The 72,089-nt window shown below is 43.5% G+C and overlaps 2 protein-coding genes across 2 annotated transcripts; one reads left to right on the top strand and one right to left on the bottom strand.

Moving 5' to 3' along the window:
* The first annotated feature begins 9,115 nt into the window (after nt 1-9,115).
* Nucleotides 9,116-58,881, top strand: IBR5 (indole-3-butyric acid response 5). The gene is made up of 5 exons (XM_086810613.1): nt 9,116-9,614; nt 39,234-39,333; nt 56,146-56,203; nt 56,297-56,403; nt 58,326-58,881. Exons 1-5 carry the CDS (start codon nt 9,363-9,365, stop codon nt 58,631-58,633), a joined length of 825 nt encoding a protein of 274 aa, XP_086666739.1. The 5' UTR covers nt 9,116-9,362; the 3' UTR covers nt 58,634-58,881.
* Nucleotides 44,629-46,859, bottom strand: LOC147630677 (uncharacterized). The gene is made up of 4 exons (XM_086810061.1): nt 46,341-46,859; nt 45,747-46,227; nt 44,773-45,206; nt 44,629-44,689 (listed from the first exon to the last, which is right to left on the bottom strand). Exons 1-4 carry the CDS (start codon nt 46,442-46,444, stop codon nt 44,629-44,631), a joined length of 1,080 nt encoding a protein of 359 aa, XP_086666187.1. The 5' UTR covers nt 46,445-46,859.
* Nucleotides 58,882-72,089: the final 13,208 nt, after the last annotated feature.

Here is a 72,089-nt window from a genome sequence, read left to right on the forward strand (position 1 = left end):
ATATGCCTTTACACTCCCCGTTTGTTGTAAATCATCCTATTCACAAATGAGTTTGTCCTTTTGAAGTGTAGAAGTGACTCATCTCTTCCTTGAAGGCCTCCCAAGAAGTGACCACGTAACCATCACTTTGTAATTCTCACCACCAAGCATGGGCATAACCTTCCAAATATAGAGTGGCAAAGTAGACTTTGGCCTTCTTAGTTCTTGGGCTAATCTCGAAATAAATGTCCAATTTGTTGGGCCATTCTTCAAAATGCTCATTAGACCTGCTCTCACCATCAAACTTTGTGAAATTAACTTTGTCTTTCACTCCTTTGAATTCATCATTGTTTCGTAGGTTAGTGTCTCTTTGATTATGTTAAAATGAGTGATGCTAGAGTGCCAAGTCACCTAGCCAAGTTTATCCCACATGAGCTATCATAGCTTTGTTGTACTTTCCTCATATAAAAGGAGGACATTTGAAGCATTGGAATATAAGCACAGCATCTCAAGTCTTTCTATGAGTACAAGTTTCCATATTGTAATCTAACTGAACTTGAGTCTAAACTTAATTAGCACATACTCATCAGTATTGTTCATTTTTATCCACTTTAGATTAGTGTTGTCATTAGTGTAGGATTAGATTAAGATTAGGATCTGATTAGGTAGTTAATTAGGGAGCTTGATCCATGAATTTTACCATGGTATCAAAGCTTGGTTTAATCTCCCTATAGCTTAGCATCCATCTTCCCTAACCCCACATTAGTCTAATCACTTCATAAATCATCTCATTAGTCACTAATCACATCCTTATCTTCCTCTTCTACTTGTGGTCCAAATTTGCTCAAGCTTGTTCTCCTCAATCTCTCACTCATTAGCCAAGTCCTCTTAGGAGAGTGTTGCTCAACCCTAGGCTAAACCACATCCAAGAGGGTTTCATCAATTTCATTCTAATCCGGCCAAAATCGACGCATTTCAGCAACCTGGTCTTTTGTGCCATTCCGCCTCTACGCTTTGAATTGAAGCAAATGCTCTTAGCCAAGCTTAGCGCATAGTATAAGCATCCTACAACTTGAATCTTGTGAGCATTGATGCATTGTACGATGCGGGAGAGCCCAAAAACCAGTCGCGACCAATCTACATAAATATGCCTTTTTTCGTATTTTTTGAGCTCATTGGCCTAGTCAAATCTTTACTCCTAGCCAAGGAAATAAGCCTTGATAAAAATCCCCTTCAATGGTAGCTTCCACAAGCTCAATTGAAGCCTCCAAAAAATAGGTTGCTAATCATCATGATTAAGCACTAATTACCATCATTAGTGTTGTATTACCAGAAATTGAGCTAAACCAAAGGCAAAATTAAAAAATTAGAGTGCTATGAACATTGTGGGAAACTTTTGTTGCATCAAAATTCATCTCAATAATTTTCATTGCTCAAACTTACGTGATTTTTCACAGCATTGGGTTTATCTCTAGTTGCAAATCACTTGTAGGGTTAGACACTGCCTGAGCACTAAAATCAAGGCTAAGGTAAGACCCCCTTCTCATCATGGAGCATGTAGAAGTTGTCTCAAGATTTAATGGTGATGGTTTTTTCACATGGCAAAGCAAGACCATGTACTTGCTTATGCATAAGGGGCTTTGGCACCTTATTGAGGATGAAGAAGTGGAGGTTGAGCCACTTCAAAACAACAAAGCATTGGGCCTCATTGCTCAAAATCTTGGTGATAATGTAATTAGTCACATTGCTGGAATCAAGGATGCCAAGTTGGCATGGCAAGAACTCAACATGATTTTTGGCACCGACTCAAAGAGCTCAAAGATCAACCTTCTCATGCAGTTCTACAAGCTCGACAAGAAGGAGACAGAGACCATGGCACAACACATCAGTAAATTCAAAGGTATCAAAAAACAACTTTGTGCATTAAAGAAAGTCATTGAGGAAGATGAATCTATTGATGTATTGCTAAAAAGTGTTGACAAAGAACCTTATGAATCAATTGTTGCTACACTAAAAAATGTGCCAAACACTAAACTTCAAGATGTAGAATCATCTCTACTTGAACAAGAATCCAAATTCAAAAATAAAGAGTCATTCAAATCACATTCAAGTGAGCAAGCACTGTATACAAAGGGTGGGATGTTTCAAAGGACAAATCAATCAACATCTCAACTTCGAAGATGCTATCACTGTGGAAAACTTGGTCATACAAGGAATGAATGTCGCAATAAAGATAAACCAAAGCTTGTTTATGACTATTATGGAAAAAGAAGAAGATTGCTATCACAAAAAAAAGTAGGAAAACTACATCGATGTCAAAGTTGCCCCAACTGAAGACGCACTCTCCTAGAGAAAGAACCATTATATTTTTCACCCCTCTCGTCTCTACAAAAAGTGTGATGTAACCAGCCTCTAAGGCCATATGATGCACTCAAACTGAAATTCATAGCCAAATTACCAAAGTAGCCTAGCACAAGGGGAGCGAGAGGAAGAGTGAAAGCCTAAAAATTGTACCCAATCTAGCACCAAGGGGGGGTGTTGAAATGAGTGATGCTAGAGTGCCGTCACATAGCCAAGTTTATCCCACATGAGCTATCATAGCTTTGTTGTACTTTCCTCATATAAAGAAGGACATTTGAAGCATTGGAATACAAGTACAGCATCTCAAGTCTTTCTATGAGCACAAGTTTCCATCTTGTAATCTAACTGAACTTGAGTCTCAGCTTAATTAGCACTGTGTAGGATTAGGATCTAATTAGCTGGTTGATTAGGGAGCTTGATCCATGAATTTCATCAAGTTACCCAAATTCACGGGGGCATTAGTTGGTCTTCTATCCCAAGTACCATTGGCTTCTTCAATCATCACCCCTTCGCCTTTGCCATACACAATTGGAGGCAAAATCGGAGGAGGTACTTTGATCTTGTGGAATTTCTCACCAAGATAAGAAAATACACCCCTTGATTTCTTGTGCAATGTACTCTTGCCTCCTATAAAATTGATCAAACATGCCTTTAATCATGTTTTACATAGCTTGCACAATAGCTTGCGAGTCATTTGAAGTATGTGCTTGATCAAAATTTGGTAAAGTCGGCTCCTCATGTGGTGCTTTACCCTGCACTTAAAAATCCTCATTAATCAATGAAGTGGTCTGACTTCTTGGCACTTGTATTAGTATGATCCTCCATTTGCCTTGGGTCTTGAGATGCCTTACCTAGCCATTCTCTATTCCTCATGTTCATTTGTAGCTTTGGAAAGGTTGAAAACACTAATTTATGTGTAAATGTATTAAATGGAGTAAGAATTTGATGTGCTATAGCTTAACATATCCATAATGTTGAGAGAACACTTGTACCACCCTCGATCTTAGTTTTTACAAGTGCTATATCTCTCTGTTTTGGTTTTCGTGCCACACAACCACTTTCTAGTACACTATTCAAATGAACATCGATTTGTGCATTCTTTAGTTACCGTGTAGATCTTGATTAGTAGATTAGGGATCTTTAAAAACAGGTTTGAAAAGTCAACCCCCCAAGTCCTTGACCTTCGATTTGAATTCTTGATAGCTTGATGAGTAGCCCCAAGTGTAAGGAACAATATTCTAAGATTGGTTTCAAATCAACAATTAGGGTTTTTTACTGAATGAGGGTTTTTCAAAAAACAATGAACAAAAAACAATCAAAGAGGGATTTGGTAAAACTTTGTCATAATCTTGGTATCCAAACCACCAAACCTCATTCCCCAAAGCATTTGTGCATCCAATGCACCATTTTTGTCCAATCACACTCAAAATTTATCCTTAATTTATAATTTTTTTGTCTCATAACCTTGAGGCATTTGCAACAAAATCTCAATCTTAACTTTGCTCAAAATGTAATAAACCATATTTTCCAAGCCATTGCCATGAACTTTATCACAATCTCAATCAATTGCCATATCCATTGTCATGCATATGACCTTTATCTTTACCTAATAGAATATGGTGTTGAAGAAGATGATATTGGAGAAGCGCTTTATGCTTGCTGATCTCCCAGTCAAGCCTTCTCACCCCCTTACCAAAGTTTGAAATCCGATGGCAAGGGTTGAGGCCAAGTCTTCATTATTTTTGCTCTTGCTTAGGCTTCTTTGAGGTAGCATTATCAAAATAAGCAGAACCATGCAATGAAATTTGTTCTGGTTCTGAGGATGGAGAAGAGACGGGTGAGGGACTTGCCACTTCCTTTTGTTTCAATGCTGCCACCTCAGCCTTAAGCCTTTTGATTATCTCATCCTTGGCTTCTAAATGAGCCTGCATGTGGGCATTTGTACTTTTGAGAGCTTTTTGCAGGGTTTCTAATTGAATGCGTAAACTTGCCTTCCACACCCTCCTCCATGTTGAGTTTTTGGTTGGTGTCCTCCCTTTTTGCTTTAGAGAAGCATTAGTTTTATGTAAGTGGCTCTTTAAGGTGTTAACTTTTTGTGTTTAAGCAGAAATCAAGGCCTACTCTTGAGTATAAGACTTTGTAAGGTGTTGGTATTTCTCCTCCACCAATAAGTATTTGGAGCTTTGAAGGTGATGAGTGTCTCTTTCCAGCTTGCTTATGGCAACTTGGGCTTCTTAGAGTCGTGCGCTTCATATTGTTTTGATTTAGAATTATGTGTATGCAATAACTTGAGAGTGCTATACATTAGTGACTTTGCATAGGCAGCTTTGCTACCACCTCGGATGAGGCTACCTACTTTATTAAGATTTGCCTGAAATCATTCGAAAGTTGAGCATTGTGTTAGGATCTCACCCATGTTTGCCTCTCTTGTTCCTTCCTATTGTTGCTCCTTGGCCTCAGTTTGTTGGTTACTTTGGAATGGCCTCTTCCTTGCAGTCTCTATGTCCCTATCAGTTTATGCGGTCTCTATGTCCATTACAGTTTCTAACGAGATTGCTCCTCCCTATGACCCTGCTTATTAAGATTGTGAAAAATAATTTTCTTCTTCTTTTCTTTGGCCTTTTTGCCTTGCGTGTGCCCTCATAATCCCCCCATTTCTAGCTAGGCCTTTGTCCACTTGGGGGGTTGGTCATGGCTTTCGTTCCTCCCTTGGGGTTAAGCTCATTGGCCTTTGTAGCAGTGGGGGACAATCTCCTTGTGGCTTGCATCCCTTGATAAAGAATGTGGGTTAGTAAGGGGTAATTCCGAGGTACGGTTCTTTGGGGTCCTTGATCTTGCAAGTCCGGAGCACTTCATAATGGATGAGCCCCATAAAGTTTTCCTTTGCTTGATGGGGGTTCGGGCACTTTAAAGCTTTATTGAACGTAGTAAGAATGCTTACATCAGCATATATACATGCACAAAGCTCCCTTCCAAGCTGAGCAGTGCTCTAAGGACATTGAATGGCTAGCAAATAGGGGGAAAGCGGCTAGCAATTATAGTTTATTAAAAGCTTTGTATGGTCAAATATACGACATACCCTCCTGAACTATTTTTGGTGCTCTATATCAGAATCCACAAGCAAACAGAGAAGTAGTGAGAAGAAAATGCAAAGCATGTGGCACACCTCGATATCCTGGAATTGGATAAGTATAATGACCTAGATGACTTGCTGGACAGACTTTGAAAATGGGCCACCAAACAAGGCAAAAGGCTCGGGGAGATAAGAAGTAGGACTTAGGGCAGCCAAGTAAAGAAAAGGATCAAGATGCCTCTAAGAAAAACAAGGCAAAAGGCTCGGGGAGATAAGAAGTAGGACTTAGGGCAGCCAAGTAAAGAAAAGGATCAAGATGCCTCTAAGAAAGACAAGGGCAGTGGGCTAGAACAAAAGCATGTAGATGAGGCTAAAGAACAAAAGGGCACATTAGATTATGGCTAGCAAAACAAAGAAAAGACAAAAGCGCACATGGCTAGCAAGACAAAGAAAAGACAAGGGTAGTGGGCCAGAACAAAAGCATGTAGATGAGGCTAAAGCACCAAAGGGAACAACTGATTATAGCCAACAAGACAAAGAAAATCCCCAGGCAGAGGATACAAACAAGAACAAGAGCAAAGCAAAGATGGAAGAATAAGACACTACCGAGAGCAGCCTACAAATGCCTCTTTGTTGCAAATCCTAATAGAAATGAAACCCAAAATTCACACTGTCAACCCCAAGGAGAACTCGGCGGCAAAACATTACAAGGTACTATAAGTTAATTTATGTAATTACCGTCCACCACAAGCCAACTGAGGCCATGCCACAGATATATAGAATAGTTATGCCATTGTTAAAGACTTACATGGAAGCTTGATGGAAAGAGTGGCAAAATGCCAATCCAAAGCACCTACGGGCTGGATTCACATGACCATCAAAGGCTAACTTTTTTACACAAGGTATAGTACATCATCCCACATAGCAACTGCCCTGGTTTCACAAAGGCGTCTATAGAGTGCACACACGTGTGCGTATGTGTACCCATCCAAAGCACCTACGGGGCAAGATTCACACGACCATCAAAGGCTAACTTTTTTTACACAAGGTACAATACATCAGCCCACATAGCAACTGTCGTGGTTTCGTAAAGGTGTCTACATAGTGCACACACGTGTGTGTATGTGTACCCATGTGTGAAAGCACTTAGATCCCAAAAGAAATTGAAACACATACATGCATGCTCCTATAGCGCAAAGAATCAACCCACAATATATGCCAATGCCAAGGATATACAACTAGTAGGAGTACATAGATAAACTAGTATATAATGAATATCTAGTTAATTTTCCAAAACTGCCATCATTGCCACAAGGGGAAGAGATAGATGAAGATTGGATGAGGCAAGTCATGAGATTATTTTTGGAGAGCATTGCAATTCAAAAGATTTCACGTACAGATGACCTACAAGATATTTACAAGTCTTTTGATTTGTTTAGAGAATTTTGAAGATGTAAAAATAAATGAAGGCTGGCACATTTATTGAAATGGGTCATTGACTTTGCTAGACCAATTAGCCTAGCAAAGCGCAAGGAACTCAAGCACAATTTATCACCATTGCCACAAACTACTATATAAATGGGTTGAGGCCTGTGCTACCACAAAGGATAATACCAGGGTCACAATCAAATTCCTTTATAAAAATATAATTACTAGATTTGCATGTCCACTTGAACTAGTAAGCGATAGAGAGATTCACTTCATCAATAATGTAATTAAGTTCTTGCTGAGCAAATTCATGATGGCATGTTATAAATCCTCACCTTACTAGCCCCAAGCCAATGGCCATGCTTAGAGCACAAATAAGATCATCTATGCTATCCTAACCAACACTGCGGAAGCCTCGTGTAATGACTAGGGATAGAAGTTAATATCTGCTCTTTGGGCTTATAGGCATCTATGTACGTGATGTTCCTCTATCTCAAACTCCCTATTCATACATAACTTGCATGTCTAGGCCTCTCATGGATGCTCTTAGCTCTCCTAGACTCAATTGTGAGGCGGTGGTGGACAATCTCAGTTGAATCCTCATTGCATGTGACATGTGTCTATGAAGATACTCTGGTGCCTCAATGAAGCCATTATTTGAAACCCTTAAGAAGTGCTGCTCTATGTAGAACTGAAGCCTAGTGGGAAGCCCTCGCGGTGATACTCATGTCCAACTTATGTGAAGATGGGTCAAGTATAGACAGATGATGGAGTTGATGATCTCTTGTGAGCAGAGATTCAAGAATGGAGAGTGTAGGTTGTGCTCAAAAGGGGGAAGGTAGTCCATGTATGGCAAACTTGTTGATGATTTGTGAGTACCAAGACCTATTAGGGCCCTCCTGTGTAAGCTATGCCTAGAAGTCTCAAATGCCATCTTGGGCAAGCAATCCAATGTGTACAAATGGGAAATATAGGTTCATCTGGAAGAGGGCATCAATGACCAATAATGGTGCCCCAAACTCTACCAAGGCTATCTCATGTGACATAGAGGGATTACTTTTGATCATGCGTGAAAACATCATCACCTATAGTCCTTTTGTCCTCCTCTCCCACACCACCTCCCTAAAATGGAGCCTCACCAACCCCTCATGCTAGATTCTTGAAAATGGGTTTGGAAGCATTGTCTCTCTAGTGCAAACACATTCTCTTTTTCTTGCTAAGTGGGCATGGGCGGCCTAGGCACATGGTGAGGAGAGTACTAGTGAAGGTAATCCGTAGATAGACATATGAAGTAACTCTCTCCACAATCTCGCCTCTATAAGAGAGAGTGTCTGGCTACCAATGGATATGAGGTGTTGAAGAGCATGCTTTTACGAAGATTCAATGTGAGATCTCTCTCCTCACAAAAAGTTTGAAGTGCATCTAGATGTCTCTCCTCACAAAACGTTCGAAGTGAATCCAGATGTCTCTCCTCACAAAATGTTCACGAAGTGCATCCAGATGTCTCTACAACCCCCCTCTACTAAATTTGAGAAGAGGACGACTATATACAAGAGAATGGGGACACTAACTGGGGACTACTGTCTCTGTAGCCCCCCTTTGCTAAATTTGAGATAAGGACATATATCATTTGCATACAAGAGAAGGAGGGCTACTGTTTGGGCTAGGTGTGATCTTGTACCCTATAGCCCAAATAGTGTGGGAGAGAGTGGGCAACCCTATTTGACCCTAACGATGCTATGAATCTCACATGACATGCCGAACCTTGCTCGTCACTAACTCATTTAGTGCTATTACCCCGGTGGAAAGTCGAGATCCTTTAGGTGAGTGAACAGTCGAGATCTTGGCACTATGTCAGCCTTCCCTAAATCCACAAAGCAACAAAAGGCACATTACTTTCGGGTTCTCACCGTCTAGATGGTAGCCCCGAGAGAGAGAGAGAGAGAGAGAGAGAGAGAGAGAGAGAGAGATTAACGTCGGTAGAATGCAACACGAGGGCATATATGACCAATGGTGGGACTTGAACTCGGGTGCATCATGGCCTTTATAAGGGCCCTCGCACTAATCAATCTGCCCCACTTGTGGGTGGCATAAAGGTCGAGAGAGAGAGGGGGGGTATTAACATGGTAGAGAGAGAGAGAGATTTAATAACAAAAATCGTTGTGTTTTTTTTCAGCACTACGGACATTTTTATGAAATGATGCGGAACGTGCTAGCATTATTTGAAACGTTTGCATATGTTTACTGATCCATCGAAACGCCGTACCCGTCTCTCCTCTTTCTTTATTAAAGTCCTCGCGGAGTACTACTTCCTCCCTCAAAATAATATCTGAAACTCTTTGCCATGGTGCTGACCCCTTATAGATTCTAGAACAGCTTCCATCAGAAGACATAAACAAGGTCATTACAGAAAGCTTCGTCCGCTGGAAGGGTAGTTCTGATAGTGATCATTTTCACACACTGAAGCCGATCTCCGGACAACAAGAACAAACGCAGGCCAAGAGAGAAGGGAGGCGGAGGGATGGTGCGGAAGCGCGAGAGGGAGAACCCATGCTTCGTGTGCGGGCACTACCACAAGTACGAGGACGGCGAGGTGTGCGGGGTGTGCGGGCATCGCCTGCAGGACGCTGGCGAGAGGAGCCCTTTGGGCGCCGCCCAGACGCACAGCGCCTTCTCAACCGAGATCCTCCCCTCTTTCCTCTACCTTGGCAGCTACGACAACGCCTCTCGCGCCGAACTCCTCAAGGCCCAGGGCATCACTCGCATTCTCAACGTACGCCCCCCCCTGCCCCCCGCCGCGGCGCCTCGCTTCCTCTCTCTCTGCTGTTTCATGATATCATCATCAATTTCTTTACATGAGCTGCTACAGGAAACATAGCACCTTAGAAATTTTGCATTCATTCTCTTCATAATTGGTACATGCTTGACATCGACGGAGATCATGAATGCTGAACAGCTTTTTTTGGGTCTTTAGTGACGTACTTTCTGGGACGGCATGCTGTTTAAACTGTTTTTTTTAATAAGGAATATGTGTTTTGTGCAGTGTTTCTTGTTTACATTCTGTCCAACTTAAATTATTAATTGGCCGCCCTGCACCAGGCTGCTGAACTAAGTCAGCCTCTTTTTGATGCCAAGACCGTGCATTAAACTTGTTGGCAGTGGTTTTGCAGCCTGCATAAAACCATTTTGTTTAAATGAACGGGTTCTAACGAGGACTAGCAGAGTTCTTTGACAGGGACTGGTTGCCAAGAAAAGACCCCGGCAGGGCAGGACCGGATTTTGGCCAATGGACAGCTGTGGGAAGAGCACAATCTGGTTTGGGAAAAGTTTTCTTTTGTTCCTTAGCTTTTTTCCAGCGCTTTTTCTTTCTCATGGTCATGGACTAGCGGATGGTGGCTTTAGCCGATACGGTGTGGGTGCACGACTAGATAATTAGATAGCTACAAGATAGCTACTCCTGTAACTAGACATTGGCCTTGCTCCAGGTTTAAGGGGATCCGGACTTCAACTCAACATATGGCTGGTATTTGTAGATTGTGGAGGATGGCCATCCTGGACGTGGACCAGTTGGGACACTTCAAGCATCACTCTGAATGTCGCTCATGATTTCAAGAGATTAAGTCACCATGGGAGCAGCATGAGAGTCTACATTCAACATAATCTTGGGTGAGCCAAGCTGCTCTCTCAAATCCTTGATTTCTGTCATGTTCTCTTTAGATAGGCGACCCTCACTTCATTTGTGAGTCTGGTAGAGGGCAGCCAGTGCGTGCATCCCATGCATCTTTTGCTTTAACACACAAACAGATGTGAGGAACTATATCCTCTTCATGGACAATGCAATCAGGACATGAGCAGATGCATCTCACGTATCCCATCTTCAATGTTACTATTTAGGAGCGGGCAGATTTGCAGGTTGCGCAGGTGTGGGTACCCGCCACTTGCGCAACTTGCGTATCCCATCTCGTTTGTTCCTGTGTAGGAGTGGGTGCAATTGCAAGTTGTGCAAGTGGCTGCTTGCCACGTTCTCTTTTTGGAGGAGTAGTTGGTGCAGTTGCATTTGCTGGGCGAACTTCGTCCCCTATGCGATTCTCCAAAACCCTTTTGCTACAAGCATATGTTGCATCATGTATGTCCGTAATGCATAGTTGGACCCATCCAACCGGTCCTCTGCGGTCAACATCTCAAATACATCATTCTTAGCCATTTCAACTAGCTCAGATTGTCTATTGGAGAGATACATGTCTTCAACATATCCTCCATAGTCTAGCTTGTCCTCTCCGTTTGACCATCCGACTTTGGATGATCCAAAGGTGACATGCTCAGGTATGTTTCCAATTTCGAAAACACTGATTGCTAAAATTGTGAAGTGAATTTGGGATCCCGGTCATTGAGGATCTCGTCGGGAGTCCATAGAGCTTATACAATTGCTCCGCGAAGAGTTGAGTCAACTCGTGACTCTTTACCCGACAAGTTGGTACGGATAAATCTAGCCATCTTTGTCAATCGGTCAACAATGACCTAGATTGAATCATTGCCCCTACTAGTCTGGGGTTACCCAACTGCAACTCCATCGAGACACTTTGCCACTTGTTTTGAGGAATTTGCAAAGGATGCAATGACCCTCTAGCTGTAAGCCTTTCATCTTTATTAAGCTAGCACTAGGTACGCTTCCGCACGTAATTCTCAACAATGGATTTCTTGCGTGGCCAATAGAAATGCCGGCCAATCAAGGCTAAGGGTCTATGTATGCCTGGCTGTCCCAAGACCCATACAAATAGTGTCTCTAGATTTTCATTGCATGGAGAACATATTAGTTAGGGGATTGTTTGAAACGGGTTTCGTAAAAGTTTCAAACGCGTTTCGAACGGGTTTCGTAAAATCAGCCCAAAGTTTCCTACCTACAGGTTTTTGCATGTACAAAATTTCAAATATATACTGTATAAAATATGTAAATACTAAAAATAACACTAAATGCATAGAATACATGGAAACATCAATTTGAATTCAGCCTACAGTCTTTGAATCACAAATAACAAAAACCATGTAATCATGCTAACATAGAGTTTCAATGCTTCAAAGAATTACGTTTCAACTTTAGTCCACAAAGATTCCCACGGCTTTCTTTGTCAAAAGTTTCAATGGGCTAAGCACCACTGCAAACCATTTGTCGAACTTCATGGCATGATGTCAATCTAATGGTCTTCCAATCTCTGTGGCAACTTTGCCTTCCTTTCCTTTACTTGTCTTGAGGAAACTGCATCTGAAAGAGTAGGCTTACGAGTAGCTTCCTTGTCTCCTCCATGATAAATAGAGCATGTAGCTCTAGATCCTTTTGCAATGGTGACTCGAAGATAGGCTTTAGCAGCTTCAACTTTTTCGACTTCAGTGGCTCGATCCTTGATGAAATCTTCAAACATTTGAGCCCTTCTTTGGTGCTGTTTCCTTTTGGTTCGCCAAGCAAGGAATTCTCTGAAAACAAATCATATGATTTGCTGAAAGTCATGGTACTCTTCGGATGACCTTGGTTTCCATCCTGAAGTTTTGTATTGGCCTCATAGTTGTTCCCTCCAAGTGCAAATCAAATCCAAAACTAAGTCCAGATCAAGTCCAAGTCCATATCCATGTCCAAGCTATATGTCTAAATTCCATGTTCATGTCCAAGTTCTCCATGTCCAAGCTCTATGTTCCATGTCCAACCTCTAAATCCACTCGCTCATCCCATGAATAATCTCCACAATACCTATAGCCTTGTCGATGACGAAAACCATGGAAAAGCTCTTTCTGGCAAGAAAATTGATATAAAACCTGTTTTAATGGTTGTTGGGTGATAAAAACTTCCAAAAGCAGTTTTTGGGACTTTTGGAGCAGTTTTAGGGTTTCTAGAATTTTTAGGATTTCTGAAATTTTGTCTGTACAGTCTGTACAGCTGTACGGGTCAGTACAATCGCACAGAAAGATGGTGATGCGGCACTATAGTTGCTGGAGGCGCTTTGATATCAAGGGGTAGCAATGAAAAACTCCATGATTTGGTTCATAGATGGTGATGAAGAAGATAATCTCCATGCTTGAACGAAGATGGCAACGCGATGAAGAGATTCTTCTTCAACTTGATGCTCAAGAGAGGCTCAAGTATTTTTATACTTGAAGAGGGCTGTGCTTTTTGCCAAAAGCTTAACCAAGCTGTTGCTTTTACCTTTTTCCCTTTGCTTCCCACTTTATAATAAAATATTACTCACTTTTGTCAAAGTTCTTAAACTTTTCTTTTCTAATTTCAGGGCCTTGCTTTGGACGCCTCGATCAGGTAGTCATACGCCTCGAACGCCTCTAATCGTTAGAGGCGTGCCTCGTAACACCTATGCTGTATGTATCCAAGGATCTCAAAGAATCCATCCTCGGAGAGCCTTAGGAAGTGATCTCTGTAGAACTCACACTTCTTACCAATCTCTGATGGAGACACCCATGTCTGGTAGCCCGAGTAGATCTAACCAGATGATTCAGTTGATCTGTCATGAGAGATCAAGGTAGGGGGAGTCCAGGCTATACTGAAATGGGGGGAGACAGTCCATCTGTATGCCATGTTCATGAAACCACTTGACTATCTCAGAGTGCATGCATGTGTCGGTAATGGTGGTGGCCATGTCGCTGAGGAGGAGGGTAGTCCAGCTCGTCTCAATCGCTCCCTCTCGCAATATAATTGCATAGAGGACTCTAGTGCTAGTCATAGGAGGCGATCTCTGTCAAGCATGTATACATGCTTAATATAAGTGAGTCTAAAAAAGGGCATCTGTAACTAGTGGGGCCACCCCACTCTACATGTAGTATGTCATGTGGTACAGATGGCTTACTCCTGATCATGCGTGACAACATCATCACCTGCAGCCTCTCTAAGCTCCTCCAGTGATCCTTCCCTAGGCCTGGCCCCCAAAGGCTGCACCATACATAGCCGCTTGTCGTTCTAGAGTATCAAAGAGCCAACACTTTGTGCGAGGTTCTTGGAAATGTGCCTAGAAACACTGTCTCTCCGTACGGGCTAGGGAGGCATGCCCTCTCGCAAGTCGATCAGCAGTTGTGGTCATGCAGAACAAAGGGCCTGTAAAAGTGACTCCTAGATACACATACTTTTGCACAATCTTCACTGGGGCATCTCTGTATATGAAAGAAAATCGTGAAGCGACCGCAGAAGATGTGTTGAAGAGCATAACCTTGGTTTTACCCAAATTGACTGGAAGGTCTCTCTCCCTGCAAAATCTGTCCAATGTCGTCAGCATATAGCAATATGGGCACTAATGTCCGAGCCGATGGTGAACCTCTACCTCCGAAACTATCCACAAATATTGCAATCTCATCAATGTATAGGCCAAAGAGTGTAGGTGAGAGTGGGCAGCCTTGCTGAACCCCAATAGTGCTACATATATCTCCCAAGATCCCACCGGGTGCACATACTTGGCCGAGTACTGCCTCATATAGTACCATCACACCCCATATCATCTCATGTGAGAACTGGAGCTCTTGCAAGCGTCCTATCAGACGGGATCGAGGGACGGAGTCAAAGGCTTTGCGGAAATCCACAAAGCAGCAATACACATGTCTCTTTGAGGACCTCGCCTCCACTATGATAGCCCGTAAAGTAAAGATGTGGTCCAGCGTGGAGAAGTGTTACATGCGGAAGCTCTGAGATGCTTCTTTCAGCCCTAAACACCATCTAGAACATGCTGATGCAAAAACGCAAATAGAAGGGGGAGAGAGAGAGAGAGAGAGAGAGAGAGAGAGAGAGAGAGAGAGCTGGAAATTCAGTATTTCATATGGTACAAAAAGGTACATCTGTCTTGCAGCGCTTGGCTGCCTCCCATGAAAAGGTGAAACACCTAAACAAATCCTAGTTCTATGACCCAGCCAACAAGGGGCTGAATGGACACAACAATGAGCCTTGGTGCCTTTTATAGGCTTGGGAGAGCACCCATGGACTGGCTGATTGCTTGTTGGCCAGGTCCACGACATGATATTCAGTATTTAAGCTGCAGCCGATAGATCATCCTGGTCATCCGGTGCTGGCCGACAGCTCACCATGTGCTCCAACAGTGAACTCCTTTGCCAATTCAGCTACCTAAGCTCCGTAGTCTAGTTCTGCTCTTGTCTTTATCTTGTTGCCTCTTCAAGACTAGCTTTGAGGTGTGCTTGTGCATGTCTTGCACATGACATCCCCCTCTGCTAAACTAGATGACGGAATTCCAATCTGCTTCTTGGATGACTGTCATCATCCCATTCTATTCCTGGAGTCCCCTTGTGATCCTTCCTACTCTGGCAAACTAAATGCCCGGCGTGATCTCCAAATCCACTCTTAACTCTGAAGAAGATCTATGCATATGTTCCATCCAATCCCAAATCCGTTCCTGCCTTGTCCCTAAACACTATCTTAGTCTTCATTCCCGAGAAATGAGTCTGGCACTCTCACTCCATCCCTTGGAGGATCATCCTCCCTTGGAACCGTTGCCCGAAAGCCTTTCCCGACTCATAGGATTGCCATCCCCTTTGGGCTTTGTGGAACACCACCAACCAACTGTCAAAATACGCAGTGGAGATGATAACCAAATCTGAGACCACAAGAGCAAGTATAGTGCAGAAAATAGACAGCACAAGAGAAGGAGAGAGATAGGCGTGTAACTCTCCTCTATACACAAGATCCCGAATACTAAACAAAGATACAATGATGTGGGGGCCATGGGGCCATTTTATATGGCCCCATACATGCAGTCGGCCTATGCAAAAGCAGCCGATTGGGCCTACATGTCCACGACCAGCCCACTCCAGCAGTCGGCCATCTGCGCACAGTCAGCCAGCATCCAGATCATCTGACCAGCAGTCGGCCACCATCTGGATCAGCCGGGGTCCAGAAAACTGCCTCCCACACCATGGGAAAAATAGGGAAAATGGGGAAAAAATATGGGGAGTGAGGAAAAATGAGAAAACACCTATACAGGGCGGGCACACCCACAACAGAGGCCTTGGTGTCTGATAAAGATAGTAGATGACTTCTAACACCAACCTCCTAGGAGTTCTTCCCAGTCTTGTGTTCCTTGCCTTAGGCCTCTTACCTGTGCACTTTCTTGTACCTTGCACCTGTACACCTTCATACGGGACTGAATCTGAAACCGGCCTTCAGAAACTTGATGGGCGGTGAACACACTTAATCACACTTTAATTGCTTTACGAACTGGAATAATAAATTTGGAAGAAGAAGAAAATAAATAAGTGGAGCTAGAGTGCTCTTGCACAAAAGACCAATTGGCCCCAAAGCGTGGCACCCCCGCAGATATTTATTTATAACTCGAGGTTGGCGTAGCCCTTGTACAATTCCCGAGAAGATGCCCTTTTTCCCTTAGAAAAAAAAAAAAACTAATACAAGAGCTTTTGATTTTATTAAGCTCCTCTTCGAATAGCTTTTCCCTCTCTCTTCTTTTTTTAATTAAAAAAAATTACATGGCACTTAACGATTTCGAAATCCCACGCTTTTCTCTTTTTCGCGTTTGGGCTTCCCAGCGCTTTTCACTTGCGTTTGCCTTTGCTTGTGCGCCTGTCCGTCTGCGTGGCAGCCAGCCACCATCGCTTCTCTCTTGCGGGTGTGCCAGCCTTGATCTTCGCGTTCTGCTGCCTGCCTTGCGCTTGTTGCACAGCTTCGCTTCTCTCTTTCTCATGCGCTTGGCTACAATACGGTTGGAGCGCCTGAATGACTGCAGTGCCTGCCACGTCAGCTGCCTACGTGGCAGCGCTTGCAGCCTGCCTACGCTGTCAGCCACCGAGAAGAGCCTGCAACCATGGCAGCCCATCAGCTAGTCGCCACGTGTACCAACAGCAGTTAGGAGTACCACACACATGTAAGCTGCTTGTACCAGTGCCACGTGGCAGTGCCACCCTGAGAGAGAAAGAAGGTACACCTGCAACAAGGTAAGAGAAACACACATATACATGCACATGAACAAACACATGAGCATGCACAATCTGCATCCACACACATGTACAAACTTACACATGCATTTACAGGTAAACATGATTAGTGAATGCTAAACATGTTTAAAACATAATCACAATGCTTAAGAAAAAGAGGTAAAATACTCAGTTTTGTAACAGAACCAGTGTTTAGCCTTGCTGAGCCTGATGCTCTGATACCAATGTTACATGCGGAAGCTTTGAGATGCTTCTTTCAGCCCTAAACACCATCTAGAACATGCTGATGCAAAAACGCAAATAGAAGGGGGAGGAGAGAGAGAGAGAGAGCTGCAAATTCAGTATTTCATATGGTACAAAAAGGTACATCTGTCTTGCAGCCCTTGGCTCCCATGAAAAGGTAGAACACCTAAACAAATCCTAGTTCTATGACCTAGCCCACAAGGGGCTGAATGATAAAAAAACGATGAGCAAAAGAGCCTTTTATATGCTGGACATGACCATCTAATTTGGCCGACTGCTGGTCGGCGAGCTTCTTGGATATAAACCTGCATATTATGGCCGACCACACTCCATGTCCATGTGTGAAAATATACCCAAAAGGGGTATTTAACCCAGGCCAAAAAGGGCCACTTTATCATTTATATTATTTATCTGCTGGCCGACCAGCACCCTGCCTTCATATAAATATGAGGTGCCTCCTAAAGCTCTCCATGAACTCACGATTACTGATCGGCTGGGTGTCTACTCCAAGATTGCTCATCAGCGTTTTACTCTCCTTCTCCTGCTGGATTGATCACCCACTTCAGGACAGCACTTCAGCGTCCTTCTGTACCGGCTGCTGGTGTTGGAAAAGACCGCCTACAAACAGGTGGAACCCTTCCCTGCTGCTGCTGAACTGGACGCTTTCATCTGCAGTGTTCTGTGTTTTATCACGAGTTGCTGCTGCTAGTCCATGGTGCATATATCTGCGTTTTTCACCACAGCTTACTGCTGCGTTTTTACATCAGCAGCCATCAGGACAAGCACTTACATCTCAGCCCTACATCAGGGATACATCAGCGCTTACCTCTCAGCCCTACATCAGGCATATATCGGCGCTTACATCAGGCTTACTTCGGGATTGTCATCTGCGTTTTTTGGGACAGCAGCCTTCTCTGCTTGTTCGGAGTCTCACATAGAGTTCATGTACTGGACTTCATCTTTTATATACATATCACCATTGCATGCTGTGTGATTTGCTCTGATCTTTCATATATTTGGTCCTTTGGTCTCTTTTGCCCTCACATGGTATCAGAGCTATCGTGACCAAAAGGATTGAAGAGCTCGAGAGTACACAGCATGGATCGTCTACCCTTGATTCCGGAGGATTAGCCTTTCATACCAGATATTGACTCTCCTTATTCTGATATAGATCACACGAAGGATGGGACTCCTCATTCACTGGAGAGCCTTGTTCGAGGTCTTTCATTGGTAGATGACCAACCTATTTTCTTACCCTTGGCATATGGTTTTTCTTCTCCGATCATCAACCGTTTTCCAGAGGAGGATACATGCCCACAACCAGTGTGCCAGTATTGGACCCAGGTATTCAGCCTCAAGTGGAGAGCTCTGCTTCTCATTCTAGCCGACAAACTGGACTTCGGTATGGGGCTTTTTCTCAAGAAGGACACGTACCTCCTCGGTCGTTTGGAGATCCATCATCATCCCTGTCGGTGACCGCGTCAGGTTCGTATGTGCCTTTTAGTACGTATGTTCCTAACCCTACCTGGGTATCTTCTTTTGTAGCACAGGTTCAACAAACGGTACCATCAACTACCCTCGATCCCTAGCATTTTGTGAACCCAAACAGAGGAGGGTCTAGGAGTATAATTCACTCTCCAACTTCTAGTGGTCAAGGAGGTAACACTGTTTTCTCCTCTGGTTCACTTTCTGTTCCTACTCCTAATGTGTTATGAAATACTGCACAAATTAAAACACAAAACCCTCCCTTTCAACCCATATCTCTCCCTACTAGTGTTGGCATGCAATCGTCATTGCCTGCACCTCCTTTGGGTCCTGTGTATGGGTTCTACCCGACCCAGTTATCTTTAAGCACTATGCCCTCTGGCACTGCGGTACCACCCAGCATTCCGAGGTATCACCAACCCATCTTTAGCACTGGTGTTTTTCCCAATTATGTACCCTCTCCAGGGTTTGTGCCTCAACCAGGTATTATGCTGAGTACCCAAAACTTTATTCCTTCTTATGTAGCACCCTCGACAGGTCCTACATCTATGCCAGGTCCTAGTGGACTTTCTGGTTTTCTTCCTCAAAACTTACACTTTGGATATGATCACCAGTCTTCCTGGACTCCCCCACCATCTTTCTTTCGTGTTTCTATGTCTAGAAATGCTTTCACAGAAAAGACTCGTTTTAACGGGTCTAATTATACAACCTGGGCTAATCTTATGGAACAAGTTTTCACTTCCCAAGGTTCCTGGAACCTAGTAAAGGGATTTGAACCAAAACCCCACCCTTCCCTAGCACCTCCTGAAGTCATCAGCCATTTGGAAGCTAGAAATGCCACTGCTATAGTGGAGCTCATGCAAGGCCTTTTGCCAGAGTTTCATTCTCAACTCTAGCAGTTTCCCTATGTCTCTGAAAGATGGGCACATCTTGCAGAGAGAGATGCCGCACGTGATCGCACGCGTCGCATTGATCTTGAGCATCAAATTTAGATGACTTGACTGTCAAAGTTGCTGAATATTGGCGCCTTAACGCTCAGTATGCCACCACTGGTTCTGCCAAGTCCTAGGAAGATCAGGTTATCACTTTACTAAACAAGTTGCCGCCTAGCTTCTTTTGTTTTGTCACACAGACCATTAGTTTAGAACCTATGCCTAACCTATATGAGTGCGAGTGCCAACTCTTGCGTTTCACTCGGTTGCATGACCAATTTCATCCCAAGAAGTCATCCTCTTCCTCCACTTAAGAGGGGCCCTTGTGTCCATGTAACTTGGTTGAACACAATGCTAATCAATACACTTAAATACACTAAGATTTGATGGGCACTTGCTCAAATACAAGAAGTAAATTGTTGAATTGACAAGAGACACACAATGAGCCGGAACGGCCGACCCCTCCCTCAAATAAAGTATATTGATATTGGGAGAATCAAGTACATAGTGTCATGGGCATTTCTAACCAGATTTCCATACCAATGCATATGAATACAGTATTGCACACAAGTGGTTGTCGATGTAGACTTGCAATCCACACTACCCTCTCAAGTGCCCATGTTTCCTACCATCTGCTCTCTATTGTTCCACCAACACATGGTAGCAACAATCTGCAAGAGAGCACGTAGGACAAGAGAACACTACACAGGGTATGTGATCTTGTAATCCGGTTCCTCCCTCCTGCTACTTGCTTCCATATTTAAGTGTGAAAGCTTACCAATAGCAAGTAGAGTTGATGACAGCGGAAGTCTTCGCGATGGAAGTCCTTGGAGTGTTGAGATCTTTGATTTGTCACCTTTCTTCGCGACAAAAGTCTTCAAGAGGATGAAGGGAATCTTGGGAAAGCTTCCCCTATGGTTCAACTTGAGAAAGGAGGGTTGAAATTAGGGTTTTTCAGCAAAAAGACTAGAAATTACAGTAATAAAGAGAGCTTTTTTGCTGAATTTCAGTCATTGGGAGTGTGTAGGAGAGTGATTAGCATCCGGAAACACTCTTGGAAGCTTGAGAAACACCTTAGCAAGCTTGGAAATGGAGTTGGGAAGGAGAAAAGTGCAGAAAATGCAGCCCAATAGCCCTCATGGAGGCGCCAATCTCTAGAGGGATGAGGAGTGAGGTGGTGAGTTGTCCAGTGTAGGTGGTAGGCAGGTGCTTTGTGGAGCAAGCTAGAGTGGACACATGGCTGGTTACTCCCTTTGTACAAAGGGGATAAGGTCTGGGCGGTGGACATTGGGTTATGTCCACCTCTGGACATCAGTGTGTGTGAACACCGAGCTGGTCATAATTTCGCCCAAAACTTAATGAAGTGTGTACACACTCACTTATAAATTAGTGCTAACTCCTAAGGCTAGGTTTATGACCAATACTTACCACCTGTCACATGCCACATAACCATGTCAGCATATAGTTTCACACGCACGGTTCGCAGGCGGGCGTCCCCTTAACCGGAACTACACATTGGTCAAGCAAGCATGAAAACAGCATGCGATTTCAATTGCAAGCAAGCACATAAAGATGCTATGCAATGCAGCATTGGTATGGACAATCCCTATTCATGAGACTATACCGAAATAGACGTGCTCCAGGCAAGTACACGAGGTACCAAACCCAATGGAACACCAATCCACCAAGCATTTCCGGGCATGTACACGGAGGCACAAGTAACGGAAAGCCAAGTCCATAGTATCGCATGAGTGGCATCAATCCCCGGCATATACAACTGCCATGGACACGAGTCCAATGTACATACATGATAAGAAAGCACGGGTGGACCAATTGGGTGGCCAAATGGTGACATTTCCGTGGCAAGTCCATAATGAAATCCATTGTAATACTTTCCCATGGCTGCGTGGAAACAGGCAATGGCTAAAGCAAACCTGGTGCCTTTTGCCTATCAAATTTTACCTTTTGACAGGTGATACATGCACGTACATGTGCCTCTATGGTCTTCCGCATACCTGGCCAAAAGAAATACCGCTCAATCATGTGCGTAGTAGGCATTATGCCTCTATGACCAGCATATGGAGGAGCATGGCACTCATCCAAAACCTTTTGCCTCATGTCAGACACCACACATAGGCAATTATCTTTCATGAGATAACCCTCTTTGATCACATATGAGGCATGTGCATGACCAGCCATCAAATCAGCCCAAATAGTGGTAAAATCAGCATCCGTATGATACAAATCACGGATGGCAGACAAGTCCCCATGAGAGGCAACCGAGATAGCTGCTACATACGGCTTTCGTGACAATGCATCGACCACTACATTCTTCTTTCCCGGGGTGTGCAAGATCTGAAAATGAAACATAGAGAGGAAATTGGCCATCCTCATATGCTTCTCTGACAACTTAGTTTGGGTAAGAAAATACCTCAAACTCCAGTGATCTGTCTTCACAGTGAAATCAGCCCCAAGAAGGTAATGTTTCCATATAGTAAGTGCATGAATTAGAGCCAAGAGCTCTTTCTCATAAATGCCAAGAGATAGCTCTCCATCATGCAATCTACGGCTCTCATAAGCCACGGCATGTCCCTCTTGATTAAGGACAGCTCCTATGTTATTTCCAGATGCATCACATTTCACACTAAAAGGCTTTTGCAAATCTGGAATGATCAACACTGGACCATGAGTAGTTGCATCTTTCAATTTGAGGAAAGCATCCCTCTCTACATTAGTCCATTTGAACACGGCCTTCTTCTTTATCAAATCATGCAAAGGAGAAGCAATCCATGCAAAGTGCCGAATGAACCTGCGATAGTAAGAGCATAATCCAAGAAAACTACGGATCTCATGCACCGAACTCAATTCGGGCCAATTGCGAATTGCATCAATCTTTGCAGGATCCATCCGCACTCCATCTTTGGACACAATATGCCCAAGATAATGTATCTCTTACAAGAAGAACTCACTCTTCTTTGCATTTATGAAGAGTTTATGCTTACGAAGCTCTTCAAAAACAATGGCCAAATGAGCTTATGCTCTTCTTCGGTCTTCGAGAAGACTAGGATGTCATCAAAGAAGACACTTGTAAATTTTCTGTACCCACGGAATATACGATCCATCATTCTATTGAATGTTGTCGGGGCATTTGTAAGACCAAAAGGCATAACAAGATACTCATAAAGCCCAAATGCTGTCCTGAAAGCAGTTTTGTGTACATCCTCAGGCACTACACGCACTTGATGATACCCACTCTTGAGATCAATTCGGCTAAAGCATGCCGATCCATCCAACTTGTCAAGGATGTCATCTATGCGTGGAATCGAAAACCGATTCTTAATGGTAAGCTCATTCAAAGCTCTATAATCCACACACATATGAAAGGATCCATCCTTTTTTTGAACCAAGAGGACGGGTGAACAATATGGGAAAGAGCTTGGTTGAACCAAACCCTTCTCAAGAAGCTCATTCACCTGTTACATGATCTCCTCTTTTTGGGATGCACTTACACGATAGGCTGGCCTAATAGGTGGTGAGCTACTTGGCACAAGATCAATGCGATGATCTTCCGGTCGTATAGGTGGTAACTCATCAGCAAAACAATCATTGCGCTCTTGCAAAAATTTCAGCCTATCATTACTAAGAGTGTTTACATGTACATTATTTTTCTCAACATGATCTCGTACAAAAATCAAGTACAAAAAAACACTCTTTTTCATTACTTTCTTAATTTGTACATGAGATACAAGGGGAATGGTATCACCCTCTTCACCAGTATCAATTACATGCTCTCGGTCTTTATGCATGAAGGTGATCCTGTTGGTCTTGTAAGCCTTGCATGGATCAATACGTGTATGCCAAGGCTTTCCAAGCAATACATCACAACCATTCAAAGGTGCCACAAGAAAATCCTCATGATCCACATAGCCTTGAATGTGTATGCGCAACTTGCCAAAAATAGGCATGACTTGCACTTCTCTACTAACAAAGGCAGTCCCTGCTCCAATTTGAGGACCCATGTCCTCCACTTTAATACCCACAGTAGCTGCCATCTGTGTGGATATGAAATTTTCAGAGGCACAATCATCAAACATACAAAGCGGGCTGATCCTTGAGCTGTCCCCAAGCCTTACATACAACCCTGTCTTTGCTATCATGTGAAGTGTTGCCTTGCATATCCGGAACCATATGCACATTAGGCTTTGATGCATTTGCATTATCACGCTTCTCCTTGTTTGGGCATGCCTTTGCAATATGCTCGGTGGTACCACAAGTAAAGCATTTTCCCTCACTCATATATTGCTTTTTCAGCTCCGAAGTGAAACCATAGTCTCTCAGTTTGAAGGGACGCTTCTTGGTAGTGTTATTTTCAGCCTTTGGATCATTTTTATCTTGGTTTTGGTCCTTTTTAGGTGGCTGTCCATTATTTTGTAGGTTTTGGATAGCCCTCTCTTTGCCTTGAAATGAGGGTTTAGCCTTATTGGATCGACTCAATTTGAGTTCCAATTGCTCGGTGGCGGTGGCGGCTGCGATTAGTTGGTGTAAGATATGACCAGGCTACATTTGTAGTCCTGCTTTGTACACGGGTTGCAATCCCGATTGAAACCTTCTCTTCCTTTCCGCCTCGGTGACATGCATAAATGGAGACACCTCCAAAAGCACTTTCCAAAACTTTTGTACATATGCATTTACCGATTCCCCTCATTTTGCTTCACCCAATCCCACTTCATTGTTATCTCATTCGATGCATGGGGAGGCAAGAATTGAGCATAGAACCTCTCCTTGAACTCTTCCCATGATCTAACAGGATTTGGTGAGTGCTTCTCCGTGAGCCACCAATGGGCAGCAGTGCCTTTCATGAACATGCTTACATGCCAGATCATGGATTTCTGAGTGAAATCCTCATCATTGAAAGCAATATCAAATTGGGCAATAAAAGCAGGTGCCTTTGATGCATCATATTCCCCATGATATGTGTCAAACTTCACAGATTTGTCTCCGGCTTTTGAAGTCATGAGACTTTGATGCATGTGTCTGCATCTCAACATGTTTTTCCCCATGCTTCTCCGTGAGCCACCAATGGGCAGCAGTGCCTTTCATGAACATGCTTACATGCCAGATCATGGATTTCTGAGTGAAATCCTCATCACTGAAAGCAATATCAAATTGGGCAATAAAAGCAGGTGCCTTTGATGTATCATATTCCCCATGATATGTGTCAAACTTCACAGATTTGTCTCCGACTTTTGAAGTCATGAGACTTTGATGCATGTGTCTGCATCTCAACATGTTTTTCCCCATGTTTGTCCATTGGGACAGCCCGTGTGACTGGCATCATTTTAGGACCAAAAGGTGATGCATAAGGCATAGATATATGTGCCCTGTAAGCATGAGGCATGGCTGGTCCCTCAACATGCATTGATACATTTTCAGCCATAGCTTCTCCCTCACGAGCACTCGAAGGCATGAGTGGCATGAGAGATACGTGGAATACCTGCACCAACAGAAAATTGCAGCCCATGTTGCATGTGTTGTGCATGCACATTTTCAGCCGGCAATGGCATTTGACATACATTTTTACCACTGCCATAAACATTGTATCCTTCACGGGCTACATAAGGTATTCCTGCATGGCGTGAAGTCACTGATTGTTTCTCTCCCATAGCATGGAGATTCATCCTCTTAGACATAAGTTCTTGTTCGGGCACCTGCGGGGATTCCAAGACATGTGGGATGGTTACCTTTTCTGCATAGGCATTCTCGGTACGAGCCAAGTATGCATTTAACCTATGTAGTGTCATGTATGGTTTTTTTTTTGTGTGGCATGGAATGATGGATGATTGGATCATGGATCATGGATAGTGGACCATGGTCTTTGAATCATGATTATTTGACATTGATGATGGAAAGGACCGGTGTTGGTTATTCTAGACCTTTTTGTGGTTGAACATGATGAGCTTGCATTGGAGCAGTCTTGAACCAAAAAGCCCATACTGTGGCCTATGAAGTTTGAACGTCAAAGACAACAAGGTAGCAGATGCATTATCTTCGAGAGCCCTGAGCCATGAGGTTTCTTTTTGGATTTCATTTTGATGAAGGATCTTTATGCTACCACAGAAGACTTCAAAGATGTTTTGGAACAGATTACAGAATAAAGATTTGGTGACTTTCTATGTCATCAAAAAGGGTTTTTCTTATGATACAAACCCAAGTCATGTGTAACACAAGGAATTGAGGCCAAAGTAATGGAAGAGTGCCATGCTTCTCCATACATGGGACATAGAGACAGCTTGACTACACTTCAAGCTTTGGAGAGCTATTTCTATTGGCCTACTATGAGGAAGGACATTGAACGTTATGATTCGAGAATGTTTGGTTTGTTAAAAGGTCACGTTTGATTGACAAACACCAGCAGGATTATTGCACCCATTGAATGATCTATGGGAGAATATTGCCATGGGTTTTATCTTTGGATTGCCAAAGTCAGGGAATGATGGTATATAGACCTTTCAGGATACCAAGAAGATCAACCATGTATGTCATTAGTTGGACCTTTCAGATCATTGGAAGATATATAATGTTTTTCGTGGCAGTTTATTGAAACCATGTACAGGTTATCCCTCGAGCAACTTGTTTTGAAGGATCCATCAGGCGTGGAAGAGCCTGAACAGATTGTGTTTCATTATGTGAGAAAAAGAGGAAAGACGATGGTCAGAAAGTTCCTCTTGGAATTTGAGAATCATTCACTATTGGATGTGAAATGGATACTTCTAGGACTATCTAGATATACTTCGAGCTTATGAAGAAATAATTGGTCTAGATGTATTTGAAGTAGAGATATGGATGTCTTGTGATCAAGACAAATTCAAGAGGGAGGGATTGCGCCTCTAGTTCTCTTCATTGTATATATATATATTGGATTGGAATTGACCATTATCCTGCTTATAATGGTTACTTGGACATGCTCTAGTGGGTGGCAACGATGCTGGATAGCCCAAGGAGCAAGATTTGTATATGGGAGTCATCTAGTGCTAGATGACCCATTGGACGGCAACGATGCCAGATATCTTGGACTTCGTAGTCGGGTGGTCATTGCGACCAGAGGGCCCAGATGATTGTATTGGATTTTGCAGTCGGGCGGTCATTGCGACCAGAGGGCCCAGATGACTGTATTGGATTTCGCAGTCGGGCGGTCATTGCAATCAGATGGCCCAGATGACTGTATTGGATTTCATAGTTGGGTGGTCAATGCGACCAGATGGTCCAGATGACTATTGATGAACTCTCGGGTGGTCCTAGTGACGAGATGGCCTTGAGGATAGTCCGGGGGATCCTAGTGGCGAGATGGCTCAGCACGGTTTCGATGAAACAAGACAAGACAATCCATGAAGAGGAGGAACATTACTTGTGCACTGCATACTGATGTATGCTTGAATTTCTTGGACTTTGTGTGCTGTTTTTGATGCATGGACAATGCTTGGATTTATGGCTCACCCTTTGCCACTATAGTGATTGTAGTAGTGCACCTTGTCGATCGCCCATGGGTGACGAAAGTTAATTAGAGGCCATACAAACTCCTCCTCCTTTCTCGGTCTGTAGTATAAAAACACACACATACTCCTCCTCTTTCCCCATCGTGCGTGTGTGGCAACTGTTCGTGCAGATGGAATTTGGTCATCCCTTTTTTTTTATCAAAGGTCCAAGATTTTTTTTAAAAAAAATTTAATGAGCTTGGATCTTGGTCCCACACAAAGCTATAATAAGGGTTATACCAACCATCCTCCAAGCACTATGATGCAAACCTTCCCAAGTGTACCTCTATATACCTGGCTACTCCCTTCTCAAGTGTGAGTCCCCCTACAGTTAGCAACAATATTCTCAAATGTGACATTAAACATGTATGCCTAAAAAACTATATTCGTGCAAATGTCCATCAACATTAGTGGTGGGATCTTAGTAGCTCTTTCCAAGATATTCTCCACCATAATGAGCCTTGTGGAGGCATAAATTTTTGACAGATTAACCTACCACTCCTACCATTTGTATTTCTTTATCATCGAGTGGATGTTGGAATCTTCATCACGAGCTTCTTTAATAGCCATTTTAGCCTATAGAGCCAATAGCTCTAGGTTAGTCACAAACTTCAAAGGCATAAATGTGACTAGTACACCCTTTCCCAAAGACACTAGAATTCCTATCTTTCCAAATATGGTAGAGAAGACTACTCCCAATGTTATTCCATAGAACAGGATCCATATGCCTACATTCACCAAGAAGTATCTCTTCCCATGAGAAGGGGATAGCAATCATGCAAGATGTTAAGAAATTTCTTATTGCTTTCACAATTCATGGACAGATGCATTAAATATATGGCATGTGAGAGTCTTCTGGGCTCCAGACTACTTGGCCAGTACGTGGAGTACCCAATAGACGTGAATGATGCATACTTGTTTGTTGACTAGCTTGTGTCTAGTTTTTGCAGAAGGTGAGTATGCATTTATTTTATCTAACACATGTGACATGCCATGAAGAAGTATCATCAAGAACAAAGCTATTGGTCAAAGAAGAGGCATTGAGATGTTGCCAGATGAGTAGATGACACCACAGATAAGGGGAAAGACCAGATGCACAAGCTCACCAAATGGGGCTAGTACCTTGAAACATATGGATGTACTTGATGTACCAAGAATATAATATGGATATACCAGGGACATATGGATGTACTTGGAAGATATGGATGTGTTTGAAACACTTGCGGTCCGCAGTTGAGGTGCGATGTAAGAGAGAGGGAATGTAACTATTTGGCTCTCCTAGCTCTATTTCACATGATGAAACCCATGCCCGGACACCAGAAAGGTGGAAGAACACATAGGGACAACGTCCATAAGGTTTGATTAAGAAAAAGCACCATTCTTGGTCAAAAAAGCAAGAAAAAGCAAAAGTCAAACAGGGTTGACCGCGAGCCACGGACACCATTAGAAAGAGGAGACTGAGCTGGACCAAAAAGCTAAAAGGCGTTTCTCAAAAAGTAGCTCCGAGGCCAAAAAGCAAGGCCTTGAAGTTAGAAAAGCAAAGTTTAAGAAGACAAAAGTGAGTAGTATTTTATTATAAAGTGGAAAGCAAAGGGAAAAAGGTAAAAGCAAAAGCTTGGTTAAGGTTTTGGCAAAAAGCAGAGCCCTCTTCAAGTATAAAAAGGCTTGAGCCTCTCTTGAGCATCAAGTTGAAGAAGAATCTCTTCATCGCGTTGCCATCTTTGTTCAAGCGTGGAGATTATCTTCTTCATCATCATCTATAAACCAAATCATGGAGTTTTTCATCGCTACCTGTTGATTTCAGAGCGCCTCCAGCAATTACAATGCCACGTCACCATCTTTTCGTGTGACTGTACGGACGAAAAATTTCAGAAGCCCTAAAAATTCAAGAAATCCTAAAACTCCTCCAAAAATTATTTTTTGGAGGTTTTTATCGCCCAAAAACCATTAAAACAGGTTTATATCAGTTTTCTTGCCAGAAAGAGCTTTTCCATGGTTTTCATCATCGACAAGGCTATAGGAATTGTGGAGATTATTCATCGGATGAGTGAGTGGATTTAGAGCTTGGACATGGAACATAGAGCTTGGACATGGAGCACAAACATGGAGAACTTGGACATGGAACTAGACATGAACATGGAATTTAGACATATAGCTTGGACATGGATCTGGACTTGGTTTTGGATTTGATTTGGACTTGGAACTTGGACTTGGATTCATTGAATTTGGATATTGGATATTGGATTTGGTACTAGCCTTGTGAGAGATACTTGTGGGTCATCCCTGTGGTGTGCTCAGCATCAGAGATCTTGTGCCTAGACATCGATATTGACTTGTATATCCTACATCAGCATATCTGTTTGTTTTGTATTCATTGATTGTATTGATCTTGGCCAGTGTGCCCTTGGATTGTTCTTGAATAAATTCCTGAAAGGGGACAGGGCCTGTTCCTGGCTCAATGTGGTGTACTATGCAAGATCCCCATTCCCTTTTCTCTTTCCTCTCTCTCTCTTTATATTTTTCTCTCTTGGACATGTGGTTTGATACTGTCACTGCACGCCCCGCTGGGCCTACACCACATATTTCTTTGTAGTACACACATCCACATCGGAATCCACTACCCGCAACAGTTCCTCTACTACGACATTAGAGTCCACCACCGGCACCCACGCTCCAGCTCCACGCCTCAGAGGAGTTCTTAGCGAGAGAGCTCGATCCATTCTACAAGTTAGACATCCTCGACCCAGAGCATCAGGTCCCTCCAGCACACAGATAGATTCGTGAGGTTCTCCGTTGACATGACACACTCCCATCATAGAGGCCTGACATTCACTCCACCATCAGATTGGTTCTAGCCGAGGCGGGTATCGTCATGAGCTGATCACAGCATATCTCACTCTACACAGGATCATCTAATGATCACATGTACTGGCAGATGTTTTCATTTTACTTTTTCTTTCAATTTTCCATGGCTCAGTATATCCATGGTACCATTGTATTACTTTTGGTCTCATAGACCCTTGGGGTCTTCCGTAGACGTTAATATAACTTTCTTTCTTCTCTCTCTCTCTCTCTCTCTCTCTCTCTCTCTCTCTCTCTCTCTCTTCGAGATGGAGTTCAAGTCTTCGTAGCTCCTCTTGCAGGAAACCCTAATCTTGGCTGTACCATCATGTGGTATTGGAGCCAGGTTTACTACATCTGTCCTTAACCTGCCGCGCATGGATTGGTCTTCTTGTTGCCAATGCTACAACATTTTTCCATTGACCAAGCGTTATCGAGTGCTTCGCTAGCGCCATCGCCTGTGAAGAGTCGCACATCGGTGCTATCATTGCTCCCGGCGCTTCTATATAGCTAGCCTCGCCACTTCCACCACAACGTTCAGCTTTCGGCGCCTCCTCATGAAACAACACCACCTCAGCCAACGTCGTCTGGTCTCTGTCGCTCTCGACACCTGTACCTGTGATCACCACGTCAACAAACGTCTTTGCACTTGTCGCTTGGTCGCCTCGACCTCTCTTTGCTACTTGTACCAGTAACTGTCAACATTCGCCATGTCACGCCCGACCTCGCCCTTGAAGCCTCACCAGCCAATGTGACGTCCAACACTTGCCAGTATTGAACCTTCGACCCCCGATACGACATCTTCTTGTTCTTCGCTTAGCAGCACTGCCATCGACTTCAATAGTCCACCAGCTCTTGTATCTACAAAATCAGAGAAAAAATTTAAAATTAAAAAAACAGTTGCTACAAAATCCACACCAAAATCAATTTGGGGCTTTTTCGAAATCGTGCAGAAAATCATCAAATTAAAGGCATCTACATTTTACAAAACTTAGGGCTTTTCAATTTTAGGGAGAAAATTGCCTAATTAAAGTTTTTGTAGGCCATAACATTTTGGGCTTTCTACAAAATCAAGCCATTAGCATCTAATTAAAGCCTGCTTGCACATAGAAATTTGGGGGTTTTGAAAATCGAAGTGATAATCCTCTAATTCATCACTTTAGTAAATTGCAAAAAATCATCAAATTAAAGGCATCTACATTTCACAAAACTTAGGGCTTTTCAGTTTTAGGGAGAAAATTGCCTAATTAAAGTTTTTGTAGGCCATAACATTTTGGGCTTTCTACAAAATCAAGCCATTAGCATCTAATTAAAGCCTGCTTGCACATAGAAATTTGGGGGTTTTGAAAATCGAAGTGATAATCCTCTAATTCATCACTTTAGTAAATTGCAGCTTTTCCAAGTTTTGAGTAAAATCAGAAAATTGAAGCTTGTGTAGTTAATAAATTTTGGGGCTTTTTTGTTTTTTAAATCAAAATTGACTAATTGAAACCTCACACAACGCATTGAGAGTCTACCGGGGTTCTCTACCCTGGCCCACGGGCCTAAAATGACTAACTAGGAATCTATTGCTTGGCACTGGTGTCGCAAGGACTCTTCATCGACATTCCAGCTTCGGAAATTTTAAAAACTTCCAAAATATTTATATTTTATGTGTGCTGGGTCATGGCTCCTGTGGCGGGTTGTCCCCCGAAATTTGATTTGTAATAAATGTTAGATCTCTTGTGTGTTTTTCCTGCTTGTGTGACATGTGAGGAGGGATTTGACCGTCGTAAACACAACCTTAGGCTAACTAAACTGCACTTAATGATGCTTAAGAAATAGACAGATAGTGTCAATGCAATGCAATGCAGCTATATTAGATGAATGGGTTACAATGAGATCTAAATAGATCTATGATGCTGTCCTAGATGGAGATCCTTCTCGGGAGATGAGAAGAATGGGCTGAATGCTGATGCTGAGGACTATTCCTTGCTCCAATGCTGAGGTCCACCCTTCGATGCCGGCTTCCCTCTATGTAGGAGATAGGAATGATTACTTATATGCTGAATATGCTGCCTGTATGCTGGATGAACTGCTGTCCCATTGACTTTCCCTTGTCTCTTGGGAAGGAAACGCTGAAGGGATGGCTTGGAACTGAACTGATGCTGAAACGCAGATGCTCTCCTTGTTACTTGGGAAGGAAACACTGATGAGATGGATGCTCAATGCGTTTGCTGAACTGATGGACTGAACTGGATGATGATGCGCTGAACTGATGGACTGAACTGGATGATGATGCGCTGAACTGAACTGGATGAGATGCTGTATGCTGAAATGCTGATATCTGATGGACTGAATGGATGCGCCTCTATTTATATGTGTGAAAGATGCTGGTCGGCCAGCCTTGCTGCAGTCGGCCAGCTCCTGGGCCATAAATGCCATAAATGCTTGTCGGCTGGTGCAAATGTGCTGTCGGTTGATGCTAACAGCCCCGACCTGATGCACATGAATGCCTTATATGCTCATGATGACTAAAGTGCTGATGTTGGTGCTGAAACACCCCCATGCGTATGCTGATATATGCCTGACTAATACTTAGATGTCCTGATTAATGCTTGATGATGCCATGCCACTTGTACACCTGATGGGTGTGCACGTGACATTCCCCTCTGCTAAACTATTGCTAGGTGGTATACCTGGCAACCTTTCGACTCCTCTGGTGATCCTTCTCCACTGAACTACTGCCCCCTTCTGACTTCTTCTGCGTTGCTAAAACTACTTGGAAATACCTGAGTCACCCCTGACCTGTCTGTGGAATCCTTTCACCTACCATCGCCGTCGGTCCTGAAACTCGGAACCTCCTGAGGCGATGTTGGAGCAAACTTCCGTCTTCTTCTGTGGAAGAGAACCATACTTGCCATTAAATGCTACACCTGTTGCCAATGCTTGCCCTGCTTGCGGCCCCTTGACTCTGATGCCTGGCCACGACTGCCTTGAAGCCCCTTCAGCCAGCCGACAGGTCTTGAAGGACCCTCTAATGCTATAAATGCTGATATGCTGCTAATGATGATGTGGTGGCTGATGATGATGAGGATGCTGTAGATGCTATGACTACTGCTGAGGATGTTGATGTTACTGCTACTGTCCTACTGATACCTACAGGCGTGCATGTGACTCTCTCTCTCTCTCTCTCTCTCTCTCTCTCTCTCTCTCGCGGCTGTTTACACTCCATAGCAATGGTTGTCTTCTTCGACCCTCCATAACTTCAACCCTAGTAGCAGAAGCATTGTGTTTCCTGAATTTGGTATTAGAGTCTACTACACCCCATAGTCACAAGGAAACTCCGTTTCGGGGCATATCAGATCGGGAACTCCGTTTCCAATGTCACCCGTTTCTGGTTTCCTTTGTGCCGTTTCTTGATGAAACTCTCAAGGTTGCATACAAAATATAACTATGTTCTTTCCAAGAAGCCGTTTCTTATCCGTTTCCATTTCCAAGATTAAGTCATTTCTGTATCCGACAGCCTTGTCGTTCTTGTTCCGTTTCCCGTTTCATGTGACTATGCTACACCCACCTCATTGCCCGCCATCATCATAACCTGTGCCTATTGCTTTGCTGGCTGGCATCTCCTAGCTTCAATGCTCATTTGAACAAGATGAAGTCCTTGATGAACCAGCTTGCTGTACTCAAAGCCAAGGTTGAGGAAGATGTGACCATAGCCGATCTAATCAAGTCTATGCCAGATGAGCTTTACGGAAACCTCATCACCACCTTGAAAAACCTGCCGAGTCTACTATTCAAAAATAGGACCTTCGGTAATAATAACATCATTCTAAAGTGGATCAATAGGTTGAGGAGGGCATGCAAGAATACCAAGAACAATATGTGCCAATTCGTCTCCTTCCAAAATTAATAGCATCTTGTATTTCCAACTAGGAAATCCTTGGCCTTGGAAAAGAGAAACAGAACGCTGCCCAGAAGGAAATCCGTTAACAAGTATGGTGTTTGCCATGTCAGGTTGTGAGAACACGTACAAGATAAGATCTCAGAACTTGCAGACCATATGTACGAGATATGAGAAACGTAGCCAAAAATAGGCATGCACCAGACGATGAGCATAAAGTGATCGTGTAAAAAATAGAACGTGAACCAAAATTAGAACTCTAAAAGTGGCGACCCGTGTCTCATGCACGTAACCAAACTTAGAGGTCCATAAAAGACAAAAATAATAATAAGAAAAAGCACCGCGTTAATAAAAAGCATCGTGTTATGACGCAACTTGCACGGCAAGTTTTGTATCTAATTGTAGCTTGTATAGCAAGCATCCGTCTGAAGCTTTCACGAAAAGCTTTGACGATCAAATCCTGCTTACGACTCAGAGACAACTACCTGTTTGCTCTCACAAAGAACCTGTTTTAGATGCAGTTTGTCTGAACTGTCCTAACTTTTGACTCAGAACTCCAATTGACAAACCGTTTTGATAGGATTCACCAGCACTGTCCTAACTTTTGACTCGGAACTCCGATTGACAAACCGTTTTGATAGGTTTTGGTTTTAAGGATGCGATAAAGAAATAATTCTAATTAGAACAAGTGGAGCTATACCTTGAATGGGGTCATAACCTTCTTCAAGGAAGAGGAGAAGAAGATGAAGAACATAGAAGCAGGGTGGGAGAACTCCTTCACCAAGAAGAACTATAGAGATATCAAGTGTTCCCTTTGTGGTAGGAACAACCATGCAAAGGAGGACTGTTATTCAAAGAAGCCTTGCAAACATTGTGGGAAAAACCACCACAATGAAAATTACTGCTTTCACAAAAAGGAAGATCCAACATCATTGAGGTGAGAGCTTTCCACAGAGGAAGCAAATTACTGCCATGATGAGTGGGTCTTTTAGAGTCCAAAGTTATGTGTTGTGATCAGTTGTGTTGTGATCAGTTGTGTTTTGTTCAGTTGTGTGTTGTGAGTGACTTGATCCCATGTGTACTCTAACCGTGGGAACCCATAACTGGCATGAAAAACTAGGCCATGAGCCTAAGGTTTATCCTTGACACAGTATGAGGTAATCCCTTGAGAGGGGGATTGTTGGGAATCAAGGTCTTGTCATAGGGCAACGGAAAGATGTAGACGAATGACGAAAACACTGAAGCACCAAGTGAGAGATGAGAAAACAAAACATTGTTGCACTAATCCTCAAGAAGAAAGATGGATACAGCAAGCCCATCGGCGAGGAGCGGTTTGCGTAGGCAGAGGGCTGAAGGGTGCTCGCCACATGACCAAAAACAATAATAATAATAAGGGGGAGGGGCAACAAATATATACTCTCTATATGCACTGGCCGACTCACCCATGATTCCAACACGACCTAAAAAGATGAGGAAAAATAGGCATAAATGCCATAAAAGGGTGGGCAGTCCACATTAGAGGCCCAAGAAAAATAGGGGGGGATGCCTAAACATGGGAAGTGTCACCATTTGGCCATCCAATTGGTCCACTTGTGCTTTCTCATTATGTATGTACATTGGACTGGCGTCCATGGGAGTTGCATATGTCGGGATTGATGCCACTTATGTGATACCATGGACTTGGCTTTTCGTTGGGACTTGTGCCTGTGTGTACATGCTTGGAAATGCTTGGAGGATTGGTGTTCCATTGGGTCTCGTACCTCGTGTACTTACCTGGAGCACGTCTATTTTGGTATAGTCTCATGTACTTGCCTTGTGTACTTGCTTGGAGCACGTCTATTTTGGTATAGTCTCATGAACTGGGATTGTCCATACAAATGGATGCATTGCATAGCATCGTTATGTGCTTTGCATAGCATCGTTATGTGCTTGCTTGCAATTGAATTTGCATGGTGTTTTCATGCTTGCCTGACCAATTTGTAGTTATGGGTAAGGGGATGCCCGCCCGTGAACCGTGCGTGTGAAACTGCTTGTCGCGACATGGTTATGTGGCATGTGACAGGTGGTAAGTATTGGTCAAATTATGACCAGCTCTGTGTTCGCACACACTGATGTCATGGGGTGGATAAAACTCAATGCCTACCGCCCAGACATTATCCCCTTTGTACAAAGGGAGCAACCAGCTATGTGTGCATCCCAGCTTGCATCACAAGTCACTTGTCCTCTCTACCTAACACCTAGGGTGGACATCTCATCATCTCTCTCTTCCCCCCCCCCCCCTCTCTCTCTCTCTCTCTCTCTCTCTCAGTAGGCGGCCTCCTTCATGACGCTTTTTGGTTGTATTTTTTGCACTTTCTCCTTTCCAACTCCATATCCAAGCTTGCTAGTGTATTTTCCAAGCGTCCAAGAGTGTTTCCAGTTGGTGTTCACTCTCCCACACACTCCCAATGACTGAAGTTCAGCAAAGCAGCTGTTATATTTTCTGTAATTTGTGGTCTTTTTGTGCTGAAAACCCAAGTTTAGCCTTCCTTTTTGAGCCACAGTCATATGACAGGGCTCGTACTCTTGCTCAGAATTCTCCTCAGTTGGCTAAAAAGATTAGTTGTACACTTGTACCCATCATCTGGATGTAGATGGGTTCACATCCGATTTTCTCACTCACATTTTCCATAAGGCTATGTAGTTTGAATTCATGGATTAAAAGGCCACATTTCAGCGGGACTTCATTGTCTCACCTCTTTTGGGGTGTGATGATTCTCGGCACTCAGTGTGGCTTAGGGAGTATGCACCATTCGTGATTGGAGGCATGACATGTTCACAATCGTTGATGGTGTTCTTGAGCCTATCTTGATTCGTGGGGATAAGAGCATTATCAGCATTCCACTCATCTCCCATATCTAGGCCCAAAGAGCCATCAGAAAAAGAGCCCATTGTTCTTTGATTCATGTCTATAGCTAGCAGTCTGCTGTTTAATCAGCAATCCCTTTGACGCAAAGGTTGGATGATCTCCTTGCACAGTTTCAAGATATTATTGTAAAGGATGATCTCTTGCCTCAACTCCCACCCAGTCGTGCTGAGGATCATTGCATTGAGTTGGTCCCTTGAACAAAACCGCCCAGTAAATTTCCCTATCACCTTTCTAAGGCATTGGAGGGCGAATTGGAGAAAGACAAGTCCACACAATTATGCATGGACTACAGGCCACTCAATAAGCTCACAGTTAAAAACAAGTTCCCAATGCTCAGGATTGAGTATATCCTTGAGTGACTTAATGGAGCAAAGTACTTTTCGAAGATAGATCTCAAAAGTGGCTATCATCAGGTTCGGATCTTTACGGTTGACATTCCAAAATCAGCCTTTAGGAGTGAACAGGGCCACCGTTTTTGTGGAGCTCATAGGAAAGCGTGTTTATCTTTTTAGATGGTTTTCTGTTATTGCAGAGCAGCATGATCGGGCCTTGACTCTGAAAACTAGAAGATGTCGTTCACTTGTTTCTTCGCCTTTGGTATCCCATTTGTGGTCTACCAAGGGCAATTACATCTGATAGGGAACTTCACATTTTTGGAGAGCATTATTCAACAACTTTGGAACCAAGCTATAGTTGTCCAGCGCATTCCATCCTATAGGCATGTGCACATGGGCCAGCCCATTGCATGGGCTTTGCCTTGGCATGATGTTAAGGCATCGTAATCCCATGTAGTCCCCAGTTGGCCAGCATATAATAAGTCGGCTAGCATCAAATGTAAGTGGGCAGCATAACATGTCAAGTCGGCCAGCAATAGTGGCATTAAATGCTATTTTCGGCAAGTTGTGGGACAGCCTGCTGGCCGACAGCAGCTTATGTGGACCGACCCCCAGCAGCAAAGATGCATACAAAAGCAGCCCATAGCCCATTGCATAACTCACTTCATTCATTCAGAATTCAGCAAGTTCTGGGGACTTCTGGGTACGTGTAGGGCCTCAAAATGAGGTCCAAATCTGCCTCTAAATCTCCCCATATTCTTGCTAGGAAAGATAATCATGTCCATGAGCATGGAGATTAAAGGATGCACATGACAAGGTGCCTTGTATATGATCATCTATCACTAGTCGGTTGGCCTACATGCTGTCGGCGTGTTTATTGATGTCTACGACCTGCTGACAAAGGCATTTATGCAAGCGCCCTTTCATTCGTGTGGCTGTGGATTTTGTCTGCTGGTTGACATGCCCCTCCTATGCTTGGCCATGCTGGCCAATTGTGCCAAGGGCTGGCCACTATGCCCAGGGCTCATGGCTGGCACCTTTTGTGGCTCTTGGGCATCCCATATGGGAGCCCATCCATGGCTGGCCCTAAGGCTAGCTTAATGCCTATGATACCTACATGCTTGCTACATGCATCTATCCTAAGATGACCTAAATGCTATGTTCTCCAAGTGGGTTAAGTGACACATACTGACACCTGAGGCTTTAGATGTGACCTACATAGCTCATGTGTGACATGTCCTTGGACTAGGGCTCACAATGGGGTCACGGCATACGACAAAAAAATCCGTAAAAGGTCCATTGATGTACAAATGTAGCACGGATGATGAGCCAGTCACGTAGCACCTCTGTGCATGGGTGCATGTGACGTGTGTACGCACCATTGCATGACATTTGCATCATTTTGCCATTGATCAAGTGAATTAACGAGCAAACCTCGTAAAACATGTGGTGGCTGCAGCCATCCACCCATCAATGGTGGTGTCTTTCAAGTGCATACTCACATAACGTGACTTAGACTTTTCGAAGAAGTCTTCATTGTTGAAAGCAACACAATTGTTGAATTAAAACCTAAAGATTTGAGTGTTATCTTTCAAATTTGATGGAAATTTGAACTTTTTGTTTTCTTCTTGGACTTTTTTCTGCTTTGGCTCTTTGGTTTTTGAAGGAGAATAGTAACAGCACTTTTCACCCATGTGCAATTGGAACTTAAGAAGGAAGAACTTAGGGCCATAACCATGTCCATTACGTTTGCGGTGTTCCTCGACACCAAGGGTGCAGCCTTCCATACAGCCTGCAATAGCTGTACTAGCACTTGCATGCAGCTGTGGTACAGATCTGTACAGCACTTGAGCCCTACTTTCCACAAGTATGGCCATGCATGGTCCCCTATGCAGTAGCCACAGTAGCCCACTTTAGTTTGGTCACATGCATCAGGCCCTAACATCAGATGAGCAGAGATAAGTGGCATCAATGGAAGTCCATGTCAGCTTTTGTGCAGAACCATGCTTACTAGGACCAGGTTTTCCATGCCTTCCTTGGCTTCTTTATTTTATAAATATGCACAATGCTAGCTATCCAATTGGAACGCAGCAATTGTAATAGCCTCAATAGACTAGCTGGGCTAGGCTTAAATTGACTTAGTATGTATGTGTAACTGGAGGTACAATTTCTGTAAATAATGTGGCTCTTTTATTATCCTTTTTTTCCCCTTTCTCCCAACTCTAGTAAATATAAGATGTAGAATTGAGTCCAACTACAGATTTTGTGGTATGCTTGTTGTTGTGCAGACGGTGCCAACGTGTCAAAATCTTTACAAGAATTCTTTCACATATAAAACCATAAAAGAGGACCAGAATTTACCATTTGATGAATGCGTGGAGTTTATTGGTATGTGAATTTCTACCTATGAGTTCTTTACACACCTTTGTTTGTATCACTTTGAATTGAGATCACTTTGTGGCAGGTTGCTCCCTTGTTATTCAGGACGATAACATATGTATGCTATAAAATTTGCGGCCTGTAACTTAAGATCTCTTGGTTGCTTGAAAGTGGATCGTAACTCCCCGTCCAAGTGAAGTAGTTGTTTGCTAACATGTTCTGTAATAGGGTGTAGGGTGGACTTTGTATAATGTACAGAGAAAATATCTTAGCCTATTACCCATTTGCAAAAACAAACCCCCCCCCCCTCCCTTCCTGGTGTGGCCCTCGCCCTCCTTTCATGGCTTCCCCCACCCTCTCTTCCTCCCTAACCCACTCCCACTCCCTCACCCTCTCCTCCCATTCCCAATGACCCTTAGTTCCTCCGAAACGTGCTCCCACACCCTCTCCATCTATTCCCAATCCCTGAATTAGTTTTTGCATTAAAATACCAAATTTCCATCTCATAGTACTGACTTAGTTGAGTATGCCCTTTTGTGCTCTGTCAAGGACATTCTAGCACAAAATTGGCAGGGTGTTCTTGAAATTTCACATGCACCTGCTTCAACACTTAATGTATGCATCTTGCTAGGGCTACTAGTTAGGGGTAGACATGTTGTGAGCGTTAAACTATAAAGCGACAAAAGAGGCTACAAGAGTAGTTTAGGGCGCTCAAAACAGGCAGCAGCAGGCTGCCTGTTATACTAATTGAAGTGTGAATGGGAATAGCACAAATTAACGCAAGTCATTTTAGCACACATGGTTTTTTTTGGTGCTTTCTATGCTTACTATGGAGATAGTTTGTAATTGGTCGTTCTAATGCAACCTCCAATGGCCTTTCTGCTCTATCCTCTTCCATCTCTCATTGTATGGGGTTGATAGTGGACCTAGGTAGCTGCCTGGCGTGTGTACAACTTGTCACTAGTTGGGCTCCATAGTGTGGACATGACATCTTGTGGTAGGGGACTTATGTCTACACCAAGGGTCATGCGGACTGGCACCTCACTGTAGGAGATTGATGTCTACTCCAAGGGCCCATAGGCTGGATATTAGAGGCTGGGGATTTTGGTGTACGTCCATATCCATATTACGGTATTCGAGTTGGCTTGGGGATGTAAGGGAATGACCACCTCTACAAGCTAAATGAAAGGGAGATTGACCAATACATTCTTATGCATGGCATACTTGCATGCTTGGAACTGTTTTTGCATGAAATGTTTTACTGCTTGCAAGATTTGTGTGTCTAGTTTATGGACAGGGGATGCCTTTTTGTGAATTAAGCGCGTGAATCGGTATTCTAACCTCACTTGTGGGCTCTAGAGAGGTGGTAGGTGTGACCCTAAACTCTTTGTTTAAGCTTATTTGTATTTTAGCTCATTGTGCTACTTTGCAAGTCCACACTTCATTAAAGTATGGCCAGAACAGTGAGCTGTGAGCCTCTCCCCCCCTTGATCTGCGCCTGCCCGCCATCCATCGACCTCTCCTCCCCCCTGCTTGCCATTGCCCCCTCCTGCCTTGCTTGCCCTTGCCGTTGCCCCCCTCCCCCCTGTGCCCTGTCGGCCATCGCCTTTCCTCCCCCCTGTCCGCCATCACTGTCTCCTCCTCCTGCTGCCATCACCCTATGCCCTTGTGCCATCCCCCCCACCACCCCCACCACCCCCCCCCCCCATCGCCCCCTCTCCTCCCCTCCACCTACGTGCCCTTTCGCTGGCAGCCCGCTCTCTTGGCTCTTGCCTGCGCGTTACCCCCTCCCTTTCCTCTTGCCTGTGACCCCTGCCCCCCGTCTCCCCTTGCCTCCCGCTGCCCTTGGCCCTCCCCATCCCCTTTTTTCCACCTCCCGTCTGCCACTCCCTTGTTTTTTTCTGGTCCTTTTGTTTTTCGAGCTTCTTGCTCCTCATTTTCCCTTATCGCCTCTCCTCTCTCGTGCTTCTCAAGGCAGGTTTTTAGTTCTTGGACAGCATTTCTTTCCGGTAAGCTTCGGCCTCTTCTGGTCTTCAACCCTAGGAGGACTCCATGGAAGGCACTTCATCATCCCCGACAGAGGCCGCTGTCCCTTGCCTCTCCTTTTCAGAAGTGGATTTCCAGCTCCTCGCTTCGAGAGTTGCATCCTTAGAGGCCTCCACTTTGGTATGCAAGATTATTGGTAGCCGTCCGGCGCGGACAGCTCAGGGATCTTTTACGGGCTAGCCTCATTGGTGCGCCTAGAAAGATTACTGATATTGATCCTTTTGGGCATGGCTACTACCAGGTTGAGTTTGACTCGCCATTGACTCGCCAACGGCGTCGGACAGAGTCATGCAGCTGAGCCCTGTCGCACTGCGTATGGCCCGTGCCTTCTTTACGAGGTGGTAGCACGGCGATTCATCATTTGACCTTCCTGCTGGCGCTTGAGGCTTCCCAGTGACAATATGCATCCTAGGCCTTGGGAAGGAATACCTTCCTCTTCTCTCGGTGATAGGTGGTGCTATCGGGAGAGTGATGGTATGTATCCCCCTCCATCACCGCTTTGGTCTTTTCTCGGGCAGCTGGGATTCCATCCCTCTGTATTTGCATAGCCTCTTTGGAGATAGTGCCGCATGCCATATCTCTTTTTTGCCTTTGGGGAGCCCCTATTCTGCAGAGAGTAGAGTACTTTGGTCTCCTAGGCCAATGCTTTATATGGAGGGAGATGGAGCATCTTGCTAGACCTTGTCCTAGTCGTTAGTCCAAGAGATCGTCCCCAGTGGTCTCTCTCTGTCTCTCTCTCAAACCGATCCCGTCAAGTGGGAATAGACTCCGTTGGGCACCCACACGCGTAATAGCACAACTTAATATCACAATTTGAAATGGACAACTTAGTAACAACTGGAATTTGAAATGAAATGAAATGAAATAGATGGACACTAGCACTGGGGCCGTAACCCTCCCCTCAATAGATGATATATTTATTGGGAGTATTTAACAAATACAATGCTCCATGGGTTCAAAGAACCAGATGATGTCCATGTACAAATGAATACAGTACCAAACAAGAGGCTCGAAGTCGACGTCCGAAGTAGAGCGACCACTTGAGTGGTCTAGTCTCTACGGTCCTGTGCCTTCACTGGACTCCGCGGAGAGCGCCCCACTGGTGTTCCAGGACCACGCACAAACAGGCGCTCTCGTACTAACACCTGGCTCTCCCGATCTCAGCACCTTTAGACCGTGGTTCTCCAAGAGCTTGGACTACCTGGCACCGAACGGGTGTTGCCGCAAAGAGAATTCCTTATCAGATTTATCACAAAGTTCTTTACTTAAATCTGAAATTCACTTACTTGTAGCTTGCAGATGGAAGACCAATACCCGGATGTGTCTGCCTGTGTGCAGCTACGAGTGGAGGACACCAAGATACAGCAGCCTGTCGAAGAGGAGGAGGAGGAGCTGCCTGTGTTGAAGGTGTAGCCACTTGAAAAAGAGAGATGCCGCCTTTGGAAAGGAGGCGCAACCACCTACAAAGGAGTTCCACCATCTGTTGTGCAGGACACAGCTGCCTGCTGTGGAGAAGGAGGCCTAGCCGCCTATGGAGAGGATAAGCAGTCCATTGGAGATGGAGAAGCAGCCGCCTATGTGCAGAGCACAGCTACTGGAGACGAATACACAGTCGGCTGTTGTGGTAGACAGCGTAGCGTGTTTGGCTGCCTGTCAGGAGGCGCGCGCACACATAGCCGCCTGGCTGCTGATAGGAGAGGAGGTGCCTAGTCGACTGCAGTAGATAGGCGTAGCCTGCTGGACAGAGGTGAAGCAGCCGCCTGGCTGCTGATAGGAGAGGAGGTGCCTAGTCGATTGCAGTAGACAGGCGTAGCCTGCTAGACAAAGGTGAAGCAGCCGCCTTGTGGAGAGGTGTAATACCTAGCTGTAGCTGTAGTGGGCAGCCCACTATAACCCTCGTTGATAACATAAGAGGCATGTGAATGACCAGCCATCAAATCAGTCCATATATGGCAAAAATCAGCATCCAAATGATACAATTCTCGCATAGCAGATAAGTCGCCATGACGCAGCTACATAAGGCCTCCTGGATAATGCATCGGCCACCACATTTTTCTTTCCTGGAGTATGCACAATCTGAAAATGAAACATGGAAAGAAAGTTTGCCATTCTCATTTGCTTCTCTGAAAGCTTTGTTTGAGATAGAAAGTATCTCAAGCTTTGATGATATGTCTTGACTACAAATTCAGCCCCAAGAAGATAATGTTTCCATATCTTTAAGGCATGAATTACAGCCAAGAGCTCTTTCTCATAGATATCCATATGAAGCTCAGCATCATGCAAACGACGGCTCTCATATGCAACTGCATGCCCTTCTTGATTTAGGACAGCTCCTATACAATCACCACAAGCATCACTTTCAACTACGAATGACTTGTGCAAGTCGGGAACAATCAATACTGGACCACATATGATAGCATGCTTGAGCTGCAAGAAAGCTTCCTGTTCTTTTGAAGTCCATTTGAAAGTGGTTTTCTTCTTTGTGAGATCATGTAGAGGGGTGGCTATCATAGCAAAATGCCTTATGAAACGCCTATAATACGAACATAATCCCAGAAAACTACGTACTTGATGTACGTTTTGTAATTCTGGCCAATTCGGAATGGTCTCTATCTTTGTAGGTCCATTGTAACTCCATCCTTGGATACAATGTGTCCCAAATAATGAATCTCTGAAAGGAAAAACTCACTTTTCTTGGCATTAATGAAAAGTTTATGCTTCTGCAACTCTTGGAACACTGTGACCAAATGAGTTCTGTGTTCCTGCCCATTCTTGGAGAAAACCAAGATATCATCAAAGAATACTCCTGTGAATTTGCGATGGGGTCGGAATATCCTATCCATCATACGATTAAACGTGGCAGGAGCATTGGTGAGACCAAAAGGCATTACCAAAAATTCATATAATCCAAAGGCTGTCTTGAATGCAGTTTTATGGACATCTTGTGGCACCACTCGTATTTGGTGATAACCACTGTTCAAATCAAGTCGGCTGAAACAAGCTGAACCATCAAGCTTATCCAAAATGTCATCAATACGCGGAATTGGGAATCTGTTCTTGATGGTAAGCTTGTTTAAAGTTCTATAGTCCACACACATGCGGAATGATCCGTCCTTCTTTTGAACAAGAAGTACAGGAGAGCAATAAGGTGAGGAACTGGACTGAACCAAACCTTTGTCTAAAAGCTCATTTACCTGCTGCATGATCTCTTCTTATTGTGCGGCACTCACACGATATGCGGGTTTGTTAGGTGGAGAATTACCTGGCACAATGAAACCAATCCCAACGCCGATTCCAGATCTCCTTAATATCTTGAACTCTGCATGTAACATGTGACACACATAAGAGATCAAGATTTATAAAATAACTCAAAGACTAAAGTTAAAGCCCAAGGGTGAGCACCTGTCACGCGACAAGGTAGTGAAATCATTGAGAGCTTCACCAATTCTGTCCATGAACTCATAAAGCAGCCCAATGGTACTTCCCTCCATGTCTGTGAGCCGAAGGACACTATACATGGGCTGAAGTGCCTTCACAAGTCCCTCTGCATCCTGCCACCAAGTATCTCTCATGACCATACGAGAGAATGCTATAGACTTGGGCTCATCCTTGTCCTCCCATGCTGTCCATTCACGACACACAACAGTGCGTAATAAGCCATGTCGCACTCTCACTAGTCTCTCCACCACAATAAACATATATGCAAACCGAGTTTTGGAGGGCTTTAGAAGCTCAAGATCACTATTGGCCCTGTACATGCTCAAAACCTTTGGCCTCTTTGTGACGAAGTTCACCATGGTAGATGCAGCTGAAAATACATGGCTCACCCAATCAAGCTTTCCCACATCCTCAATCATCAAGTCAAGGCTGTGTGCTGCACAAGGTGTCCACACAATCTTGGGGAACTCCTCCTCTAACATCCTGCCCATGGATACACAATTGGACCCATTGTCCGTGATCACCTGCACAATGTTATCAGGCCCAATTTCATTGATTGCCTGGCGCATGTGGGACATAATGAACTCCCTTGTAACCACTATCCCTGGCACCGATGCATCTATGGCACGAATGAACATTGTGCCTTTGCAGGAGGACACAAGAATGTTGTACACATTTCTCTTTCGCGCATCTGTCCATCCATCACAAAGCAAAGTACAACCATACTTTGCCCAAGTGGCCTTGAGAGGCTCCATCTCCATCTCCACAGCCAGTTGCTCCTTGCGAAGCTCAGTAGTGCGCAATGTCTCGTAGGAGGGGCCATCCCACTCACACCCAATGCGGGAGATAGCTCTCATTGCCTTCTTCCATCGAGGAGTCCTGACAATGTGGAAGGATAATCCACATTGAATAAACAACTTCATCAACTCCCTCGTTGCCTCTTTCATGGCAGCCTTTTGCATCCCTGCCTGTACAGGTCCTTTCTTGAACACTGGAAGACTAGTTCTTTTGGCTCGAGGTGCCGAGCTAGAACCACCTGCAACACCACCTGCAACCTCACCACTGGTATCTTCCTCTCTGATACTGCGAGTCCTCTTGGAGACACTTTGACGTGCTTCAGGCTCTCCCAGATTGGAGATATCCTCAAGGGGGATACCTAGCTGCATGGCCTTCCAAGCCTTGAGGCTATCATAGATTTCTTGTGGCACATGCTTACATGGCCCAATGCCGAAACCCTTTGTTTGTGAGAAATGTGCCTTCAACCTGGTGACACTGCCATGGTGCTTATCAGCACAAAAGTTGCATTTCCACTTTCCGGAGCCTGAGCCACCATATCTAGACTCGAAGGTGACATTGTTCCAAAGAGAATCACCTGTTCGAGGCATCCTACAAGACGAGGATAAATGCAGATTGTTGGCCCTGCAAGTGTGACACCGTGGAAGATATGCCATAAATATTGATGGAAGAGAAAAAAGTGTGCTGTTTTGTGAGTTGTGCAGAGAAAACCAACTTAAAGCAAAACAGGACTTTACCCCTTTGGAAGACCTCCACAAGGCCCAAGGACACCAAGGAGCTGGGGGTCGACAGATGCGATGGAAGGACAAGAAGGATGGCACGCAAATCGGCGAACTCGCATGCAACGGCCACTGGGAAGCGTGATAATATGCGCCGTACGAATCCAGGAAAGAAACGTTTTTTAAGGTTTTTAAAAACTGCATGTTTTATGAAACGCGTTTCATACTGTACGAAACGTTTAGAAACGTTTCGTACGTTTCAAAAGTGTATGAAACGCGTTTCTATGCAACACTGGTCAAGTGGGAATAGACTCTGTTGGACACCCACACGCGTAATAGCACAACTTAATATCACAATTTGAAATGGACAACTTAATAACAACTGGAATTTGAAATTAAATGAAATGAAATAGATGGACACCAGCACTGGGGCCAGAACGGGCCGACCCCCCCCTCAATATATGATATATTTATTGGGAGTATTTAACAAATACAATGCTCCATGGGTTCAAAGAACCAGATGATGTCCATGTACAAATGAATACAGTACCAAACAAGAGGCTCGAAGTCGACGTTCGAAGTAGACGACCACTTGAGCGGTCCAGTCTCTACGGTCCTGTGCCTTCACTGGACTCCGCGGAGAGTGCCCCACTAGCGTTCCAGGACCACGCACAGACAGGCGCTCCCGTACTAACGCCTGGCTCTCCCGATCTCAGCACCTTTGGACCGTGGTTCTCCAAGAGCTTGGACTACCCGGCACCGAACGGGTGTTGCCGTAGAGAGAATTCCTTATGAGATTTATCACAAAGTTCTTTACTTAAATCTGAAATTCACTTACTTGTAGCTTGCAGATGGAAGACCAATACCCGGATGTGTATGCCTGTGTGCAGCTACGAGTGGAGGACACCAAGACACAGCAGCCTGTCGAAGAGGAGGAGGAGCTGCCTGTGTTGAAGGTGTAGCCACTTGAAGAAGGGAGATACTGCCTTTGGAAAGGAGGTGCAACCACCTACAAAGGAGTTCCACCATCTGCTGTGCAGGACACGGCTGCCTGCTGTGGTGGAGGAGGCGTAGCCTCCTATGGAGAGGATAAGCAGCCCGTTGGAGATGGAGAAGTAGCTGCCTATGTGCAGAGTACAGCCGCCGGCCGCCTAGCTGTAGGAGCACAGCTGCTGGAGACGAATACACAGTCGGCTGCTGTGGTAGGCAGCGTAGCCTGTTTTGCTGCCTGTCAGGAGGTGCACACACACACAGCCGCCTGGCTGCTGATAGGAGAGGAGGTGCCTAGTCGACTGCAGTAGACAGGCGTAGCCTGCTGGACAGAGGTGAAGCAGCCGCCTTGTGGAGAGGTGTAATACCTGTCTGCAGCTGTAGTGGGCAGCCCACTGGATAACCAGCGCAGCCACCAGCAGAGGGTGCAGCTGCCTGGGAGCTGAAGCGTAGCCTGTTCGGGAGAACATGCGCAGCCAGTTCAGCAGCCGCCTGGGAGATGGTAGAAGGAGCCGCCTGAAGGGTTGCAGAAACGATCGGCGGGTCCTTGCTTTTTCCACGAGGGGTGGTCGCTTTTTTCATGGGTGTTGGAGGGGAGTAAACTATTTGATTTGGCTGGCTCCCCACGTTTGCATGTGGGCGGCCAGTTCCATGGTGGTGTGGGTAGGTGACCATGCACCCACCCCCACACACACACAAGTGTGGCTCCCCACCTTGGCCCCTAAGTGGGTTCCCACTTTTAAGTGTATGTGAACATACAAGCTCAACTTGGGAAAAGGTAAGCAATGAAATGAAGAGGTTCCCTAATATTATTTTTGAGGACATAAAAATTTCTTAGGAGGAGGAAGTGTCATATGCCTTGTAATGATGGGATTTCCTTAGGTGTAGTGCTTTGTAATGACGGGATTTCCTTAGGGGCAGGTGTGTAATTGGGAGGCTAGAGGGCTTATGCAATGCTTGGGGTGGCCAATGTGTATTAGAAAGGCCTAAAGGGATGCCTAGAGGAATTAATTAAATGATTAAGGTGAAAGCCCAAAGGGGTTTACACCTTAGAGGCATTAATTGGCCACATGTCAAGACATCGGGGGCAAGGTGTGTGGTGTCTAGCACATGAAAGAAGCCGAATTCGTGGAAATGCCAGTTGGGGGCTGCTTGAGAAGAGTTGTGCATGAAGAATAGGACATTCTATGGTTGGGTAGAAAAAAGAACCTAGGCCATTGATGTAACTAGGTTTTTTCCCTTGAGAAGAATCGTCTAATAACCTACCAAGTGTTGAAGTTAGTGTTTAGGGTCTGCATACCTACTAGAGAAGATAACAATTGTTACAGGTAGTATGCAGCTGACCAGGTCCACCTGCACTTTAGGGTGGCCATATACTTTTTCAAAACACGTTTGAAGTAATCAGTCATGAGAACCCAAGGATTGACAACAAGTGGAATTCCGTGTGGGCAAAAGGGCTTTCACAAAACACTTCACCATTAATGCAATTAAACACTTAAATCATATGCCACTTAATAATTCCACATAACTGTAAAAGAGAAATGTGCACATCTAACACCACATATAGGCTGGAATGGGCGACACCCCCCCCCCCCTTCTTCATCCCCCCTCTTTTTGGAGTATTTTATTACCCAAGGACAAAAATATCATGCCCAAGCTTTGAGGACCTTACTCCCCCATACGACATACAACCATCACTTGACCATACACATGGGCCCATCAAAAGAAGCCCCAAAATACCATGAATGTGTATAAATCACCTCTTCCCATGATGTTATTAATCTTCCTCATCACCACGGGTCTTCAAGATGCAATATGTGAGAAAAAACTCAGCTGGAGCAAATAATGCTTTGACATATACTGTAAATTCAAAACACCGGTGAAATATAACCTTGGGCACCATCCCAGGCTCCATAAGCAAGTCGGTAGCGACATTACAAGCAACCAAAAACAGGTCGGGGAAGCACCAATAGAGTACAGAAGATATAGAATCTGGAACAGTAGGTACATGTGCTGGTACAGAAAGTACAATCGCTCAAACAGAAGGTACAATGGTTGGTACAACAAGTACAATGGCTGGTACATGTACATTGATTGGTACAAGAAGTACAATGGTTGGTACATGTAGTTCGTTGATTGGTACAACAAATATTGTGGTTAGTATTGCAAGTGCATTGATTGTTACAACAAGTACAATGGTGGGTACATCAAGTACTACGGCGTACACTTGAAACAGCAAAAATTCCACCATAGAAAAGCAGAGAGGTAGAGTGTCCTTTTGTAGAGGAAAGTGAAGTAGTGTAGAGACTCTCCATAAGAGTGATGTAGACAAGAATGTGAGCAGCCAACATGGTAGAGGCTAGTTGCAGGAATAGAGCCACTTCAAATGAAGAGAGAGGGCTCCAATTTATGGATTTAGGGTGCTCTTATGATCTAGAATAGCAAGTAAATGTGTAGAGCTGAAGTGACAAGTGTCTACTTGTTGTGCCTCATGTCCCAATCAAGGAGATGGCTCCCCCCATAAACCTCATCTCTGAAAAATATCTGAACTCAGAGACATTCTGTCAAAGGTGCTTTGGCCAGGCCTCCCATTTACTTAGCTTATGACACGAATGGAATTTCCATTGGGGGTTGTCAAAAATAGTAACTCTTCTAGATTTAGGAGTGTGATCCTTTGTATTCCACCCTATTAGAAATATATGTGAGCACCATGTAGAACCATGTTTCAAAGCTAGATCTCTCCCAAATCTTCAGGGGCTCGCCATATATGCTTTTCACTTGACACTTCAACTCCAATGCCCATTTTTGTGTCCAAGAAACCATCTTGGGTGCCTAGAGCAAGCTTCAAGCACTTGATCTTTTGTATTGGATTTCCCCCTTTCGTAAAGCTTGTACTTTCCAAATATTTAGACGTCTTGGGAGTCCACCAGACCTCGTTGATATTGGGAAGTGTCCTGGCTGGTGACAACAAGCAATTAAACACTGCAACAAGCAACTTAGGTGCACAAGTTTGCCAATATTTACCCACTTTTGTGGCAAGGTGGGCACAATAGGTGCACCGATTATAAATTTCTCCTCCATTATTTCAGCTAGGTATTTATTGTGCTTTTATTGACTTGAGTGAGTCATCTTTTGGCCACTCTTGTTTCTCTCAAAAATAAAATGCAGTCATTTGATGTCAGAGCTTAGGTCCTTGCTTTTTTTTTTTTTCCGAGGAAAGATCCTTTCATTAGTTATATAAAAACGCCCGTAGGGCTACAAAAGATCCTCTCTGCTCATAAGAAAACAGAGTAGAGAACAAAGCAAGGCAGCCAGGGAGACTCTCCCTAGCTGCTGAAAAGTACAAGTATCAGTACAAAGAACTGAGAGGCTATATCATACAATAGGAGGGGAGAAAAGCCAAACAGGTGGCCTGTAGTGCCAACGGGGGGACCCCGCCGTGTAGGGTATAGAAGGGCCCGCTGCGCCAAGTGGTGTGAAAGGCCTGGCGCCGCAAGATCGCCTCATCCGAGTCGCCCCGGATGTGGTCATACTGTCCTTGCAGGGTGTGGATCAACTCCTGCTAGATCCCCCGAACAGTCTTTGCTGGTAGCTCCAGTCTCCCCTCAAAGGCCCTGAAGCACCGGGCCCTCCAGGTGAACCATATGGTGAGGTTGCTGAGGAGCTCCCATCGTATATCCCTCTCCTGTGTCCAGCCGGCGGACGAGAAGTCCGGTGAAGGAACAAGGCGAGGCTGGCCCCTAATGAATCTGATGGCCTGGCTGTCCTGCTCCGTCTCATAGCCCATAGCAGGCCCTGACGAAGTTGACCAAGCAGCGGCACCCCACGTATATATACTACCCTCTGGAGAAAGGGGGGCCAGAATGCGCAGCATCCACAGCCAAATTTGCTGCGCCTGAGGGCAGTCCCATAGGCAATGTCTCTGTGTCTCCCTAGGGTGGCCGCATCGGACGCAGGCCGTCGGAAGACCGCTGCAGACAAGCCAAGTGCCAACTGCAGAGCCCCTGTGGGCGACCAACCATTGGAAAGTCGAGATCCTGCGTGCCTGTCGACTAGCCCAGGTCCTGGTTCAAAAATCCTCCAGGAACTCCGGAGAGAGTCCCTGTAGCCACTAGTGCCCCGATGCAGCTGGAGAGACCATCCTCCTCGCCGTCAAAATATGTCGCCCAACCGAACAGTATACTGGAAAAAGGTGATCTCTGTGGCCTCAAGGGAAGCGTAAGGATCATGCCACTCGTACTCGCCTGGGTCCCACTGGAGCCGGGCCAAGGGGCGCGTTGCATATGCCCATATGCACCAATCAGAGTCCACATCTGCAGGGTCTGGGTCAATATGCCACTTCCGAGAAGCGGCGGCCACCACCCGTATCCTCTGAAAGATGCACTCTGCAACCAAAGGCCACTCCACCTCCACTCTCTGAAGCCTGTCCTCATCCTGGATCTCATAGTAGAGGCATCTGCCATCCTCAGTGCAAGCTCTGACAGCAATCAGGATCTCCAACTGAGTAAAGGCTCCCATCCACCGTGGGGCCACGGGCTCGAGAGGCGTGAACCACTACTCTGTGAGTGCCTCCTGAATGTCATCCCTCATAATCAACCCCCCTCTGAAGTGACTCAGCCTCTCCACCTGGATCTCCTCTGGGAGACTGCAGAAGGCCTGCCAGTCTCCAAAACTACGTGCTGGGCCTGCCGCCAATGGTCCCCAGGCTAGACGAGGTCAAGAACCCAGCATATGACCCTGCTCTGTGCGAACCGATGGGCTCCAAATGAGCGGCTGTCTGGCCCGCTCCTCATCACAAGAAGGAGGTCTCTGAGAGAGCCCCGGTCTCAGCAACTCCCAAGCTCTCAGGATGCTCAAGGCAAATCTGTCCTCCCATCCTCTACTGAGGCCTGTCCTCCTCATCTCTATGAAGATCCATCATATCTCTGGTGCCCAAGTGCCCCCTGTTGGGGGAGCTCGAGCCTGCAGCCGTTGCAAAAGAAGCTCTTTCCAAGGCTCAGCGCCTGGAAGCAGCCTCCGAACAATAAGCTTCCCCAATAAGGCTCCTTTCTGATCAATTGGATCTATAATGCCTAAGCCTCCCTGGGCCAACGAAAGTGTAATAATTGCCCACGCAACCTTTGCCCGGGCTGGCTTACCATCCCGCCCAGACCAAAGAAAGTTCCTGATCAGCCTCTGTACCTGGCTAATGCAAGAGCTCGAGAAGATCCAGCTAGACGTAATGTACCACATGGTCGCTAAAAGCACCTGATTTGCCACCACCACCCTCCCAGCCAAGGATAGCCGAGCTGTACTTCAATACAAAAGCATTCCTCTGAATGCTCAGAAGAAGCGGGGCAATCTGCTGCTCAGGTGACAAATCTAGTTCAATCTGGCATCCCAAATATCTCACTGCTGTGCCAGGAGGAATCCATCTAAAACCCGGGTCTGGGCTCCATGCCAGAGTGGGAGCGCTACTGATCCAAAAGGCCACTGTCTTGCGCCAATTGATCAATTCTTCCGAAGTTGCACTAAAAACCTGAAGCGACTGCTCGGCCCGCTGAAGATTGGCCTTCTGGCCATGCAAAAATAAACCCGTGTCATCAGCAAACCAGCATCGAGTAGGTCCTCCCCCCGGACTGGGAGCTGGAGTCCTCTCAAACCAACCTCCTCTGCCGTGAGATACATGCTCATAGCCTCAACAAAAGAAGAGGAAAAGAAACGGGGCGAGAGGATCGTAATAGGTCTCCTTGACGGACTGATCTGGTCAACTCAAAACTCGGCCCCCGTCCTCCTGCAATCAGCACCTGGCTACGAGCTGTGGAATATAGAGCCGCCACCCCTCGAATCCAACCTGGCTCAAAGCCCAGGCGAAGCATAGTGCCCTCTAAGAAACCCCAATCGGCTCTATCGTATGCCTTCTCAAAGTCGAGAAGCATCACGACCAAGTCCTCACCAAGAAATCTAGCTCGGGCCGTCGCCTCCCAGAAGGTGAAAATGTTGTCAAGGATACTACGCTCCTTGACGAATCCTGTCTGGGTAGCATGAATCAACTCCCCCAGGAAGGGCTGGATCCTCAAACTCAAGGCCTTTGCTAAGACCTTGTAGACAGTATTGAGGATCGTAATAGGTCTCCAATGCGGAATATCATCTGATACTCCTTCCCCCTTGGGGATAAGAAAAATCAAGCCCTCTGAAAAGCTCTGCGGCATCACCCCAGTGTCCAAAACATACTGAAAGCCCTTGCGGAGGCCTGACCCCAAAAGGTCCTGATAGCGCATAAAAAAGGCAAGCGTCAATCCGTCCTCCCCTGGGCAACTATGGCGCGGAAGGGCCCTCAAGGCCTCAGCAAGCTCAACCTCTGAGAGAGGCTCACCCTGAACTGTACGCATACGATCTGTGACCCTCCTCTGCACATGGGCCCACACAGTCTGTCTGCAAGCATCCCGAGCCTTAGTGGCTGGCTCCGCTGCAAGCAGGTCTCTATAGAACCCAGTGGCAATGGCTCTAATCTCCTCGGGCTCAGTAGCTACCGATCCGTCCGGCCTCCCAAGCTGGTGGACTCCTGCTCGAGCATGGCGGGGCCCCAGTAATCTCAAAAAACTCCCCAGTCACTTTATCACTAAGCTGCGTCCACTGAGAGGCCTGGCGGCGATAGTAAAACTCATGTCTCTGCTCCTCTGCCTCTCTAACCTCCTGGCGTGCCTGGCTCAGCTAGGACGCCACCCACTCACATGTAGGCTGCTCCTCCTGAAGGCGCTGAAGCGAAGCAAGGATACGTCTCAGTCGACGCTCCCGCTCGCGAGCCTCTCCCAGCCGTGTCAAGGCTGTAGCGTGCAAAAAAGAGCTGAGCTTGATGAATCCCTGGGCACACTGGCCTGCTGCATCCTGGTCAGAGCTCTGATTATCATGCCATATCCTCTCAATGTCCTCAGCGAGACTAGGATCGATAAGTACCCTCTCTGGGATCCTCAACTGCAAGCTGATCTCCCGTGTCCTCTCCTCAAGTGTCAAAATAACTGGCGCATGGTCTGAAAAAGAGGTGCCAGCGATCGAGAAGGCCAACGGAGCCCCCTCGCTCCCCTAACCTGTCGCCCACATAAAAGCGATCAATCCATGATAGATTAGTCCCTCCTTGCCGGCGATCCAACCGAGAGAAACTAAGATTGTCCTGAGAGCGGGAGAAGGCCTCATGCTGCCATGCATCAGTGATCCTCAGTGTCATGCAAAATCGCTCCCAAGCTGCAAGCTGCGTACCGTGCACTGTAACATGACTGCCTCCCACCCTATCGGCCGGGTCCTCAAGCATGTTGAAGTCCCCCCCGACACACCAATGTGCGGCCTCTGGCAATGCATCCGTAACCTGGGTCCAGAACTCTGCTCTGGCACTAGCATGGTTGGGCGCATAGACATTGAGCACGCCAAAGAGCTCATCATGCGTCCTCAGAATGACATATGTGCTCTACCAGGCACAATGATCCCGCAATCCACAATGGCCTGCCGCCATACATCCGCAATGACCACACACACTCCCCCCTGCCCACCCAAGGGGCCAAACCCTGCAGACCAAAAGGTTTCCCATCTACCAGGCATCACCGAACCATATCTCCGGATCCTGCTCTCACCCAAATGGTGCTCCTGCATCATCAAAATATCAATACTGCCCCCAACCAGGCATCTCTGAAGCTCCTGCCTCAAGCAACCACGATAACGTATATAATGTGCACCGCCAAGGCCCTGTACATTCCATGAGATGATCCTCATGGATGACCTGCTGGGGTGGGGGAGCAGTGTGAAAGGAGAGGAGGGGGGAAAGAGAGGGCTGGCGGAGGGGGGGGGGGACGGGGCGCTGAAGAGGGGAGGGGGGTGCAATGGCGAGAAGATGGGGGCGGGCTTCAGCGCGAGAGATCCAGGCGGAGGGGTGGTGCAAAAGCAAGGGCAGGCGGGGGGGGGGGGGAGGGGGGCGCGTGGGTGGGCGAGGGGAAAGGCGTGCAGGCAGCGCGAGCAGGGGGGGGAGTGCGGGAGCTTCAGTGAGCATCAATCCTAGACAACTATAACTTGGTCCCAAATTTCTCAAATAATGCCCTCCAAAAATGCCAGCTTAGGTCCTTGCTTTCATTCACTTCATATTTACAAGTTGCTTGCTGTAGATATGCTGGGAAGTCACAGCATAGTGAAAGTGTTTTCATGCAAAGAAGCTCTTTTAAAACATTTTATTAGACAAAGTTCTTGCTACAAATCCTCCACAAGCTTGGGAAGGTGTTTCAATGGTAGATGGCACACTCTTTGAGGCCTGGCATGCCCGTGTCTCTAGTTATGGGTGATGTGCATCATACCTTGGCAGGTGGCAATCATAGTTGCATGAAAATGTGTTTCAAACAGTCTTGATATTGTACAGATTGTTTTGTTGAAGTTCTTGCTTCACGCACTTAGTTGAACAAACGTAACTACACTTTTATGTGCTGTAGCTTAGATTTGGAGACAAACAATATACAACACGTGACCTGTTCCGTAAGAATGTGAAAGACCATTGCATTGTTAAACATTAAAATTTTAAATTCAGGTTTCCCTTGCACTTTATCCCCTCATTTTATTTGTTTCTCTTGTGGCTTTAATCCTCCCTCTTTTGGCCCTGTTTGCTGTCCCCCAATAGCCTTTCTCCACCTCTGTTTTACCACAACAACTAGATTTGAGGTTTTCTTGATGTATAATTGCACTTGCTACCATAGTTGCTGCACATTTGGAAAAATTCTTGCCATATTTGTTTGGAGTATAGACCAGTATGTACTTAGAAACAAAGCTCAGCAACCTGCTCACATTGGGCGTAAGTTTCAATATTTAATCTTTTATGCAGAACAAAGCAGGTTAGACAACGCACGCATTTTGATACATTGCATGTCGGGACAAAACAGGTACTGAACTATATCAATGGGGAATTTTGTAATGTTTTTAAGTGTTGGAGTCTTTTTTGTTCTAAGATATAACCACCAAGGAGTGTTTTGCAGGTCTCCTGCAGTTGTAATTGCCTATTTAATGCGGTATAAAGGATGGCGGCTTGCTCAAAGCTATCAATGGGTGAAAGATAGAAGGCAGTCTATCAATCTTTCCCCAGGTAGTTTCAAACTTGAAGATTCTTTTTGAGTGTGTGCATGTGTTCATGTGTGTGTGTTATTAACCTTAATTTTTAATTGTCTGGAAGATGTGTCAGGTTGCATGCATCATCTTCATTCATTAGAAGCATGTGGCATTAGAATTCAGAAGATGAATTAACACATGCCAATCTATAAAGGAAAACAGACACTATGAGTGTGAGGCAGGGCGCCCAGAACAGGCAACAAGAGGCTGCCCACCAAATCAAAGCAAGTACCACAAATTAACAAAAGTTGGCAAGTTGGCTTATTTTTTGGAGACCTTGAAGAGTAATAGATTCAGCCCAAACAATAGCCATCAATGCAGATCAGTCCAGGGCTTCCCACTGCATGAAGGAGAGGACTTAAAGAGGGTTTCTCTGTTCACAACCATGCTATTGGAGCTTAGGTAGCAGTTTAGTTGTTAGAGATCCAGCAAGATTGTATGTAAATGTTCTTTTTTTGTTTTCAGTCCAGTAAGCTGAGAGAATCAAGTCTTCTGCCATCATTTCTCTTTCTTCCTTTCTCATGTTTTTGTCTATTTTCAATCAAAGTAGTTTAAAGAACCTCTCTTTCTTTTGCTTATCTCCTTCTACTTGCTCTGCCAAGCACTAATTCGTCGACTACATATGTTGTTGTTGGGTCTGCACCAGCTGAAGAATCATTTGCATTATCATGTCAAATCATGCTACTTGGTGGTTATGTGGTATGACGCCTTAAACCAATAAAAAGATGTGCTTAATAGCAAAAACACTTGCATAGGAAGCAGTGAACCGGCATGTTGCCCCTTTAATTACTGTATTTGGGACTGAATTGCGGACTTAAGCTGAAAACAACCTCCAAAACTGTGTTGCAATTTTAATTTACTCCAAAACACAAAATTGTGGGTGAAAATCAGTTAACTGCACCTACTTTGAATAACTTTGTCAGGTAGAAAAAAGAAGCCTCTTTGATATCATTGTCAGTGTGAAAAAAGAACCGTCTTTGATACCATTGTCAGGGTGCACTAACAAAGGCTTCATGTTCAGGAGGTCAATCTCACACCTAATTTGAAGATCCAGGTGGAATTGCAGAGGGCACCAAGGTGTTCTTGGTGCCCTGTGAGGATGTTTTATACGTCCTATGCCATAATGGCAAGCATGGTGGGTTGGTGTTTTACAACAAGCACCCAGTTTTACCTGTGCAAATTGACCGCGAAGTTCTGTGGTTCTGCTACTATATGAATTAAAGGGATCCCTCGCATCATAATGCTGGCAGGTGTCTGCCCCTGGCTGTTAACGTTGCCGCTTTACACCTGTAGAGTCACTTGGATCTGTTCACCCTTCTGGTGGTGAACGTGCCCCTTGCCCATTGCATGGCTGGTGCCTTGGCAGCAGGCGGCCTGCCCTGCTTCAGGCCACTCTGGGGGCCACAGGCTTGTCAAACACTGGATTTGGATGATGTGATTACTAAATAGTGGAAACACTCACTAAGACTGTAGTTGGCTTCAGCTGTTTAGCGTTATAGCTCTCATTAACCAATTTGATTTCTGTAAGTTGCCTCTATTCTACATATCTTTGATCCTCGTACTCGTACTCATACTCAATGGCTTAGCGAGGAGGACATTAAATCTCCCTTGAATCCTGTAGTATGTTGGGTACTACAGAATTGCATACTGCTGTCTCTAGGTGGCACACATTAAGCATATCCATAGCTTGTCGTTCTCCCAGTCACATGTACCTCTGTGCCTCAGTGGAGCCTATGTGATGAGATTCTTAGCTGCCCCCTTGAGATCCTCTGCATTTTTCTAAAACAATCCTGTCTCTCTCAGGAAGTGGTGTGTGTGTGTGTGTGTGTGTGTGTGAGAGAGAGAGAGAGAGAGAGAGGGAGAGAGAGTTTCGATGCAAATTTTGGCTCTTTGATGCAGCCATAGGTCAACAGCTGCAAGCATATGAGGCCGAGGTTTTTGGATCTAACACTCTACATACACCAATGTTCCCAACTGAAAGTGGTGTAGGGTTTAGCTTTGGCTTTCCAGCTGCTTCACCAACAGGAGCTACCCCTGTATTCTGTAATTCTTCAGCTTCATCCTCATCTTCATCGTCCCTTCTTTTATTTGGTTCAGGCAGTGGTTTAGCGAGTCCAAGCAACTTTGTATTTGGAGCTGCAAGACAAGAGCAAGAGGTTGGGGGTGGCAATATAACCGGCATGGATAGTACAATGGATAGCTCATAATCTGTTGTAGTGTTGTTTACTATTGCTAGAGCTTTGGATTTGATGCTTATAAATTGGTCCATTTGCTAAGGGCTCTTGTTAAATACTTTGCTGCTTTGTGGCATATGTGAGCTTACAGTGATGTGGTAAAGAAACTGTGTTTTGTGTCAAATTTTGAGGTGCTCATGCAGAACCATTGTGATCTTTGTTTCTCTGTATTGCAGTATGAATCATCTTTTTCACGAAAATTTACATTGTTCAAACAGCAAGCGGGGAAGATCCTTGTAACTTTACATTCATCAAGGCGAGTGTGCTGGTGCACTTAAATCTGTATGCATGCTTATATCTTTATCGCTGAATAGATCACCAAGACATTTACCCTACTATTGGGAATTGCAACCATCACGATAAAAAAGCCATATGGTAAAGTTAATTAGTTGGCAAACTCACCCTTGCATTTGTTGGTTGGTTGAGTAGTTCATCAAGACACTCACCCTTGCATTTGTTGTTGGTTGAGTAGTTCATCAAGACATTCATTCACCCATTGCGACCAAAAGCCATGTGGTCAAGTTAATTAGGTGGCAACCTCACCCTTGCATTTGTTGTTGGTTGCTAGCTCTAGTGGTTGTGTGTTGCAGGGTGGTGCACGGTAGGTTGAGGTTTGGCAGCTTGCAAGGGGCGAGGGTTTGACATCCATCCCACAAACTATTTAATTGGCATCGAGACTCTTATTCTGCTGTTTCGATTGCACGATGAAAGACTCGTTCACATGTTTTAAGTGCAAATCATCTTGCACAATTTTTTGGATTGCACATTTTTTTTTGGATAAGTAAGAAGCAATTACAGTTGCAGTTGTATCGACAGAAGGTTGAATTTAGTGCTTGCTTTGTATTATGCGAGGTGTTGTGGCTAAGGAAGATTTTGCAAGATATAGTAGTAGTGTGGAGGTGGTTTTGCATCACGTCAAGGTATTATTGTAGCTAAAGACGACTCTAGGAGTGTTGGGAGGGACCTACAATGTTGTAATGTGAACCAAAGTTGCGTGAAATTGTGCATGATTTACTGTTGGCTGAAGCTCAGAGTGTAGACAAGATGAAGCGGTAATTTCATTGATGGTTAACCACTTTGTGGGTTAACATGGTTTCACTCACTCGTCTTACTGTAAAGTGTTTCGCCATTTTTTACTGGCATGTAATTGAGGCACAATTCTTGTAAGACGACGACGGAATCTATGAAGCGGTCTTACCTTGAGCTTAATGCCAATGTAATGAAGCAACAACTTTAGATTAGGTCTAGGATGATGGTTATGGGCTCAAGTATAAAAGGGGACTCATGGACAACTATTGTATCTTTTGACATCTTTTGGATATATTATGATATTTGGTCATCTCGACGTTGCTTTCATTACATGACTCGTGGAAGGCTATTTTCATCTTCTTGGTGAGAGTTTAACTCACGTAGGCATTATGGTTATTTGTATAAGATTATTTTTTTAATTTTGTATTAATTCATGATTGTTTTTAATCTTAGTTTTATGATCATTCCATTTCAATTGGTATCAAAGCTCTTGGCTTAGATCTTTGTTTAGAGAGTGATTAGAAGATCAATCATTTGCGAATTATTTTTTATTTAGTTTTTAAATATATTTTTAATTATGATTAGTGATAATCATTTTTGAATTATTGTTAATTCAATTTTTAAAATACATTTTTGATCATGTATTAGTGTTAATCATTTTGAGATTAGGAATATCCATGGTTTTAAAATGCAGTGATTTGAGCCTTGATCATTATTTAAATTGATTTTTATGTAGTTTTTAGATGTGTTAATTTCTTGATTTGAGAAGATTAGTAATAAAATTTGTATTAATTATTTTTGAATTGTATTAATCACTATTTGTGAAAATCTTAATTCACTTTACTCCTTGATTTCTTGAAGTTCTTGAAAATTTTCATGATTTTTAAAATTAAGTTTTATATAAATTCAGTAACAAGTTTTGAGTGATTTCTTGCATTATCTTGCTAGGGATCATACTTTTTCAAAGATTAATCCTTGGATCTTTTATTTCTGTAACATTGAAACCCTAGATTACCAAATCTTTAAGAGTTCTTAAGAAATACTACAAGAAGGTAACCTTGTGTAATATCTTGGTGCGGTTTCAAGAAAGTTTGCAAAATAGAGTTACAAAATACATTGTTGTGTAGTTTCAAGTACAGAGTTAAAGTTTCAAGTGCAGAGTTTAAGAACAGTGGAGATTTGTTTCAAGACCAGTGTAAAATTAAAGATTTAGGTACAGAGAGCAAGATTGGTACAAAGGTTCACAGTTGAGTGATATTTGTCAAATCTTACACATTCTTTGTATGTTTGTATTATTTTTTTACAATTCTTGTTGAATTTTTGTAAGAAATAATTGAAATACCAAGAAACTGTTGAAAATGCTAAGTAATGTTTGCAAAGAAAGATTAAACTACAATGGATTGTGAAGATTATCCTCATATTAGAGAGTTATAACTTAATCAAGTGGATTAGTATTAATCTTTAAATATTAGTATTAATCTTAAGAAATTTTAAGCAAATAAGATCATAAAAGTGTTGTCTTGAGCAAGTGCAGTTCTGGACAAAATTGAGTGTACATTGTAGCTTAATACAGAAAACAATGTAAAATTATGTCTATTTGATGCAAATACAGAGTGTGGCCTTGTTGAAAATTGATCCTAGTCCACTGGTGTGAGCTACTGTGTTCCATGCACCACAAGGCCCATACAATCAAAGCAAATAAGCTACGAGGATTTCAAGCATAGAGCAAGATTATGCATCATTGTTATACTGCAAAAATATTATTGAATATGTGTGCAAGAAGAGACGGGTTCAAGTTTGATGAAGGGTTGAAAAGTTTGTGAAGAAGGCCTTTAAACATAGAACAATACTGTTTGCAAAGAGCTTCTTAAGCCTATTCTCCAAAAATCATCAAGCTTAGGGGATCTAACTGCCTTAGGCATCTCTAACCACGTTCCAATAGTTTAATCTCTTCATATACTGTAGCATCTTCGCTTTCCTTGGGCTCAGTCCAAGGAAACACACATCATCCATAGCTATAGAGAGTGTAGGCGCTTTCTCGCCTGATCACATTCTTCAAACTCTCAGCTATGGTAATCATTGGGTTTCAGATATATTTCTGACAAATGTCAAATGCCATGACCAGAAATTGTGAAAGGTATGAAGAACAACCATATTGAGAGCACAAACACTAGTTCCAATACGAAGTCTCTCCGTATGAAAGCTTGGTTGGTGCTGCATTCTCAGCATAGACTAGACTGGAGGAAAAGTAGAAGGACGCTTGCAGACCTCCTCACAAGATGTCGTCACTGTGGCAGCTCCAGCCTTCTTGTGTAACATACATCATCATAGGCTTCTTCATCACCTTAATTATAAAAGCTCAAACTTCACCCACGTCAAGCGGCTCTTCATCACAACAAATATTATTTATTAGCCAATTGCATAATAGAGGCAGATCAGACACAATATCTTAGCTTTGGATGGCGTGCTAAGTAAGGGGAAGTTAGCATTCATTGCACGTAGATCTGCTCATTGCCATCCTTTCAAAAAAAAATGAAATCACGAGGCATAGAAGCATCATCACAATTTCTCTCCCAATCAAATGCAGCACATTGTCCTGTTTTCACGCTCTCTCGCTTTCTTTCTTTCTCTAGGCCTACAATTATACTCATCTGCGTAAGCAACACATACGTAACAAGCATATGCTTAAACTGGTGCTGCAGACTGGCTCTGCTGAACAAGCCAGTGCTCAGCTCAACAAGCGACTGGGTAGCATTGCAGTGGAGATGCACACAAACGGCAACATGAGTAGTAACACTCTCCCTCTGAGGCTCAGCTTCATCATTTTGTGTAGACATCAGCGCAGGGGTGGTAGCCGCATCACATTTTGTGCAGACAGGGGTGGTAGTAGCCCATCATAACTCAGCGCAGCGCGTACATGACTCAACGCAATGGAAGAGAGAGACAATTGTCAAAGATCTTGAGTTACTCTTAGTGAAACAATGGCCCCCAATAGTGTTTAAAAAAAAAAAAAAAAAGAATTTGAATGTGAGAATGAAGAAGAGAAAAATGGGGAAAGATTACTTTAATCTTTAGGGTTTTTTTTCCTTTAGCCTCTTCACACCTTTGGTCCAAACCACATTACCCACTTGCCCACCCCCACATCCAAATATTTGGCCATTTCCATTAACACTCGCATTTCTTTTGATCTACCCACACCCATTTGTCCATATCTTGCATCCTATCCACTTGTGTTTAACTATACCTCTCTAACCTTTCCACACGCTTTGTTTTGGGGAGTGTTTCACATGTTTACTTCGAGGCACTCACTCGTAACGTGTGTGTTATGGGTTTTATTTACACGCTTTGAGTTTCCTTGGTGATTTTTCATGGGTGCAAGTTGTACCACACTTGTCGATGCATTATTTGGACTTGTTCACGCACGATGTGTGTTTCTTACGCATTGATAGCTTTGATTCATGAAAAGGATTACTAGCATTTTCTCACACTATTTGTGCTTTTATAGCCTTAATCATGCGCATAAGCATTTCGTAGACTTGTGTCACACATTTGGGGATTTTGTGAGTTTATGTACATACCTTAGGCCTTATTGGTGGTTGTTCACACATCCTAGATGCCTTGTGTTTAAGAGATGTGTTCACATTTGTTGTGCATTGTGTTTTAGTACTTACACTTTGGGTAGTGTTCACATACAACCATGGTTGTTCCTATTACTTTTATCCTTTATTTGATTGCCATGGTGCGAATTCACATCATCATCAACATCATTTTCGATCATGATTGTAGGGGATCCGCAAATGCACTATCATCATGGCTCTACGATTTCTATTGTGATTTGCCTTCTTATGTATCGCATATCTTTTCCCGCATTCACGCATGTCTTTGGCATTTCAAGGCTTAGATCTCTACATCTTTGCTCGTCGTCTTCTTGCTATTATGAGGTAACATATTCATACCAGTATTGGGCGTTCGAACTTCATAGTTTGATGCCTAGTCATTTTTGGCATTTGTTCAATGAGAAGGAGATATGTGCTAGATGGTCTATGTGGTCCACACACGACGGTTTCGCCACTTCTTTGCTTGTCTACATTGGCACGGATGGTTTAGTATTGTTCGCACATGGGATGACTCTTCTTTTGGTGACTCAATTAAGTATCCCACACTTTTGGGTCATCGTGATTATGTTCTTGATTAGGACATGGACTACACCGACATGGATACTTATGATAATGATGATGTTCATGATGTAGCTAAGGATGATTATATGGGTGATGATGATCATGGTGTTCATTCGTGAAATACATTTGGTGAGTTATAGTATGATAGGTTTGGATCCTTGGAGGACGCGTATCGAGCATACTTACACTTTCATAGCTATCGCAATGGTGTTCACATGGGCCTGGATAGCTTCTACGACTCACTCATGACATCAACTAGCCATCGTCTTATTGATTCTCATTTATCTACACTGATTCATTCATTGTATTATGATATTGATGAGTGATGAGGATGCTAATGTTGTACTACACACATGACGAGATTGATGTATCACACATATGCACATGATTATATTGATACACATGCACATGATGCCACTAACACATGCAGATGATGATGATAATGTATGTGATAGTGATGTGTGTGAGTCAGATCATGTGGATACCAAGCATCAACATTTCTATGTGTATCGTCTTTCCTACTGATCATGTGGACACTTTAGTTAATTGTGGTGACATTCTAGAGGATAGTGTGCATTTGATTAGTCATGTATCCATTTGCACACTTGAGGTTAGTGATACTCCGCATATGAGTGACGGAGATACCTATGAGCATAGACCTAAGTTTCTAGTGTTAGATGCATCAGGCTATTCTTCTAGGATTTCTATTTGTGGAGACATTGCTGATACAATGACTAATCTTGGTATTCATAGCATTCCTGGCAGCATTCGTGTGGATACAATTTATGTATTTGAGTAGTCAGGGATTGTGTATGAGAGTAGTGATGATTTTTTTTATATTAGACCTCGTAGGAGTAGGAGAGGTAGGATTGTGCATATGGATCTAGAGAGCTTTATATTTTATTTATACATTTTTCTAGATCCTGTGATTAGAGAGGTTGACCTATCTTGGGATATAGGTTATACATGGATTCCATTGATGACACAAATCACGATCATGATGATGACTTTAGAGATTGTGAGAATGACATGGTCAATGATTTGATGATGATGCTACTTTCATCTCATGTGTGGATACACTATCAGTATTTAGCTTATTGTGATCCTATTGATCATGTTTTTGCTTTGGAAGACCACACATATGCGGAGGGTTTCACACATGAGGGCATGTTACTTATTTTGGATCGTACCTATATACACATTGATACAATGGATCATGCCTCAAATGATTCGAGCTATGCTCTTGTGGATGACAACATTGATTCACATGAGTTCTTGTACGATGCCGGCTTTGAGATGTGTTTTTTTGGCTTCCATGATTTTCTACATGATCCTAGTTTCTTTGGAGCTGGGATATATATTTTTGGGTGCATCATATGCCACTTGGGATGTATGGATACCCTATAGATGTCAATTCCATGTTTTAGTTGCGAGGAGAGGGGCTTATAAGCTATCCCTCGGACTTAAACTTTTCTTTTAACCTAGGAGCTATTATTACATTGGATTTGAGGGTCCGTGATGTGCATACTATATTTATTCATTTGACCTGGAGGACTCATACCTAGCCTCATCATCCACATTGGCTTCTTGCACTTTCCATTTGACCTGGGGGGATATTATTCGGCTACTTTCATTATCAACAACGGTCTCTTACACTTTTCCTTTGATCAAGGTGGGAGAATTCTTAGCTTCATCATACAGGAGGCCCTCATCCTTTCCATTCGACCCTGGGGGTCATACTACTCATGTTATGGTATTTGGGTCTTCTATGATAGTGACTTATGTCATCATTTTTGTCTTTCATATATGTAGCCTTTTGTATATGTTTGATTTTTGCACGACCACCCTTTGATTTTTTTGAGGGCGAAATCATCATAGGAGGGGATGGTTTGTAATGAAGCAACAACTTTAGATTAGGTCTAGGACCACAGTTATGGACTCAAGTATAAAAGGGGGCTCATGGACCACTATTATATCTTTTGGAGATATTATGATATTCGGTTATCTTGACTCTTAGAGCCTCATGGCTTTCATACATTGGCTTGTGGAAGGCTATTTCCATCCTCTTGGTGAGAGGTTAACTCACTTAAGCATCATGGTCATTTGTATGAGATTATATCATTAATCTTGTATTAAACCATGGTGCTTGTCCCAAATCTCAGCTTTATGATCACTCCATTTCAGCCAAATAAGGAAGTCACAAACTTTGTGTATAGACGTGACGTGCTTAAGTTTTGAACTAGTGACTCCATTTTGTGTGGATTAGAGCGAGGAAGAAGTGATTTTTTGATCATGCATTTCATATTTTTTTATTCATGCATTGCTTTTAATTGCTAGCATTAAAGTATCTAAAATCAACCAAAATCAATGAAAACATACTTAATAGAAATATTATTAACCAGGGATAAGAAATCTTAATCACCCTCCATTAAGTCCAAGAAACCAAAAAAAACTTTGAAACTAGACTCAAAAACAAAACCCTCTCAAGTTGGGAGACTTGAACCCATAATCCTATGAAAATCACGTGTGAGTCTACAGGGATGTGATGTGAGCTTGGCGAGACATGATGTGAGTTTATCGGGTGAGAGCCAAGAACAAGATATGACGTGAGTCTAGAGGTAGCTAAACTTAATATTGTACCAACCAATTAAAATTGCCTTGAAGATTTGTAAGGACACAACACTGAACCATGTCTTATAAATAATTTCTTATCATATAATCTATTAGGATGTGACGTAAGCATGCAAGGATGTGACGTGAGCTTGCGGAGATGTGACATGCACCAAGTACAAGACGTGACATGAGACAAGTACAAGACGTGAAGTGAGTCTAAAACTACCTTGAAGACTTATGCACACCTAATCATGTCCTACAAAGATTTTCTTGTCATACAATCTATACCAACATCAAATTCCAAGGAAATCTCTTGTTCTCAATTATTGAAACATTAAGGTGAATTATTGCTCAATAATTGCACCAAATTGTCATAGGCATGGAGCCCGATGCACCATTCGGAATTTATGCCCAAGTGTTCCTATTTTAGAAATCCAAAATCCATGAGCCTATTTTATAAAAACATTTGTGAGCCCAGCTAGCTATGAGATGCGAGTTAGTTTACCGAGTGAGGTGAGCCCACAAGTCGTGAACCCACTAGACCTAAGTCTAATAGATGTGACGTGAGTCTAACTTACTAGATCAGCACGATTTCATCCAAAAAAAGATGTGAGCCACCAACAACCAACCGTGAACCTGCAAAGCATGAGACATAAGCCACCATTCATTGCGTGAGAAAAAAAAGGGTAAAAAAAGTTGAATGACTAAATTTTAAATATTTTATTTTTATTTTTATAATTTATGTAGTACTCCATGTTTGATTTTGTTCAAATCTGCTTGAGTGACCAAGTCTTACAGTGCACCTCCTTAACACATTTTAAATAGCATTGTTACTAATCATAAAGTTTAAGCATGATGAATAGTAAAGAAAAGGGATTTGGATTATGCATAAGTGATTAAGCATAAGCCCAACATAATGAGTGGCAAAAGACATGTACTATTGCATTACATGGTGGCCTTTAAATAGGCTTGAGTATAAAATGATTAAGGAGGTGATTAAGTATAATCACATCCCACTAAATCCCCAATACTAAAGTAGCATCAAATTAACACCTAGTGCTTATAATTGAGTGAAGCTAAGATTCTTCTCCACTTGCATACCACAAGTTTCTCTAGCTGATCTAGAGGTGTGAAAATGTCCAAAACCCATGTGCTTGCTATGGCCATAGAACTTTGAACCATTTTCCCAATATCCCATATAAGATATTTTAATATTTAATTTCAACACCCTTCCTCAATAAAATATCCATGGCTTAGAAGATTGCAATGCTAGTCCTAGTTTAGTGTTTACAATGTTGGTTGATGACCATGCTGGTTCTCATATAGGTCTTACTCCAATAAGGTTTACAATGCCAATTATGACGACATATGCTAAGCTCTAGTTATGCTTACAACAAACTTGGGATATAGGGGTGACTACCAGGTGTAGGACTTGGCTCTATCTGATTTAGAAAGCCAATCGTCTTCAACAAAATTGACCTTAGTTGAGTTGAGGCCTTTGCTTCATTCTTCATCTTCACTTGAATATGTTTCACCTACAAGAAGAGTCTTTTGTGCTTTGTTTTGATAGAACAAATTGGTTTTCACAAAAGCTCAAGATTTCCTTTTTGACTTCTTGAAACCTCCCTTATTGAAGAAGGTTCCTTCTATGATCTCTTGCATGTGCTTGAAATTGTTGTTTTCATCTATGCTTCCACATCCATTAGATTTGGAGTTGGCAAGTTCGTGAGTGTCGTAACAATGTTACTAAACTTCTCATGTGATAGGCTTTTCAAGAGCAGTGCTATAATTACATCCTCCTTAATAGTCTTCTTAATACTTGTCAGTTGAGTAAGAATACTTTTCATATAATTAATATGAGTTGGAGATACTTTCCTAGGCTCATTTTCAACTCAAAGAGCTTTATGAGAAGACGGCACTTTGAAATAATGTCTAGAATATTCCAAGCTTCATGGGAGGTATCCTTTCCATCTATATGATGGATATATGTATCATTGAGGCCTAAGGAAATGATTGTGCCAATGACTTCTCATCTTTTCTTATTTAAATAGCCTTTTCATCCCTAGTGGTAGTCATTTTATCCTTGCCATTTATTTATAAGTCTCCATAACCCCTTCTTAGTAGGGAAAATTTGATCTTGGTTTAAAAAGTATGGAAGTTATAACCCTCAAACTTATCAACTTTAGGGTTGTCCATGACTCTGGGTAAGTTTTACCTCTTGGATAATCGGTCTAAGGGAAATGTCTTAATCCTCACAATAAGATAAAAACATCTTAAATGCATCCTTCCACTTACAAATGCATGTGAGTTGCAAGAAAACCTAAAAATTCTAAAGTCTTTGCATGAGTGAAATAGGATTTGGTTGAGGACTTTTTTATTTTATTTCTTGGATTAATGTATTTAGAAATGGATGATTCACATGATGAAGGCATGACTAATCACAATTGATTAGCTAAAACTTAGAGATTAAACCATTATTAACTGATCATTAACTGATCATTAACCATCACTGTTTGGAGACAAAAAATGAAAGAGAACTTGGAGCATCAAATTGAAGGCCTTCTAGCATCAAATTGAAGGCCTTCTAGCATTCAAGACAAAGTTAGGTAATGAATAAATCTATGATTACCTACATTGAAGGCCTTCTAGCATCAAATTGAAGGCCTTCTAGCATTCAAGACAAAGTTAGGTAATGAATAAATCTATGATTACCTACATTAAGATTTTATTAATCATAGTATTATGAGAAAGTATATCTTGGAGTTGCATAGTGTTGAAGCAATATCTATAGGATTCGATGTGAGAAACCAAGGGTGCCATTGGATTCATATAGCTGTCGATTTGGGAATCATGCCAAAGTTCTCTATGTCAGGCGTGGTTGCGTTTTCCCCCAAAAATGTAGGTGACTACTAATTTGATGATTATAATTGCAACACATGAGTTTCTTCACCATTGATGCTTCATGCTGGTGTGCCTCTGAATTGAGAAGAGTGATCAAGTGGAAGCTTGGCTAATGAATAAGTAGAGAGTGAGAAATTGTTACGCCATGACAGGGGGCAAAGGAGGAGGAGACCCCAAAACCCTAAATGTTGATAAAAGAGTGATTATTCACTAATGATAACTAGTAGATCTACTAAGTAGAGATTAAGAAAGTATAAGTAATGAAGAACGAGATCTGATACCATGTTAAAAAGTCATGGTGGCTTAAATAAGAGAATAATCATGAAGTTTAAGCATGATGACTAATGTAGAAAAGGGATTAGGATTAAGCACAAGTGATTAAGCATACGCCCAACACAATTACCAGATGAAGAGTGGAAAAAAACATGTACTATTGTATTAGATGGTAGCCTTTAAATAGGCTTGAGTACAAAATGATTAAGGAGGTGACTGAGAAATAATCACACCCCACTAACTCCCTAATATAAAAGTAGCACCAAAATGAGCACCTACTAGTGCCTAGAACTGAGTGAAACCAAGATTCTCTTCCACTTGCATACCACGAGTTTCTCGAGCTAATCTAGAGGTGTGAATATGCCCAAAAGCCATGTGCTTTATATGGCAATAAACCTTAGAACCATTTGCTCAATGTCCACAATGTCACATTATAAGATATTTTGGTGTATAATTTCAACAATTTTCCTCCAGTGGAGTCAGATGGAGCCCTATTTTGTAAATCTACAACCTCGGTAAGAGAAAGGCGAGACCATCCGAGACTACATTAATAGAGCCAAGTATCTCCATATGAGATGCATTTCTAGGGAGATGACTTATTGCTCATCAGCCAATTCATGATCGATTTTAAGAGGAAGTGGCTATCTCTACAAGTCTAGACACTTCATCTTATAAGTGTTTGAACAGTGAGCAAGTGGACCTAGTAGAAAATCTATAACCTAGGATGGATAGGTCATCCACTCGAACCAAGAGATAGGGGATGATTCATCATCCAAATCCTCTATGATGAATGGATCCCAACCACCAATAAAAAAAGAGTCCTTGTGAAGCATATAGAATGAGTTGATAGATAATCTACTCACAGCTTATTAAGCCATCATTGGCAGGGCTAGCCAAGGATGGCTTGCCTTATTTTCTTTGTCTTGTTAGGCCTTTGAATTTTTATATGTGAATGCAACTTAGTTTGACAAGGTAGCCAAACAAGCTTGCTCCCTTCATAGAATCCTTATATTAAAGTAGTTACATTTCCACCCACCTTTTGATGCTTTGGAAATATCTTGATGGTCTTTTCAGTGGTGGTGGGAGAACGAGCTTTTCTTGCTAGAATTGAAACCTTTGTACCTACTTTAATATGAGTTGGCGAGGCTTTAGTATTGGGTTGTAGTAGCATTGATGACGATGCTAGGGTCTTCAATAAAGGAGGGGTTGCCAATGTTGAGGCTATGTCTTAGATTTTACTAGATTCAATCAGGAGTTTGATCTCTTTTGTTATTGTAGACTTAGGGACTTTAGCAAGAGGGGTTATTGGATGTCAATATCACCATGAGTTAGCAAGGCTTTAGTGTTGGTTTGTGGTAGCATTGATGAGACGAGGCTGGGGCCTTCAATAAAGGAGGGGTTGTTGATGTTGAGGCTATGTCTTGGATTTTACTAGATCCAATTAGGAGTTGGATCTCTTGGGTTATTGTAGACTTAGGGACTTTAGCAAGAGGAGTTGTCGTTGACGAGATCACCATGATAGCTTTTCCTTTGTCAGATGTAGTGATAAGCTTGGTTGTTATGATCAACAGTCATGGAGGTAACAATAGAGGGGCTATTGATAATGAGGTTCCCTAGTTGTTGTGAGACTATTCTTTTGTTGGTGATGTTGATCAAGGATTTTTCCTGTTAACATAATTTTCATCATTGGGTTCTTTGTTAAACATGGGTTTGACCATTGATGCCACTATTGATGATTAGGAATTGTTTCTAGGAGTGACTATTGTTGATAAGGTTTTATGGTTCAGATCTTGTTGCATCCTTGTTGATGACACTTGTAAAAGGGGTTCTTTAGTCAGAGTGGCTATATTTTGGATGCCTCTACCTTCAAAAGATGTGGCTCTTGCTCCAAATTTTGGAGAAATTTAAAGGTGTTACCTTTATGGAGATCTTAAGTTTGAGAGCTCTAAATATGTAAATTTGGGGTTAGGTCCATTTTTGGGGATATGGCTATTTTAAAGAGTCCATCATAAAGGATCTTCCTTGGAGAAGGTAGGTCTACATCAAGAGTAGTTTCTGATGTAGAGGCTAATCACCACTTTCAAAAAAGGTCATAAGGAGCATTGAGTGTTATTTCATCCTTGTCAGAGAATGGCACCACCACTTCTTTGTTATAAATCTTCATGGCACACGTTCGGCTGAAGTTCAATATAGCTTGCACCACGGTAGCCCAATCCCCTCCTAGAATAAAATCCGCTTCTAGCACATAGTATAACACACAAATCTTACATTTCAAAGGGTTAGAATCCACATAAACTATACATTCAAAAGAACCTTGTAAGATTTCTTTATCCAACTTTTGAGATTTAAAGATATAAGAATCTCCCCTTCAGTCTCTTGTAATCATTCCCTCCTTCAGAAGTGGAAAAAGATCTTGTTTGACCTTGTTTTAGTCT

This window comes from Cibotium barometz, chromosome 16 (genome assembly GCF_041138505.1).
Source record: "Cibotium barometz isolate CiBa-2024 chromosome 16, ASM4113850v1, whole genome shotgun sequence".
In the NCBI taxonomy this organism is placed as follows: Eukaryota; Viridiplantae; Streptophyta; class Polypodiopsida; order Cyatheales; family Cibotiaceae; genus Cibotium; species Cibotium barometz.

What these genes read in the sequence shown, in the direction of transcription:
- IBR5 (XM_086810613.1), top strand. Translation starts at nt 9,363, where the DNA reads ATGGTGCGGAAGCGCGAGAGGGAGAACCCATGCTTCGTGTGCGGGCAC. An exon ending in GCATCACTCGCATTCTCAAC is followed by an intron (nt 9,615 to 39,233) that starts GTACGCCCCCCC and finishes GTTGTTGTGCAG; the next exon opens with ACGGTGCCAACGTGTCAAAA. An exon ending in TGCATGTCGGGACAAAACAG is followed by an intron (nt 56,204 to 56,296) that starts GTACTGAACTAT and finishes AGTGTTTTGCAG; the next exon opens with GTCTCCTGCAGTTGTAATTG.
- LOC147630677 (XM_086810061.1), bottom strand. Translation starts at nt 46,444, where the DNA reads ATGCGAGTTCGCCGATTTGCGTGCCATCCTTCTTGTCCTTCCATCGCA. An exon ending in AAAAGGCTGCCATGAAAGAG is followed by an intron (nt 45,207 to 45,746) that starts GCAACGAGGGAG and finishes GATGTGGGAAAG; the next exon opens with CTTGATTGGGTGAGCCATGT. An exon ending in ACTACCTTGTCGCGTGACAG is followed by an intron (nt 44,690 to 44,772) that starts GTGCTCACCCTT and finishes TGTTACATGCAG; the next exon opens with AGTTCAAGATATTAAGGAGA.